This window comes from Piliocolobus tephrosceles, chromosome 4 (assembly GCF_002776525.5).
Source record: "Piliocolobus tephrosceles isolate RC106 chromosome 4, ASM277652v3, whole genome shotgun sequence".
Classification (NCBI taxonomy): domain Eukaryota; kingdom Metazoa; phylum Chordata; class Mammalia; order Primates; family Cercopithecidae; genus Piliocolobus; species Piliocolobus tephrosceles.
The window spans coordinates 158,746,606-158,818,694 of record NC_045437.1 but is presented as its reverse complement, the minus strand read 5'-3'; the positions used below and the strand labels follow the sequence as shown (position 1 = coordinate 158,818,694).

The 72,089-nt window shown below is 40.3% G+C and overlaps 2 protein-coding genes across 3 annotated transcripts; one reads left to right on the top strand and one right to left on the bottom strand.

The window, feature by feature from the left end:
• Positions 1-17,706: 17,706 nt before the first annotated feature.
• HINT1 (histidine triad nucleotide binding protein 1) lies at positions 17,707-23,752 on the bottom strand. Its single transcript, XM_023196858.2, has 3 exons — positions 23,504-23,752; positions 20,990-21,094; positions 17,707-18,033 (listed from the first exon to the last, which is right to left on the bottom strand). The coding sequence occupies exons 1-3, from the start codon at positions 23,612-23,614 to the stop codon at positions 17,869-17,871; spliced, it is 381 nt and encodes a 126-aa protein (XP_023052626.1). The 5' UTR covers positions 23,615-23,752; the 3' UTR covers positions 17,707-17,868.
• A 5,446-nt stretch (positions 23,753-29,198) lies between these two features.
• Positions 29,199-58,002, top strand: LYRM7 (LYR motif containing 7). 2 transcript variants are annotated; one of them, XM_023196838.2, is made up of 6 exons: positions 29,331-29,425; positions 38,492-38,564; positions 40,396-40,466; positions 40,627-40,749; positions 43,990-44,071; positions 56,216-58,002. In XM_023196838.2, the coding sequence occupies exons 1-6, from the start codon at positions 29,408-29,410 to the stop codon at positions 56,284-56,286; spliced, it is 438 nt and encodes a 145-aa protein (XP_023052606.1). In that variant the 5' UTR covers positions 29,331-29,407; the 3' UTR covers positions 56,287-58,002. The 2 variants fall into 2 exon arrangements, with proteins under 2 accessions (XP_023052617.1, XP_023052606.1); XM_023196849.2 differs by lacking the exon at positions 40,627-40,749 and having other exon boundaries at positions 29,199-29,425.
• The last annotated feature ends 14,087 nt before the right edge of the window (positions 58,003-72,089 follow it).

Sequence of the window (72,089 nt, the reverse complement as noted above, 5' to 3'; positions counted from 1 at the left end):
AAGCCAGTCATAAAAGACCACATATCCTGCATTACTCCATTTATATAAAATGTTCAGGATAGGCAAATCCATAAAAACAGAACCATCATTCTCAGCAAACTAACACAGGAACAGAAAACCAAACACCACATGTTCTCACTGATAAGTGGGAGTTGAACAACGAAAACATATGGGCACAGGGAGGGGAACATTACACACTGGGTTAGGGGCAAGGGGATGGATAGCATTAGGAGAAATACCTAATGTAGATAATGGGTTGATGGATGCGGAATCACCATGGCACATTATACCTATGTAACAAACCTGCACGTTCTGCACATGTATCCCAGAACTTAAAGTATAATAAAAAATTGTTTAAAAACAGAAAATAGATTAGTGATTGCCTAGGGCTGGGTATAGGTGGGTTTGAGAGGAAATGGGGAGTGACTGTCTATGGGTAAGTTGCAGAAATCTTTAAACTTCATTTTATCCCTAAATACTTAGTCATGCATCCTCTAAGAATAAAGACATTCTCCTATAAAACCACAACCAATTATTTACCCAGGAAAATTAACAAATCAATAATGCCATCTAATATACAGTTTATATTCAAGTCTTCCTAACTGTCCCAGAAATGCCTTTTATTAGCTTGTATAGCTGTTTTTTAATCCAAGATTTGATCAGTATTAGTACGTTGCATTACATTAAGTCTCTTTCGCCTCTTTTAATCTAGAACAGTTCTCATACCTTTTGGTGGTAGTGTTTGCTGTTTATGAGGTTAGTATTGGTGGTGATACTGATATTTCTTATGATATTGACTTTTTGTTTTAACAGTTCAGCCCAATGTTCTTATAAAATGCCCCACATTCTGGATTTGAGGGTTTATTAATGGCTGATTGTTTCCTCATTACTAGATTCATATTAAACATTCCTGGCAAGAATAATACCTAGATAATGTTGTGTATTTTATTGTAACACCATTACTGATGCTATTTTTGTTAACATGTTTAATATGCTATCAGACCTCTTCATCATAAATGAAGTATATCTTTCCCCTTTGCAATTAATAAATCACTTGGAAGTGACACTTTGAGACCATGTCCCCCAAATTTTTCACCCGATGGTATCAGCATGCATTGATAATCCTTGCCTGAATCAATTTTTATTTGTGAGTTGAAAAATAGTTATTTTTGCAAATCAAAACCACAGTGAGATACTATCTCACACCAGTTAGAATGGCGATCATTAAAAAGTCAGGAAAAAACAGACGCTGGAGAGGATGTGGAGAAATAGTAATGCTTTTACAGTGTGGGTGGGAGTGTAAATTAGTTCAACCTCCATTGGAGGACAGTGTGGCAATTCCTCAAGGATCTAGAACTAGAAATACCATTTGACCCAGAGATCCCATTACTGGGTATATACCCAAAGGATTATAAATCATGCTACTATAAAGACACATACACACATATGTTTACTGTGGCACTATTCACAATAGCAAAGACTTGGAACCAACCCAAATGTCCACCAATGATAGACTGGATAAAGAAAGCGTGGCACATATACACCATGGAATACTATGCAGCCATAAAAAAAGAATAGGTGCATGTCCTTTGCAGGGACATGGATGAAGCTGGAAACCATCATTCTCAGCCAACTACCACGAGGACAGAAAACCAAACACCGCATGTTCTCACTCACAGGTGGGAGTTGAACAATGAGAACACACGGACAGAGGGCGGGGAACATCACACACCAGGGCCTGTCAGGGGGTGGGGAACTGGGGGAGGGATAACATTAGGAGAAATACCTAATGTAAACGATGAGTTGATGGGCGCAGCACACCAACATGGCACATGTATACATATGTAACAAACCTACACGTTGTGCACATGTACCCTAGAACTTAAAGTATAATGTAAAAAAAGAAAGAAAAGAAAAATAGTATCTTTTTTCTTTTGATCATTTCTTCTATGTTTACTAGTTGGAACTTTATTTTAAAAAAAAAAAATTCTGTCTTTCATATCAATATAGATTTATAGATTTAATTCTTCCTGTATTATGACCATTATTAATTTATTTCTCTTTTTGAGACAAGGTCTCACTCTGTCACCCAGGCTGGAGTGCAGTGATCTGATTTTGGCTGACCGCAGCCTCCGCCTCTTGAGCTCAAGCCATCCTCTGGCCTCAGTCCCCCAAGTAGCTGGGATTACAGGCACATGCCAGTATGCCTGGCTAATTTTTGTATTTTTAGTAGAGACAGGGTTTCACCATGTTACCCAGGCTGGTGTCAAACTCCTGAGGTCAAACAATCCACCTGCTTCAGCTTTCCAAAGTGCTGGGATTAAAAGCCACCGTGCCCAGGCCATTATTAATCATGACTGTGCTCATGTTGTCCCAAATGTGGCTAAAGGGAACTCTTTCAGCCTAACTGCTGCGTCTTTTTGACATAACCTCCCAGTCTTTCCTGGGAAGAGCACTTCCACTTCCCAGGCTACAACCACAGCAAGATGCTCCATACTCCCCTTGAACTTTCCCTGCCCCACACCTGGATCAGCCATTTCTTTCACGGAAACCTGATGCCTTCTAGTAGAGAATGATATTTAAAAAACAAGAGCTGAGTGTTGTGTAGCGTTGACTGTGACTAGGCCTTGACAGTAAAGAGAGCTAGATTTTCTTTTTTCAAAAAAAGTCATCAGTATAGACATACTTCTCAACTTTACAGGGGTTCTTTATCAACTTTTCCATTCCATGTGTTTATCTCCCTTCTTCCATAATGAAAACCTTGATTCCCTTTCAAACCAATATCTTTACTTATTTGGAATATCTACTATACAGACAAAAAATAATTTCACCATTATAACAACAACAAGGTTATGAGATAAAATTCAAAATTTCTTTGCATTTGTTCTTTGTCCTTAGAATTTGTCCTAGTAAGGATATAGGGTCAGTGTGCTGTGTTCAAAAGAAACTTGAATTATGTTTTCTGTGTGTTTATGTTTTTAATATTTATACACTGTTTACTTCATTTGGTTCTCTTCATGTTTGATTTTAGGGTATGCTTTTCTTTTTTATTTACTTTTAGATTATTAACTCCTGGGTGTTTACAGTCTTTCTTCTTCCCTATCCATTAGAGAAGGGTCGAGCATGGTGGCTCACGCCTGTAATCCCAGCATTTTGGGAGGCCGAGGCAAGCAGATCACTTGAGGTCAGGAGTTCGAGACCAGCCTGGCCAACATGGTGAAACCCTGTATCTACTAAAAATACAAAAATTAGCCAGGCATTGTGGCACACGCCTGTAATCCCAGCTACTCAGGAGGCTGAGGCACAATAATTGCTTGAACCTGAGAGGCGGAGGCTACAGTGAGCCGAGATCATGCCACTGCATTCCAGCCTGGGCGACAGAGTGAGACTCTGTCTCAAAAATAATAATAATAATAATAATAATAATAATAATAATAATAATAATAGAAGGTGCTAGTTTTGCCTGGCAATTTTTGTTTTCAGAGTTCTAAGGATGGTCCCAATGTGCCATTTAGGATCTCTTGGGATCTCCTAATATACAATTATAAAGAAAGAGGGAGATAAATAAATGCAAGAGGTGCATGGAAGGAAGTTAATCAGGTATGAAAGAGTTCCCTTTCCATTTAAAGAGAGAGGCACAGGCATAGCTGTAGTACATAAGAGAGATAATTGAGAAAGGGTCTTCAAGCAACCAAAAATAGCTTCCACACAAGATAAAAGGCCACTTCAGCTGAAAAGGGAGGCTCAGTAGGTTGGGAGTTTGAGGTAGTCTGAGTCAGCCAAATTCTCCAACTTAGCTCATTCTAAATATTTAGATACCGCTCTTTCCTGATCAACATCCTGGCTTCCTCATAAGAGACTATATATACATCCATGAATTAAACCAATACAATTTGGCAACCCTGAGGATCAAACACTGTGTCTGGCCTAAAATTGTTTCAGTTCTTCAGCTGCAAGAGTTTGTCTTGCAAAATCTCTTACAGATTTTTGTAGCAGAGCCACAGAAGTTCCCTGGGTTTCTCTGATAACTTGAGCTAGTAATTTAGAAATCTTGGCTTTTTTTTTTTTTTTTTCACCCCTAGGCTGGAGTACAATGGCCCCAACTCAGCTGACTGCAACCTCTGCCTCCCAGGTTCAAGTGATTCTCGTGCCTCAGCCTCCTGAGTGGCTGGGACTACAGGCACACACTACCATACCTGGCTAATTTTTTTATTTTCAGTAGAGACGGGGTTTCACTATATTGACCAGGCTGTCTCGAATTCCTGACCTCAAATGATCCACCCACCTCGGTCTCCCAAAGTGGTGGGATTACAGGCATGAGACACTGCACCCAGCCTTGTTATTATTTTTTAAGATGTTCAGCAATATTAGAAGCAGTCGCAACACCTGCACAATCCTCAAATTCCATGCCTACCCTTTATATGATCCTATGGCAATAGGATTTGGAAACCCAAAGCCTTGCCTTCAATTGGCATGTCACTGCAGGTGATCATACAAATGATTTAATTAGCTATTTTGAGCCAAGCGTAGTGGCATGGGCCTATCATCCCAACTACTTGGGAGGCTGAGTTGGAAGGGCCACTTGAGCCTAGGAGTTCAAGGTTGCAGTGAGCTATAATCTCCACTGCACTCCAACCTGGGTAACAGAGAGAGGCCTTGTCTTAAAAAGAAAACAAAAAACAAAAAAAAACTATTTTGCTACTATTTGCCACGGGCTGTGAAAATCCAGTTCCTTAATGTTAACCGGGTTTTCCTTGCCTCCATCCCAAATCAGGCTAATTAACCAACCCCAAGCTCTCCACCTACCCGTTCCCTATTGCCTGCGATCACTCTTGCTAAGAATTTCTCCATCGGCTAATTTCTTGAAACTAATGAATGGCTCACAGATAAACTGGGAAAATGGCAGGAATAAAGAGAAGCTATGCAGGTAACTCCACAAACAAAAATAGAACCAGGGGCCAGGCATGGTGGCTCATGCCTGTAATCCCAGCATTTTGGGAGGCTGACGCAGGCAGATCACATGAGATCAGGAGCTCGAGACCAGCGTGACCAACATGGAGAAACCCCATCTCTACTAAAAATACAAAATTAGCCAGGCATGGTGGCACATGCCTGTAATCCCAGCTACTCGGAGGTTGAGGTAGGAGAATCACTTGAACCTGGGAGGCGGAGGTTGCGGTGAGCCCATATCACACCATTGCACTACAGCATGAGCAACAAGAGTGAAACTCTGTCTCAAAAATAAAAAATAAAAAAATAGAACCAGAGAGCCAGTCTATTGGTACGCTGCTACCACTGCCACCGAACACAGGAACTGCAGTTTGCATTGTTGTCATCCCTTGTATTCAACATTGGATCCAAGGGTTGGCAACACAGACACTATTGTGCTTGCCAACTTGATGCTGCTGCCACTGACACCAGAAAGAAATCTCCACTGTCTTTGTTTCTTTGTGTCATTAGTTTCAAATTCAAAATCCCAGACGAGTGCATCTGATCGGCAGAGCCTAAGTCAAGGGCCTACATCCCAGCTGGCAAAGGAGCTAGAATACTAGGTGTCTGTTCATTTCAGCTTCTCTTTTGGGAGGCAAGGAATCCCTCAAATAGGAAAGGAGTTCAAAAGCTGGATGTTGATAGTTACAAATGTCCATTACACATATGCTCTGTGCAAATTCCACAAGATGTAACATGTACACAGAGTTGTTTTTAGCAATACTTTCTTTTTTGAGACAGGGTCTAGCTCTGTCACAGGCTGGAGTCCAGTGGTGCCAACTCAGCTCACTGCAACCTCTGCCCCCGGGTTCAAGAGATTCTCCTGCCTCAGCCTCCAGAGTAGCTGGGATTACAGGCACGTGCCTCCATGCCCAGCTAATTTTTGTATTTTTAGTAGAGACGGGATTTCACCATGTTGGCCAGGCTGGTCTCGATCTCCTGACCTTGTGATCTGCCCACCTCGGCCTCCCAAAGTGCTGGGATTACAGGTGTGAGCCACCGTGCCTGGCCAGCAATGCTATTTTTAATACATATAACACAGTGCCTGTCTCATAGCGAGCATTAAACAAATAGTAACTCTTACTAAATACTAATTCTTACTCTTACTAATGTTATCATAATACTTTCATAATTACTATCATAATACTATCATAATCATGGTCATCATTAGTATAAAACATCAACCTACAGGGATCAATGAACAAGGATTAAATAAGGTAACAAAAGTCTCAGGTAAACTGTAGAGACCAATAACAAAGAGGAGTAGATGGCCCCTCCAGATCCCATGGCACTATACAAGACCCTCCAGAAATTAAGTACGACCCCAGGGATGGGAGGGGGAAAACTCCAAATTGACTAAAAGTAAGTATCTTTCACCATAATGGATCAGAGACTCAAAACAGAAAAGTTGTTACAGAAAAACAAAGAGGTATATTTATTACACACTTGAATGGCAGGCTGATATCTGTAACGACTATACCAATTTTCAGTTGTACTGTACTGGTCAAGCAGGATGCCTGTTGGACCCTTTCAGGAAAGCTTCAGAGGCCTTGCCACATGCCCTGTCCCTTTATATAAGTCTTTTTTTTTTTTTTTTTTTTTTGAGACAGAGTCTCGCTCTGTCCCCCACGCTGGAGTGCAATGGCACAATCTCAGCTCACTGCAACCTCTGCCTCCTGCGTTCAAGTGATTCTCCCACCTCAGCCTCCAAAGTAGCTGGGATTACAGGCACCCACCGTCATGCCTGGCAAATTTTTTTTTTCTTTTTCTTTTTTTTTTTTTTAGAGACAGGGTTTCACAATGTTGGCCAGGTTGTCCAGGCTGGTCTTGAACTCCTGACCTCAGGTGATCCACCTGCCTCAGCCCTCCCAAAGTGCTGGGATTACAGGCATGAGCCACCACGCCCAGTCCCTTTCTATAAGCCTTTAAGAGGTCTGTACACACTGGCCACCATACCAGATTGCCTCACCTCAGTGAACACTGATCAGTCATTAGCGGGCTATCTGTAGCTTACGAGGTGATCTGGCTTCTGAGGTTTATGCCTCAGGAGCCCCTGTCCTCTCTTAGAAAGTATGAATTCAAGTCACACAAAGACACGGAAACAATTAGTCTTAATGGCAGGAGAGAAAGTAGCTGAGTCAACAGCAAAATGGTGGTAGGGTAGACTCTTTAAAGGCTCTATCTTCCTCCCATCCTAGTATGCACGCGCCTTTGCAATGTGAGGTTTCTCCTTCTCACGTGCAGACATGAGGTCTATTTCTCAAAACCTTTCCACCTAGGCTGGCCTTTTAACTTGCTGTGACCAACAGAATGTGGTGGAAGTGATGTTATACAAGTTCTGAAGCCTAGGCCTCAAGAAATATTCCAGCATTTGTTTGACCTCTTGGATTGCTGCTCTGAGAACAATAATCTGTGTAGAAGCTCAAGGTGAAAGACAACCTGGAAAGAAACCAAACTGAGACAGAATAGGGAAAGGGTTTGACTTTAGCTCACCCCAAGAGCATTCTTTCATGATTCCCACTGATCACAAAATCTGCACCACTACTTCAGTGACACCATTTCCGCTAATAGTCATATACAGAAAATAGCCAGTCTATATTGTTCTTCTGTGCACTCCTAATGTTTAACCGCGCCTTTTACTTAAAGAACTCCAGAAACTGGTTTAGATCTAAAATCGAACAAAGGTTGCAGAGTGTCTCACCTGGTAAAGGAATGTTGAACAATAATTGATCTACAGCCTTGTTGCCACTGGCCAGACCACGAGGTGGCCCATTACTCAATATAAGCATTGCAGCCAGATATGGGAACCAGCATACCCTGCCCCTATATGTTCTGCCCAGTCCAGCCTGCATACCCTACCCCTGATGTCAATTCCCACACTTTGCCTGATAAAAAAAAAAATCCCTACAGGCTTTTTTCAGAGTGGGCTAGAGGATCCTTGTGCCTCTGTTGTGTCCCTTGTTTTCTTTCTTTTTTCTTTGAGACGGAGTTTAGCTCTTGTTCCCCAGGCTGGAGTGCAATGGCATGATCTCGGCTCACCACAACCTCCACCTTCTGGGTTCAAGCGATTCCCCTGCCTCAGCCTCCCGAGTAACTGGGAAGCTGAGATTACAGGCATGTGCCACCATGCCATGCTAATTTTGTATTTTTAGTAGGGGTTTCTCCATTTTGGTCAGGCTGGTCTTGACCTCCCAACCTCAGGTGATCCACCTGCCTCAGCCTCCCAAAGTGCTGGAATTATAGGCGTGAGTCACAGCACCCAGTCTTTCCCTTGTTTTCAAGCACAAACTCAGAAATAAAAGGCTTGTCTGGGAAATCTGCTTGTCCCCCTGTTAATTTCCATTGCATGGGGAGCCAAAGAGCCTGTGGTGTGTAACTAAACCATGCCAACTGTCCCAGCTAAATCCATCTCCCTGCAACCCCCTAGGTGAATGTAGCTACATGAGTGAGCCCAGGTGAAATAAGTAGAACTGCCCAAACAACCCACAAAATCATAAGGAATAATAAATTGTAATGAATTTAAACTAAGTTTGAGATTATTACTGTGTAACCTCAATGTAAGGAAACAAGAGACCGAGGGGCCCTAGAGACAGGACTCCAGAAACCCCAGCTGACTGCAGGTACTAACCATGATACATCTGAGTGGGGTCATCTTGGACTTTCTAACCCTCAACAGAACACAGCAGCATGAGTAAGATCAGGTAAAACTGTTGTGGGAAGTCAGGGAACCCAAACAGAGGGACCGGCTGAAGCCATGGCAGATGAACAGAAATTGTGAAGATTTCATGGACATTTATTAGTTCCCCAAATTAATACTTTCATAATTTCTTACACCTGTCTTTACTGCAATCTCTGAACATAAATTATGAAGATTTCATGGACACTTATCACTTCCCCAATCAATACCCTTGTGATTTCCTATGCCTGTCTTTACTTTAATTGCTTAATCCTGTCATCTTTGTAAGCTGAGGAGGATGTATGTCACCTCAGGACCCTGTGATGATTGCGTTAACTGCACAGATTGTTTGTAGAGCATGTGTGTTTGAACAATATGAAATCTGGGCACCTTGAAAAAAGAACAGGATAACAGCAATGTTCAGGGAACAAGGGAGCTAACCTTAAACTCTGACTGCAGGTGAGCCGGGCAGAACAGAGCCATATTTCTCTTCTTTCAAAAGCAAATAGGAGAACTATCACTGAATTATTTTTCTCAGCAAGGAACATCCCTGAGAAAGGGAATGTGCCCCTGAGGGTAGGGCTCTAAAATGGCTGCTTTGGGGGTGGCTGTCTTTTACAGTCGTAGACAAAGGGATGAAATAAGCCCCAGTCTCCCGTAGTGCTCCCAGGCTTATTAGGACAAGGAAATTCCCACCTAATAAATTTTGGTCAGACAGGTTGTCTGCTCTCAAACCCTATCTCCTGATAAGATGTTATCAATGACAATGCATGCCCGAAACTTCATTAGCAATTTTAATTTCGCCTCATCCTGTGGTCCTGTGATCTCGCCCTGCCTCCATTTGCTTTGTGATATTTTATTACCTTGTGAAGCATGTGATCTCTGTGACCCACACCCTATCTGTACACTCATTCCCCTTGTTGAAAATCGCTAATAAAAACTTGCTGGTTTTATGGCTCAGGCAGTATCATGGAACCTGCTGACATGTGATGTCTCCCTTGGACACCCAGCTTTAAAATATCTCTCTTTTGTACTCTTTCCCTTTATTGCTCAGACCAGCCAATGCATAGGGAAATAGAAAAGAACCCACGTTGAATATTGGAGGTGAATCTCCCCTGATATCTGGTAGCAGAGGATGGTTGAGGAGGTATTAGGATGGCAAGTACCAAGGCCCAATCACCCCAAACAGTGACGGGAATATAATTCCCTGTTGAGACCAGTTCCCAGAATGTTGTACCAACAAGATCCCATACCTTTACACATACAGTTCCTTTTTTAGGAAACCAAGGACAGTATTTTTCCACCGCCCAGGATAGAGTGACCATATTTTCCATGGTTACTCGGACTCTTCCCTGTTTTAACAGGTCTACATCTAAGGTTCCTTTTTCAGGAAACCAAGGACAGAATTTTACCACTGCCCTGAATAGAGTGACCATATTTTCCATGGGCACTCAAACCATTCCCTGTTTTAACTGGAGTTTAATATAGAGGAGATAAGTATAATTTTTATACTCCATGTGACCCATAGTTAACCCGGACCATACACAGACTACTCACCAGTCATCAGGGAGTCAAACACGCGTATCTGTGGACCAAACCGATGCCATTTCTCCGCACCTACCAAAGGGAGTCAGGTTCCCACATGCACTTAGGAAAAAAGAAAGACCATGTGGGCACCAGATATTGGGGAAAACCCCACCCCTGATATTCAACATGGGTTCTTTTCTATTTCTCCAAGCGTTGGCTGGTCTGAGAAATAAAGGGAAAGAGTACAAAAGAGAGAGATTTTAATCGATACAAAACAGCACAGAAACCACCCAGTCAGTCCATAGAATCTTGAGGTATAATAAATAGTGACTTCTCTCTCTCGCTCCCATATTTTGTCCATTGGCAAATCGTGCCAGCTCTATTTTCAAAATACATGCTGAATTGGATCACTACTTATCAGCTGTAACACTACCTACCAGACCAAGCCATCATTTATAACGTGGGTTATAAAATGGCCTCCTAACAAGTCTTTTTGAAATGATTAAAACATTTTCTATCTTGATTGTGTCAAATTCATCAAGCTGTACACTTTTTATGGGTAGATTTTATTGTATTAATAACTTATACTTCAAAAGTCCTGACTTTTAAAAAAGTAACATGAAGCCTCTCAAGCTTTCAGGTTATTTTCAAAGCACAATAAATCCATGTTAAACCAACTGCATATTTTTTAGGACAAGTGCAAAATAAACTTTGATATGAAATAAAGGGGCAAAACCAGCTATAGACACATCAAATTTTACTCTAAGCAAATGCATGTACAAGTCACACTCTTTCTGAGAAGCTTATAGAACATAATTATAATAAACATAGGGAGAAAACTTAAGCTGTTATAAGCAGAAATCTCTTTATTAAATGGTCCTGTATATCCTAGGAAGCAATTCAAGGAGCAGCTACTATCATCAGCCAGTGCTCTCAGTTTGCTTTACAGTTGAATGAAAAGGCTGATATGCAGACTTCAAATGAGCTGTTGACATATATGCAATACATATTTGAAAGAGAAGGACTTAACCAACTTTTGTTCTCTTTAACTAAAATCTGTGCCATAAGAAAAGAGCTTTTGACCCAGCATGGTGGTTCACACCTGTAATCACAGCACTTTGGAAGGCTGATGGGAGAGGATCACTTGAATCCAGTAGTTGGAGACCAGCCTGAGCAACAAAGCAAAACCCCATCTCCATAAAAAATGGAAAAACAGCCAGGTGCAGCTACTCGGGAGGCTGAAGTAGGATTACTTGAGCCCACGAGGTCAAGGCTGCAGTGAAAGGTCATTGTGCCACTGCACTCCAGCCTGGGTAACATAGTGAGACCGTACCTCAAAAAAAAAAAAAATGAGAAAGAGTGAGGAAGCCTTTTGAAAATTTATTATTTTGTAAGCCATAATGTAAATAGAAAAAAAAAATGTAATCAGTATGATAAAGCACCAGAAATGAGTGTAGCAAAGAAGGAGCTTTGCTTGGAATTACAGTTGCACTCACTATTCACAGAAAATAGGGGGTGGTCAACAAAATGCCTCCTGGTCTTGACTCAGTGTTGGAGAAAAGAGTGAATATAGCCAAATTGCAACTACCTAATCAGTCCTTTCAGCACCGTGGCAAGGTCTAAGAATGCCTGGCTGATTTTCCACAGTCATGAACACTGGCTATCAGTGATGGGGGATATACTGTGACCTACCTGTCAGTATCAACTCTAGATTTATTCCTTTCTAGTTTAATTCTGAACAGCAAGATACCCAGCCTGTCTTATCTCTTGGGGTGATCAATAATACATAAGCAGAAGGTCTTGAAGGACCTCTGTAAAAGCTCTTTTTAAAAGGGACATAATGCTGACATGACTTTTTGCTATTTTCCTTCCCTCTCTCTTTTTGATGGGGGAATCTGATAGCTGGAGCTGCATCAATCCATGCATCATGAAGTGACCTTGAGGACATAAAAGATGGTAGAGAAGAAAAATAGGAGCCCGAATTCTTGCTGATGTCACAAAGGTTTTAAAGGAGCCCTGGATTGCCACCTTAGGGGGTTCTATAACTTGAAAGAAAAAAATAAGCCTTTATTATGCCATTTAAATCTGGGTTTTTTTGTTTTATTTTGTTTTGTTTTTATTATGTAGGCTAATTCTAACCTACATACATGAAAAATTTGTTTGTTTGTTTGGTAGACAGGGTCTCGCTCTGTCAAGCAGGTTGGAGTGCAGTGGCATGATCTTGGCTCAGTGCAACCTCTGCCTCCCAGGCTAAAGCAGTCCTCCCACCTAAGTCTCCCAGCACCTCAGCCTCCCAAGCAGCTGGAACTACAGGCACACGCCACCACACAAGCTAATTTTTTTTTTTTTCTATTTTTTGTAGAGACGAGGTTTCATCATGTTGCCCAGGCTGGTCTTAAACTCCTGGACTCAAGTGATCCTCCCACCTTGGTCTCCCAAAGTGTTGAGATTACAGGCATGAGCCACCACACCCAGCAAGAATACACATATTTTAAAATAAAGATTAAAGAGCACTTTGATTTTCTCAGTGGCTTACTCAAGGAAATTATTTCAATGATAAACTAAGTTCCTCAAATGACCTGAACTTATCACTTCAGTTCTAAAATATAACATTTAATATTAAAGATAAGAGTCATTTCTCACATAGCCTCCTCAGATCAGTTCAATCAAGATGTGGTACTGGCTGGATGCATGGCCCATGCCTGTAATCCCAGCACTTTGGGAGGCTAAGGTGAGCAGATCACCTGAGGTCAGGAATTTGAGACTAGCCTGGCCAACATGGTGAAACACTTTCTCTACTAAAAATGAAAAAAAAAAAAAAAATTAGCTGGGAGTGGTGGTGCATGCCTGTAACCTCAGCTACTTGGGAAGCTGAGGCACAAGAATCACCTGAACCCGGGAGGCAGAGGTTGCAGTAAGCCAAAATCACATCCCTGCACTCCGGCCTGGGCAACAGAGTGACTCTGGCTCAAAAAAAAAAAAAAAATGTGGTGCTATAGTCCCCACAGGAACTGGCTTACACTCTACTTAAAAGCCCAATTGTTATCTCCAAGTTCTAACCCCCGTTTACCCTGGCAATCTCAACCTCTGAGCTATTTCTAAGGGCAGAACAATCAAATAGGCTGCTATGATTGTTAAAATCCCAAGCCACCTTATAAAGTTTCATCACTCCTGAATCATAGGTCTTGTATTAATTACAGTAAATACTCCTAAGTATTATTATCCAAATCCTGAAATCTCAGTGGCTTAACAAATAAAATTCAATGTGGGTCAGGAGTGTGGCAAATACTCCTCCATGCAGTCATTTGGAGACTCAGGCTCATTCCACCAAACATCTAAATCTCCTCTGTTGAATCCTTTCTGCATCTTGTCAACTAAAGAAAAAAAAAAGCAAAGGAGAATACATGGGAGATATTTCAGGGTCTTGGAAATGACATACATTAGTTCCTCACACATTTCATTAACCAGACAATAGGTATATGGCCCCACACAGCTGAAAGGATGCAGGGAAATGCAGTCTAGCTGTATGCTAAAAAAGAAAAAAAAAATTAAGACAACAAGGTGTTTTGGTTAACATTGCTGTTACACATTACCCCAAAACTTGGTGACTATTATTACTCCATTTCTGTGGATCAGGAATTTGAGAGATGAGACAGGTGCGTGTACTGTGGGGTCTTTCTCATGAGGTTACAGTCAGATGCTAATCAGGACTGCAGTCATCTCGAAGTCTCAACTGGGGCTGGGGAGGGTTTATTCGCATAGCTGACATATTGCTGGCTGTTGGCAGGCCTCAGTTCCTCTCAACATAACACCTTTCCAGTGGGCTGCTTGAGTGTCCCTGGCCATAGCAGCTGGCTTTCCCAAGTATCTTAGTCTGTTCTGGCTGCTAGAAAAGAATACCACAGCAGCCTGGACAACGCGGTGAAACCCCATCTCTACAAAAAATACAAAAATTAACCAGTGTGATGGCATGAACCTGTAGTTCCAGCTACAGGTTCCAGCTACCTGTACTTCCCACAGGAAGAGCGGTGGGAGGATCACCTGAGCCCAGGGAAGTCGAGGCTGCAGGGAGCCATGATCACGGCACTGCATTCCAGCCTGGGCAACAGAGTAAGAAAAACCCTATTTCGGGGGGGAAAAATAAAGAATGTTATAGACTTGGGTGGCTCATAAACAACAGCAATTTATTCCTCACAGTTCTAGAGGATGGGAAGTCTAAGATCAAGGCACTGGCAGATTCAGTGTCTGGTGAGTCCACTTCCTGGTTTGTAAGGACTTTCTTCTCATTGGGTTCCCACACAGTGAAAGGGCCAGGAGCTCTCCAAAGTCTTTTTTATAAGGGCTCTCATCCCACTCATAAAAGCTCCGGCCTCATAATTTAATCACCTACCAAAGACCCCACCTTCTAATACCATCACATTGGAGGTTAGAATTTCAACATATGAATTTTGGGAAACATAAATATTCAGTCAATAGCTGTGAGCAATCCAAGAGACCACAGTGTAAGTCATAATGCCTTTTGTGATGCAGCCTCAGAAATTATACTATCATTTGTACCATACTGTTTATTACGGATCAGCTCAGATTCAATGAGAAACACAAGGGTGCAAATACCAGAAGTGAGGATCCTTGTGGGCTATCCTGGAGACTGGCGACCACATGAAATTTGGTGAATATATGCCACAAGACAGTTTTGGGCGGAGGTCACAGACAGAACCAGCAAAACAACTTGGTGGTTGGCTACTTGACTTATTAACACTAGCTTAATAAATCATTGGGAAAGACGATATACATGATAAAAGCCGAGCCAATCCTCTTATACATAATACAAATGCATCCATTATTTCATTCTTTACTGTGGCACAAATCCCTCCAAAACTCCTCCCTACACCTTCCCTCAACATAAAATATAAACTCATAAAAATATTAGGAAAAGCCGGGGGCAGTGGCTCACGCCTGTAATCCCAGCATTTTGGGAGCCAAGGCGGGCAGATCACCTGAGGCCGGGAGTTTGAAACCAGCCTGACCAACCTGGAGAAACCCCATCTCTACTAAAAATACAAAATTAGCCGGGCATGGTGGTGCATGCCTGTAATCCCAGCTACCCGGGAGGCTGAGGCAGGAGAATCACTTGAACCTGAGAGGTGGAGGTTGCAGTGAGCTGAGATTGCACCATTGCACTCCAGCCTGGGCAACAAGAGCGAGACTCAGCCTCCAAAAAAAAAAAAAAAAAAAAGTACTAGGAAAAAAAAAATATTTTAAAATCCTCTTAGGGTGGGAAAGGCTTATGAAATAAATTTAAGATGGATGTATTAACTATATAAACATTTTAGGCCAGGCGCGGTGGCTCAAGCCTGTAATCCCAGAACTTTGGGAGGCCGAGGCGGGCAGATCATGAGGTCAGGAGATGGAGACCATCCTGGCTAACACAGTGAAACCCCGTCTCTACTAAAAATACAAAAAACTAGCTGGGCGAGGTGGCAGGCGCCTGTAGTCCCAGCTACTGGGGAGGCTGAGGCAGGAGAATGGCGTAAACCCGGTAGGCGGAGCTTGCAGTGAGCTGATATCCGGCCACTGCACTCCAGCCTGGGCGACAGTAAGGAGACAAATGACAAATTGCGAAAAAATTATGTGTTGCACATAAAGAGCCAATTTGCCTTCTCTCCCCACCTCCAAAAAAAAAAAAAACTATTTTAAAAAATCACTAAGAGGAAATAAAATTTTAAGAAAAACAACTTTCAATTAAATGTGTCAAAACCCTACAACAATCTTTTTAGATTAAACATGGAAGGCCGGGCACAGTGGCTCATACCTGTAATCCCAGCACTCTGGGAAACCGAGGCAGGTACATCACCTGAGGTCAGGAGTTCGAGACCAGCCTGGCCAACATGGTGAAACCCCGTCTCTACTAAAAACACAAAAATTAGCAAGGCATGACGGTGTGCGCCTGTAGTCCCAGCTACCTGGGAGGCTGAGGCAGGAGAATTGCTTGAACCTGGGAGGCAGAAATTGCAGTGAGCTGTCGTGCCACTGCATTCCACCTCCTAGATGCACTCCAGCTCCACTCCTGGATAACTCTGTCTCAAAAAAAAAAAAAGGAAAAAACCTGTTAAGTATGAAGAGAATGGGAGAAGAAACAAAGTATTACATTTTGGAAGCTGGAAAGTGCCTACACAAAGGAAAGCAAAGAAGCAAAGCTATTAAGCTTGTATTATATAGAACCTTAGAGGCCGGGAGTGGTGGCTCACACCTGTAAATCCCAGCACTTTGGGAGGCCAGGGCAGGCAGATCACCTGAGCTCAGGAGTTTGAGACCAGCCTGGCCAATATGGTGAAACCCCGTCTCTACCAAAAATACAAAAATTAGCCTGGCGTGATGGCACACACCAGTAATCCCAGCTACTCAGGAGGCTGAGTGAGGCAAAATCGCTTGAACCCAGGAGGTGGAGGTTGCATTGAGCTGAGATCACACCACCGCACTGCTGCCTGGGCGAAACAGTGAGACTCTGTCTCAAAAAATAAATAAATAAATAAATAAATAAATAAATAATAGAACCTTAGACAGGCCAGAGTACGTGGTAAGACTAAAAACAAAAGGTTGGTTGTCAGTCTACATGAAAACCCAGACCCGGGCACGTTCCCTTTCCCACGCTCTATGACGTGGCCAGATTCATGCACAACTTAAATATGTTTATTAATGTGTGCATATGCATTTAGAACAATGAGGTTTCCATTGGAAAAGTGAATTCTAGGTAAAATATTTTCAAGTCTTTATAATAAATATTCAGATGGAGTTTAAATAGCAAGCAAATACCAATGTATGGCTTCACATGGTCATCGAAGATTGTGTGACAAACCTACTTTCATCCCTTCCAAATTATGCCCAGAGTCCAGGGGAAATGTGTGCTGAACATAAAGCACTGTTTCTTTTTTTTTTTTTTTTTTTTGAGACGGAGTCTCGCTCTGTCGCCCAGGCTGGAGTGCAGTGGCCGGATCTCTGCTCACTGCAAGCTCTGCCTCCCAGGTTCACACCATTCTCCTGCCTCAGCCTCCCAAGTAGCTGGGACTACAGGCGCCTGCCACCACGCCCGGCTAATTTTTTACATTTGTAGTAGAGACGGGGTTTCACCGTGTTAGCCAAGACGGTCTCCATCTCCTGACCTCGTGATCCGCCCGCCTCGGCCTCCCAAAGTGCTGGGATTTACAGGCGTGAAAAGCATTGTTTCTAAAACCAAAATCGTCAATTTGCTATGTTCTTAGAAAACGTGAGAATTAGCTTAAAAATCTAATTTGGATCTATTTTAACCTGGAAAGATATTTCAAAGTTAAAGCTAAATTTATAAACTCTCATTATTTGTCTTCAAAGACTAGTAACACCATTAAAACAATGCAATGTTCATATGTTAAGTCCTCCTTGGGAAGAAAAAGCAAGAAACCTCCAAAATTATAAACTCACCTTCACATATTCCAACAAATATATTTTTAAAATAACAAATCAAATGCAACATTCAGAGAGACTATAAGCCATGCAACAATGTCTTTTATTATGTATGCGGTTTTAAAATTATTTCTTGAATCTCTCCATACACAGGCAAAAATAAGTGTGTTACTTAACATACTGGAACTTGCCTAACTTAATCATTGCCTAGAGAAGAGAATATTATCCCCAAAACATGCCTAACCAGGAGGCCAATGCATCTGCCGACCTCCAAGAACATGGAGATGAACGTGATAGACAGACTGTCCACCATCTGAACCTTCATTCACCACCATTCGATAACCCTTATTCAGGCCCAGATCAGCAGCACATTTCTTGCCAACAATCATTAGGTGTCCAAGAAGCTGGAAAAGGAAAAAAAAGTTTCTTAGGCACAGGCAATTTATTACTTCTTGACATTAAATAACAAACTGTCAAGCTGAAATATCAAATCTTAAAACTCTCATTGAAACACACCCCTTTGAGCAAATATTTGGAAACTCTTAATGCCAACAGAGCATAATCTACAACTGGAGACCCATTAAGATTAGGTATTTATCATTACTAATTTCGAGAAACAAATCAGAAATAAAATCTGCTGTTCAATTAAACTTTTTTTTTTAAGAGACGGGGTCTTGTTCTGTCACTCAGGCTGGAGTGCAGTGGCATGATCTCAGCTCGCTGCAGCCTCGACCTCCCAGGTTGAAGTGATCCTCCTGCCTCACCCACCCAAGGAGCTGGGACTACAGGCACACGCCACCACACCTGGCTAATTTTTGTATTTTTTTGTTGAGACGGGGCTTCTCCAGGTTGCCCAGGCTGGTCTTGAACTCCTGCGCTCGGGCAATCCGCCCACCTTAACCTCTGAAGTACTGGGATTACAGGCACAAGGCACTATGCCACACCAAACAAAAATGTTAATTATATTCCAAGTGGTGTTTACGTTTTCTTAATAAAGCAAGACATCTTGCTTTCTTTATGACTTCCTTATGACCATTATGGATTTTCCTGTGAACACTACCAGATCTACTGCATTGTCTGCGGACTTGTAGGATCCTGTGGCAAATACCTAGTCTCACTGTGTCATCCTGTTTGTTTTTTGGTTCTATCTACAGTCAATTTGTCTCTATTGACACAAGGAGTCCACTTGTGTGTTGCCAGTTTTCTTCCCTAATAAAAGTTAAAGGGGAGAAGGTTGGCGAGAGAAAAGAACTTTAACTTCCATTTCACTGCTTATGCTTTCCCATTGTGAGAGAAAAAGGTTGAGAGGGTTAACTTCAACATTCTAAAAAGCTCTCAGGAAAGGGAACTCATTTAATTCCTATGGCAAGAAAAGAGCGAAGGGAGAGAGTCTTACATTTCTATTCTCATTACCTTAGTAAGCCCCAGGACAGTGGACTCCGCTTACCTTACTCATGCAGTAAGGTCCATTGTACAGGTGGACAATGGACAAAAATTGTAAGTTGGGGAAATTATGATTTTTCAACTTTACAATGGTGTGGAAGCGATATGCATTCAGGAGAACCCATACTTCAAATTTTGATCCTTTTCCAGACTGGTGATATGCAGTAAAATAATCTTACATGAGATATTCAACTCTGTTACAGAATAGGCTCTGTATTAGATGATTTTGCCCAACTGCAGGTTAATGTCAAATGTTCTGAGCAAGCTTAAGTTAGACTAGGCTAGGCTATAATGTTCAGTAAGTTAGGTTCAGTAAGTTAGGTATTACGTGCATTTTCGACAGACATACAATATTTTCAACTGATGATGGGTTTATCAGCATGTAACCCCATCTTAAGTTGATGAGCATCTATATAAAATTTTGTACAGCAGGTGCCTACACTGGTCACAAAATTTAATCATTAATTAGCAGTTTTAAAACTGGTTCAGTAAATGTTTCCTGGCAAACAACTGTCTTCTAAGTAAGAGAGCTGACCTTAAAACACCAATTTAGAATGTTAACTGAGTAAAAATTCACATTTTATTATCCTTATAGAAAAGAGCTGCATTGGAGTAAGAAGCTCTGACCTTAAAATGCCATGACTGTCTAATTATACTAAATGGTAAAAATTTGTATTCTGGGGCCGGGCACAGTGGCTCACACCTGTAATCCCAGCACTTTGGGAGGCCGAGGTGGGCAGGTCACCTGAGGCTGGGAGTTCGACTAGCCTGACCAACATGGAGAAACTCCATCTCTACTAAAAATACAAAATTAGCCAGGCGTGATGGCACATGCCTGTAATCCCAGCTACTCAGGAGGCAGAGGTTGTAGTGAGCTGAGATGGTGCCATTGTACTCCAGCCTGGGCAACAAGAGCAAAACTCCGTCTCAAAAAAAAAAAAGAATGTATTCTGAGGTTTTAATGTTATTGCATATAAGATGGTATTTTACCATTAAGTACTCGCTCTAATCTTTGAACTCTGTGATTTGTACAAATATATTGAATTAAAAATTAATGTCCTGAAGTTTCTAAGTTTCAGAAATAATGTCTCACTTTAAAAAGTATCCCCAAGTAAATACAACTGACCCTTGCACAACATGGGTTTGACCTGTGCGGATCTACCCATAGGCAAATTTTCTTCTGCCTCTGCCACCCCTGAGACAGCTATAGCTAGACCAACCCCTCCTCTTCCTCAGCCTACTCAACATGAAGATGATAAGGATGAAGACCTTTATGATTCACTCCACTTAATGAATAGTAAATATATTTTCTCTTCCTTATGATTTTCTTAATAACCTTTTCTCTAGCTTACTTTAAGAATACAATAGGCCAGGTGCGGTGGCTCACGCCTGTAATCCCAGCCCTTTGGGAGGCAGAGGAGGGTGAATCACAAGGTCAGGAGATCGAGGGCATCCTGACTAACACAGTGAAACTCCATCTCTACTAAAAATACAAAAAATCAGCCAGGCGTGGTGGCGGGCACCTGTAGTCATAGCTACTCGGGAGGCTGAGACAGAAGAATGGTGTGAACCCAGGAGGCGGAGTTTGCAGTGAGCCGAGATCGGGGGCACCACTGCACTCCAGCCTAGGTGACAGAGCAAGACTCCATTTCAAAAAAAAAAAAAAAGATAATAGCAAGTGTTGATAAGGATATGTGATAAGGATATGGAGAAGATGGAATGCTCATTCATTGCTGGTGGGATACAAAATGATGCAGCAACTTTGGAAAACAGCTGGGCAATTGAAGTCTTAATGGTTTTTATGGTTTTTCCTCAGTAATGACCTTAGGAAGATGAAAATGTGACAGCACTTTAAGGACAAAATTAATCTCCCAATTTAAAAAGCAAGAAAATAAATCATGTTAGAAATTTACTTACACTTTCATCATCATCTTCTGCTGCAGAAATCTGGGATATATGTTTCTTGGGTATCACCAGAAAATGTGTTGGTGCTTGAGGGGAAATGTCGTGGAAAGCAAGGCACTAGGGAAAAGGGAAAGAAAGAAAGAAATAAAACTTTTAGTATATTGGTAGGATAAAACTTATTTCAACAAATATCTACTGAACAGTAACTACATGGGGGGGCACTAGATGCTAAGAAAACAGAAGTGTACACATTACGAATGGTGCCGTGCATGATCCTTTCCATGGAAGTCTTTTTTATTTTTGAGATGGAGTCTCACTCTGTCACCCAGGCTGGAGTGCAATGGCAAGATCTCAGCTTACTGCAACCTCCGCCTCCTGGGTTCAAGGGATTTTCTTGCCTCAGCCTCCCAAGTAGCTGGGATTACAGGCATGTGCCATCATGCCCAGCTAATTTTTGTGTTTTTGTACAGACAGGGTTTCACTATGTTATCCAGGCTGGTCTCAAACTCCTGACCTCAGGTGATCCATCCGCCTTGGCTTCCCAAACTGCACCCAGACTCCATGGAAGTCTTATGGGAAGACCAACTTTAAATAAAGGTATAATCACCAAAGGTCATACACGTTACAAAGTAAAGGATAATATGAATGATTATTACAGGAAAAGCCTGATTTAGATTGTTTAGGGACAACTCTGAGGCAGTGACATTTAAACTGGGAGCCAACGAATGCACAGAAATTGGCCATGCTAATCCTTGTCTGCCTCTCCAGATCTCCTGCAACTCTTCACATGCAACTGTCCTTCTGAGCTCTCCGCCCTCAAAGCTTTTTCAATGATCCTCTCCCCCTCCAAACCCCAACTTCTGTCTAACTTAAACTGCTAGTCATCCCGCCATTCCATCCCCAGCACATATATGATTTCTGGAAGAAAAAAGAAAAAAACAGAAAAAAACCTCTGATTCCCCTCCCCGCCCCATTACTCCCAGGTCAGAGTCCTAGTTGTGCAATTTCCTCTGTGTGTGTGTGTTTTTTCTTTATGATAGCAATCAGTTTTTTAACTACGTATTTGCTATTTGATTAATATCTATTCTCACTTTACTCAACTATTTAAGAAATATACCTATCCTTTTATGTAAAACTGAAGAGTACATATATGATACATACTCTTCAGCATTTAGACTAATTATTTAACACAGTGTCTGTAAATACACACATGACATTAATATTTTTGTATCTCTTGCTCACTGCTGAAGTGAAAACTGTTTTAATAAAACCCATCCACACTTATTTGTCTCAGGAGTAATTCTACTGGGTGCTCCCTACAAAATGCTGATTCATTTAGACTGCTCCCTGCTGTTACACAGTTGGACTTCAGTGGTTCAAATGTAAATTTTTCAACAACCATTTCTCAAAGGCAACTGCAAACCTTAAAAAGAAATATTTTTTCTAAAACCAAAGAATTACCCCTGAGTAGAGACAAAGTATTTTTTTAAAAATTCGCCTGGAGGAACCTAATTAAATCTTTGATAACGTTTTGAATCTAACTAAACGACACTAGTAGAATAAATGTTTTTCTTATATTTCATATTTCCTAAATTTAACAAAACTGTTTACAAAATTGTTCTATCTAAATCACCCAATCTGCCCAGCTTTATCTGAGATCCAATCCCAAAAATACAACTGTCCACTAAATAATTTACACAAGATATCTCAAAATCACATCAACTGGGATTTCACCTACAAGAAGTCAACAAAAACTGCCGTCTCAGTCTCTTGGCTTAAAATTACTTCCTGTTGAATATAAAAGAAATCATTCAGCTGTTTGTAGGTCCAACATGTTCAGCGGGAGAGGTCAACCGAAAGCAAATCCCAGACGCGGGCCCACTTCTTATCTCAGGAGATCGCCTTGCCAGCCCAGGGTACGCTTTGGGGTGGAGATAGGGATGGGGTAGCGGTGAGGTGGCAAACCGCACCCCGCGGAGGAAGCCGGCAGGCCCCGCCGGTCCGCGCACCTCCCCGCGCCCCTGGGCCCTTGAGCCCAATGCCGTGCCGAGCAACGCCCAGGAACTGCCGGCCCTGGCAGGCCGGCTGTGCGCGGGAGATCGCGGAGATTGGGCATGAGTCAGGGCGCGATCGGGTTTCTCTCTGTCAGGCAGAGCGCTGGCGAGATTTCGAGATTCCTGATATAGGCGAGGTCCGAGGCAGCCAAGGAGCCGGCGGGCTTCCACGCGGGGGCCCCAGTGCGCTCCGACACGCGCCCAGGCCCCGCGGTGCGGCACCCAGGACGCCCGGCGGCCTGGCCCGAGCCCGGGGCAGATAACGAGTAACCGGAGCGCCGGCACGCGCCGGCAGGCCGCCTCGGAGTGCCCGGGCCCTGTCCCCTGGCTGGGGGCCCACTGGGCCAGGGCGGCCAGGTCCCCTGCCATCGCCGCTGCACTCGCGACCCCTCCTGTCCCTCCGCGAGAAACCCGAGGATCCGCGGACGATACCCCACCTCAGCAGGCGAGCGAGGTGGTTCACGGTACCTACCTGGTCATCCTCAAAAATGATTTTGGCTGGTATTTCCTTGCGGATGATCTTCCCGAAGATCGTGTCGCCACCAGGCCGAGCGACCTGAGCCTTGGCAATCTCATCTGCCATCTCGGCCTCTCTCCCGCGCGGCGGCCCGGGTAGAGGCTCGGAAGGAGGGAGGAACCCGCGGAGCGTGCGGCGCGAGAGGGCGCAGCCAAGCCTGCGCAGGTCCCCCGGCTCCTGCGCCCTAGTGAATCCTGCGCGTGCGCACTGGCGACCGGCGCTGCGAGAGCGGCCAGCGTGCCGGAGCTCCGCAGGAACTGCAGCAGGGATGGGTAGGGGAAAGTTCCTGGTCTTGAGCTCCAAGGAGATTCCTAAGTCGTTTTTCTAGCCTCTTTTCTTGTCTCCTGGGGAATGGAGTTACTGGTATAAACCCTTCGTCTGCCTATGGACGCTTGTAGGGAAAGTTGGATACTGTAACTGACAAGATTTGACAATTCAAGTGGTGCTGGCTGCAATTTAGCACTTAGATTATTTAAGGTCTTGCTTTAGCAGCAGATTTTAAGTCCTCTCTTCAGATTTTTTTCTCTCTCTACCGGTGGTTCTCAATCTTGACTACACATTAAGATCACTTGGGGAGCTTTTGAAAATCCCCGTGAACCTGGCTGCACCCCAGATCCATTAAATAAAAATCTTTGGAGATGAGCTCCAGGCATCAGTAGTTTGTAAACCTCCCTAGACTGCTCTGCATGGATTTTTTCCCAGCAGCAATCAACAATGTATTTATAAAATGACCCACCTTAAAAAAACAAAACCTTCCTTAATTACCACATCCCGCTCCATATCTTTGCTCCTTTTAAAAAAGAGTTTTCTACATACCGTGTCTGCTTTCTTATCTTTCATTTTTGTGTCCATTTCCCTCTTGTCAAGGTCACTAAGGACATCCATTTATAAAATACTATAGACAACTCCAGTTATCATACTAGACCTCTCTAAGTGTACGTATTAAGAAAAAGTATACCTCCTCAGTGCCTTTTTTTTTTTTTTTTTTTTTTGAGCTAGATTCTTGCTCTGTCGCCCAGGCTCGACTGCAGTGGCATAATCTCGGTTCATTGCAACCGCTGCCTCCCGGGTTCAAGTGATTCTTATGCCTCAGCCTCCCAAGTAGCTGGGACTACAGGCACGCACCACCACACCTGGCTAATTTTTGTATTTTTAGTAGAGACAGGGTTTCCCCATGCTGGCCAGGCTGTTCTCAAACTTCTGACCTCAGGTGACCTACCCACCTCAGCCTCCCAAAGTGCTGGGATTACAGGTGTGAGCTCAACTGCCTTTTATGATTACACGACTACTCTGTCTTGGCAAAATTATTGAATGTGGTTCCCTTTAATCTCAAATGTGTTCATTTGGTACTTTTGCTATCAAAGACATTACTGGGACAATTGGTAAAATCTAAATAATGCCTATAAGTTAGATAATAGTTTTGAAGTCATGTTAATTTCCTTTCATTACCACAGAAAAAATTGTCAAAAAATTGTCAGTTGGTCTGGGGTGGGGCCCTACAAGTTAGGTTTCTGACTTTCCAGGTGATACAGTTGCTGCTAGCCTGGGAACCATACTTTAAGAACTACTGATACAAGGGAATGTCTTTGTAGGAAAACCCCACTGAAGTATGTAAGGCTATGGGTGTCATGTCTGCAACTTACTTTCAAATAATTCAGAGAAAAAGTGTCTGTCTATAGGTAAGTAGAGAAATAGAAAAGAATAAAGCAGTTACAATAAAATGTTAACATTTGGAGAATCTGATTGAAAGGCATATGCAAATTCTATGTATTATTCTTGCAACTTTTATGTATCTGAAATTGTCAAAATAAAAAGTTAAAATGTGTGCTGGTTTGGGTAATAAAAATATGGTCAGCTTTCATTCCATCTGAAGGCTTTACCATCTGTAGAGTAGTGACTCTGAAGTATTTGTCTCTTGATCTACCTCTTCCCTTAATTCCAGACTGGTCTGTGACATACATTACAGCTTATTGACCACCTCCACTTAGATGGCTACCAGGCACTGCGATTTTATTTTGACTGCCTCTACAACAAACAAACCAAAACCTCCTTTTGCAGGATTCTATATCTGCAATTGGGTGAGCAATTCATCCAATTACTCCAGCCAAATGCATTGAAATCATCCTTAAATCTTCTCTCTGTACTTTCAACACACATCACTTAGAATCTAATCACTTATCTCCTCTGCTTCCACTACTCTAACCCAAGCTCCTAACATCTCTTTCCTGGAGTACTTTGAAAGGCTCCTAGTTGGATAACCTCTCTGCTTCCATTGTAGTTAATTTGCCACACAGCACCCAAAATGATCTTTATAAAATATAAACCATAGTGTCACTCTCCTGCTGGTAATATGCTAGTGTATACCATCACAGAATAAAATCCAACATCCTTACCTTGGCTTATAGGGCTCTGTGTGATCAGGCCCATTGCTGATGCTTCTACCTCATTTCTTTCCATTTCAACCTTATTGACTGGCATCACACAAACTTAGTGTGCTAGGCAGAAGATGCCCATGTCCTAATCCCTGGAGCCTGTGAATATGTTACTTTACATGGTAAGTGGGATTTTGTAGATGTGATTAAGTTAAGGATCTTGGAATAGGGAGGTTCCTGCATTATCTAGGTGAGCCCAAAGTAATCACAATGGCCCTTGTAAGTGAAAGAGAGAGACAGAAGCATGAGAGTAAGAGAAAATGTGACCACAGAGGCAGAGGTGAAAGTCTGAGATTTGAAAATGCTCAGCCAGGTGTGGTGGGTCACGACTGTAATCCCAGCACTTTGGGAGGCCGAGGTGGGCGATCATGAGGTAAGGCGTTTGAGACCAGCCTGGCCAACATGGTGAAACCCTGTCTCTACTAAAAGTACCAAAAATGGCTGGGCCTGGTGGCAGCTGCCTGTAATCCCAGCTACTAGGGAGGCTGAGGCAGGAGAATCGTTTGAACCTGGGAGGCGGAGGTTGCAGTGACCCGAGATAGCGCCACTGCAGCCTGGTCAACAGGGCAAGACTCTGTTTCAAAAAAAAAAAAAAAAAAAACTCCATTATCGGCTTTGAAAATGGAAAGAGTTGGGCCGGGCATGATGGCTCACGCCTATAATCCCCGCACTTTGGGAGGCCAAGGTGGGTGGATCACGAGGTCAGGAGATTGAGATCATTCTGGCTAACACGGTGAAACCCCACCTTTACTAAAAATACAAAAAATTCGCCGGGTGTGGTGGCGTGCGCCTATGGTCCCAGGTACTCAGGGAAGCTGAGGCAGGAGGCGGAGCTTGCAGTGAGCCGAGATCGGGCCACTGCACTCCAGCCTGGGCAACAGTAGGAGATTCCTTCTCAAAAAAAAACAAAAAACAAAAAAGAAAAAAGAAAAGAAAAGAAAAAGAAAATGGAAGAAGCCAAAAAACAGGTAGCATTTTGTAAGTCAGAAGTTCAAATTGAGTTTCACCGAGCTAAAATCAAGTGTTGGCAAGTGCGCATTCCTTCTGGATGCTCTAGGGAAGAAATCATTCCCTTACCTTTTCCAGTTTCTAGAGGAGGCTTGCTTGGTTTGCGGCCCCTTCCTCCATCTTCCAAGCCAGCAGCAGAACATCTTCAAACTTCTCCCTGACTCTGCTTCCTTCTTTCACTTATAAGGATCCTTGTGATTACACTGAGTCCACCAGACAATCCAGGATAATCTTCCTATCTCAAAATACTTAATTTAATGACATCTTCAAAGCCTCTTGTCATATATAACATAGTCAGAGATTCCTGGAATCTGAACACAGACATCTTCTGGAGGCCATTATTCTGCCTACTACATAGCTCTGTGAACTTACATGATGAACATGATGGAATTTCCTGTTCAGTTCTGCGACTTATACTTTGAGATGCAAACTTTAAAAAGAAAATGAAATTTCAGAACCAAATTTATTAAGCCAAGGGGGCAAAGTTAAGCCCTGAAAACTCAGTCATGTAATACGGCTGTTTTTCTTCTCTGGTGCATGACTATTGTTGCTTCCCGACCTTTGTGTTGAGATATTATACATTAATCAGACTCCCTATTCTTCATTTCAAACCTACACTACATAATATTGGAGCTGTAGACCCTTGTGATTGTTACTTTTTTTACCATAGAATATTAAGCAACCACCTTAGAGTGTAATCAATAGTAGCCAATCAGATCTTAAATCTAGATGTTATCCATTGTTTGAAATGTTGTTAATTCTGTTCGGCATCTCCATTTTGTCTTATACAAACGATCTTCACTTTTCTTTACACTGAAAGCACTCATCACCATTCTTTGGTGTCTACATATTCCCATATGACTGCCCTCACACTTTACAGTTGAATAAACCCTTTTAACTGGATCCTTAGCCTTTTGATTATTTTAGGGTGACAAGACAAACCAGGCCATGTTCCCAGAACAACTAGAATAGTGAAGAGCCCACCTCATATGTGGAACAGTTAAAGGAGTCATGCAGATTGATTTAAGAAAAGAGGAGCCACAGAACTGAACTGATTCTGTCATTATAGAACTGTTTTAAAATATCAGCAGATGAGGGACTTTGGTTAACTGAATGCAGGACACTAGCTAGCAAGAAATCATCACAATACGTTATGAATTTTCAGGAAGCTGCACTATGAGTCTACACTGAAAATGGGGGAGAGGGGATGGGGCATCTTTTAAATCACTGTCAGCATTCAGAAAGCACAATGCAAGGTACAAGATCATCTAGTTTATTGTTTCCTAGATAAAAGACAATATCCAGTATACTTGGTTTAATTGCTTCATTACGTTAAATGTTCTGCAAATCGAATGCACCTTAATTTTTAAAAAATCGATTATCTTGTTATTCTCAGAATGACTTGCAATAATTCCTTAAAATAACATAGATCACAGAGAAGGAAAAGGGCTTTGGAAATCCATTGGTCCAGATCTTTCATTTTTAATAAGATCTTTCATTTTTAATAAGAAGTCAATTTTACCTAAAAGTTAACCTGAAAGGCTATAGGGGTAGGGAAGGAGAACAATTATGCAAGAGGAACAATAGGAAAAGGTTGTGGCGCGTTAGTAATGTGACTATATATAGTTTTTTTCTTGATGCTTTCAAGGTCATAGGTTAAAACGCAAATAAATACCTTATGACTGTTTCTGATGATGCTGCTGCTGATTACCCATTTCTGATCTCTTTATCAGCAAAACCAAGGAATAAAGAGAGTTGAATAGGCAAAATATAAAGGGTAAGACTAGGCTTTACGGTCAGGCATAGCGGATTTACATCCCAGATCTCCATTTACTACCTGTGCGAACTTCAGCGAGTACTTTAACCTAAACTTCTGAGGAAATAAATGAAAGAATATAAGCATAAAATTTTTAGGAGTCAGTTGTTAGGACTTGGCTTTTATTTCTGCACATTTCCAAAGAGATAGTCGCAACTGGGAAACGTTAAAATAAAGGTTATTTTACAGACGATCCTATACCGTAAACAGGAGGTAACAAAACGCGGGCGCCGATGCCATCCACTAAATACAAACCCAGTCAGCCTAGCAGAGGATCCCTGCGCCGGAAGTAACTGTGCCCCTAACTAAAATGGCGTCCAGGTGATTTCCGTTCTCTTCTGGCCAGTAATTGGGCTCTGGGACTCCTCGCGATTTTACCAGTTCCCATCCGTTTAGCAAACGGCTTTGGGAAACGCCCGTTTAGCAAACTCCTTCTCTGTCCTTTGTAGGAGGGCGGGGCTAAAAGGGAGATGCTGTCTGGTGATTGGTTGTGGCGCGTTAGTAACGGGGCTACAGGGAGTGGGACAGTTCAGTCTTTGATTGGTTGCTGAGAGGCGGGGCTAGTCGACTGCTCCGGAGGTAGCGGCAGCGGTGAGGAGAGCCATGGCACAGGCAGCCAAGGTGACAGGGCCCGGGAAGGGGTGGGTACGATGCAGTGCGGGAGGGTGTGTTCGCGGCCTTGAGAAAACTCTCTGGAGTCTCTGGAGGCTGGGGCTCCGGACCCTTTTCGGAGGATGTGGCTGTTACCCCAGAGAAGCCAGATGACCAACTCCGAGGGTTTGTGCAGGTGCGGAGGAGAGCGGGAGGCACCAGTGTGGTTCCTATTCTTGGTACTAACTTGGAACGCAGTGTTTATCCATGATACAAATCCGCGACTTGAGTTCTGCCCTCTTTTCATCTTCAGACCGAGTATTTGTCTGAGGGACCCATTTCACATCCCTGGGAAGTATAGGAGACGCCAGAGGCTGACCTGAGCAACAGCAGTTCAATGAGGTGAAAGGTTTATTCGGATAAACAGAAGGTGCACAGAAGTCTAGCAGCCAAGGAAACCGAACCCCAACAAAATTACTTGTCAAAAGTAACATAGCAAGACAGAGCAGGGCCTGGTGAGACCTGAGCTCACTGAATGAGCTTGGGATGTGGTGACTGTGCTCCGATCATCTCTCTGAGTACCTACCTGGTCTCAGATTCATTTCTCACACCCAAGCATGATGCACGTTCCTGCCCAGCGCACAATTCTCATTGGCAGCCATCCTTTAACGTTTAACATCAGCATGGCCAATTGGGATCTGTAGTTGTCACTGCCTGAAACATAAACATGGGGAAATGGCCTGTTATAACATGGTGAAGTTAAGCAGTTTAGGGAACCACCAAGCAGCCCTCGTGTACTTTTGTACATAATGTCATAGCACCAATAGAAACAGAATTGCTCAGGGTTATTCATTCAAAAATTTCTTTGAATATCCATAATAGCTATTATTATAGCCAACAACCAGCAGGCTATATTATCTAAGCATAGTGGATGCAGCAATAAGCTGAACATCCTTGCCTTCATAAAGAAATCTAAAAGGTGGGGAGACCTTAAACAGTTATTTAATTACAGTTGTAATAAATGCTGTGATTTGAAACTACAGTGTTTTGTGAGCATATAACTAGGATTTCACATAAGATCTCTCAAGGGGCTGGGTGCAGTGGCTCACACCTGTAATCCCAGCATTTTGGAAGGCCGAGGCGGGAGGATCACATGAAGTCAAGAGTTTGAGACCAGCCTGGACAACATGGTGAAACCGCATCTCTACCAAAGATAGAAAAATTAGCTGGGCATAGTGGCGGGTGCCTGTAATCCCGCTACTCGGGAGGCTGAGGCACAAGAATTTCTTGAACCTGGGAGGTGGAGGTTGCAGTGAGCCAAGACTGCGCCACTACACTCTAGCCTCGGTGACAGAGCAAGACTTCACCTCAAAAAATAAGTAAATAATCTCTCAAGGAAGTTCAGACCTAACGTTTGATTAGAAATTAGCTAGAGTAGAGAAAAAAGCATTCCAGAAAGGGCAACTAGCACATGAAAAGTCCTTGAAGTGGGGATTTGATTGGAAAACTTGGATACAAATGAAATTAAGTAGGATTCATTCCAAAAACACTTTTGGTAGAGCCTACAATGTATAGAAGGCACTTATGCTTCATGTGGGAAGATTCAAAGGTGACCAATCCAACAAGGGTGACAACAAGACCCTATGTCCAAAAAAAAAAAAAGGAAAGTGAAACCTAGCACAGAAATTATAACCCTTAAAATTAATCCATTATTAGCTTACATTAAGTGACAATCTCAGATTCAAACTGATCTGACTATAAAGAATCCACTTTTCATCTACACTGCCTAAATCTGTCCAATCAGTATAGGTAAATAAGGAAGAGAATACAGTCTGTGACCTGGCTTTCTGCATTTTAATTAAAGTTTATCTGCTCCAAGGTAATGTTAACTCCAATAGTGCTATGGCAATAATGATAACATTTTCTTATACTAGTCCTCTTAAATTAGGGATGCTAATTTGTTGTACTAATGGTGTACTTTAAATAGCATGTAAAAACATTAGGTTTACTTACTTCTCATTTTTTAAATCCTATGCAACATATCTTCTCTGCTCTTGCAATATTACAGTCCCTGGGATTCTATGATGCTTGCAAAGTCCGTATTTTTACCAACAATCTCTTCAAGGCAATCCAGGCTTTTACTATCAAGCACTCAGAATTATTCCAGCCTCTACACATTACTCAATTCCAAAGCCACTTCCACATTTTTAGATACAGGCATACCCAGGTGATACTGCGGATTTGGTTCAAGGCCACAGCAACAAAGTGTATATTGAAGTAAAGTGAATAACCCATGTTTTTTGGTCCCAGTGCATATAGAATTATGTTTATACTATAATGTAGTCTATTAAGTGTACAGTAGCATTATGTCTTTAGTACTTTCTAAAGTAGTGGCTGGGGAAGGTGGCTCATGCCTGTATCCCAGCACTTTGGGAGGCCCAGGTGGATGGATCACGAGGTCAGGAGTTTGAGACCAATCCGGCCAACACAGTGAAACCCCGTCTCTACTAAAAATGCAAAAATTAGCTAGGCGTGGTGGTGCGCTTCTGTAAGCCCAGCTACTTGGGAGGCTGAGGCAGGAGAATCCCTTGAACCGAGGAGGCAGAGGCTGCACTGAGCCGAGATTGTACCATCGCACTCCAGCCTGGGCAACAAGAGTGAAACTCCATCTCAAAAAATAAAATAAAAAATAAGGAAGTACATACCTTAAATAAAAAATACTATTTTTGCTACAAAATGCTAACAGTTATTTGAGCTTTCAGAAAGTTGTAATCTTTTTGCTGATGAAAGATCTTGTGTCGATGTTGACTGCTAACTGATCAGATTGGTGGTTGCTGAAAGTTAAGATGACTGTGACAGTTTCTTAAAATAAGGCTACAGTAAAAGTGACCACATTGATTGACTCTCTCACACACAAAAGATTTATCTGTAGCATGCAATGCTGTTTGATAGCATTTTACCCACAGTAGGGCGTCTTTCAGAATTGGATTCAATCCTCTCAATCCCGGCCACTACTTTATCAACTGAGTTTATATAATATTCTAAATCCTTTGTTGTTATTTCAATAATGTTTACAGCATCTTCACCAGGAGTGAAATGATGTGAGTGATGATCTTCATAAACTCAAGAATCCACTTTCTTTGCTCATCCATAAGAAGCAGCTGCTCATGCATTTAAGTTTTATCGAGATTGCAGCAATTCAGTCACATCTTAAGGCTCCACTCCTTATCCTAGTTTCACTTGCACTTTCCACATATCTGCAGTTAATTCCTCCACTGAAGTCTTGAACCCCTCAAAGTCATCCATGAGTGTTCAGATAAGTTTCTTCCAAATGCCTGTTATTATTGCTATTTTGACCTCCTCTCTTGAATTCTCTGAATGGCATCTAGAATGGTGAATCCTTCCCAGGAGGTTTTCAATTTACTTTGCCTAAATTCATCAGAGGAATCACTATCTATGGCAGCTATAGCCTTATGAGTCTTTTAAATAAGACTTAGAAGTCTGGCTCACGCCTCTAATCCCAGCACTATCGGAGGCTGAGGTGGGCAGATTGCTTGAGTTCAGGAGTTCAAGACAAGCGTGGGCAACATGGCAAACCCATCTCTACAAAAAGTGAAAAAATTAGTTCAACGTGGTGGCATGCACCTGTGTGCCCAGCAACTTGGGAGGCTGAGGTGGGAGGATCGCTTGAGCCCAGGAGATCGAGGCTTCAGTAAGCCATGATCATACCACTGCACTCCAGCCTGGGTGACAGAACAAGGCCCTGTCTAAAAGAAAAGGACTTGAAAGCCAAAATTACTACTTGACCTTGACCTGTGGGGCTGCAAAATGGATGTTGTATTGGCAGTCATGAAAACAATATTAATTTCCTTTTACATCTCCATCAGAGCTCTTGGGTGATGACGTGTGTTGTCAGTGAGCAGTAATATTTTGAAAGGAATCTCTTTTTTTTTTTTTTTTTTCTGAGCAGATCCCAACAGTGGGCTTAAAATATCAGTGAACCATGCTTTAAACAGATGTGTTTTGTTGATTTGTAGAGCACAGGTAGAGTAGATTTAGCATAATTCTTAAGGGTCCTAGGATTTTTGGAATGACAAATTATCATTGACTTCAACTCAAAGTCACCAGCTGCATTAGCTCTTTTTTTTTTTTTTTTTTATGACGGAGTTTTGCTATTGTTGCCCAAGCTGGAGTGCAATAGCGCAATCTCGGCTCACCGCAACCTCCGCCTACCGGGTTCAAGCGATTCTCCTGTCTCAGCCTCCCGAGTAGCTGGGATTGCAGGCATGCACCACCATGCCCGGCTAATTTTGTATTTTTAGAAGAGATGGGGTTTCTCCATGTTGGTCAGGCTGGTCTCAAACTCCCGATCTCAGGTAATCTACCTGCCTCGACCTCCCAAAGTGCTGGGATTATAGGCATGAGCAACATGAGCAACTGCGCCTGGCCTTTTTTGGGTGTGTTTCTCTGTTTGTTTGTTTTGTTTTGTTTTGTTTTGTTTTGTGTTTTGTTTGAGACAGGGTCTCACTCTGTCACCCAGCCTGGAGTGCACTGGTGTCATCTTGGCTCGCCACAACCTCTGCCTCCCAAGCTCAAGAGATCCTCCCACCTCAGCCTCCCAAGTAGCTGGGACTACAAGCACCCTCCACAACACCTGGCTAATTTTTTTATGTTTTGTAGAGACAGGGTTTGGCCATGTTGCCCAGGCTGTTTTTTGTTTTTTGGTTTTTGGTTTTTTTGAGACAGAATCTCACTCTGTCACCCAGACTGGAGTGCAGTGGCATGATCTCGGCTCACTGCAGCGTCCACCCCCCAGGTTCAAGCAATTCTCCTGCCTCAACCTCCCAAGTAGCTGGGATTACAGGTACCCACCACCACGCCCAGCTAATTTTTTGTATTTTTTAGTAGAGACAGGGTTTCACCATGTTGGCCAGGCTGGTATTGAACTCCTGGGCTCAAGCGATCCACCCCCATCAACTTCCCAAAGGGCTGAGATTACAGGGGGGAGCCACTGCATCCAGCCTGCATTAGCTTATTAAGAGCTAATTAAGTTTTTATTAATAAGGATAATTCACATTTTACTTCCCCGTTCATGAGTTAATAGACATTTAGGTTATTTCTGTTTTTTCACTATTATGAATAATAGTACCAAGAACATTAGCATACATGTTTTTGTGTGAACATATGTTTTCATTTGTCTTGAGTATATACCTAGTAGTAGAATTTCTGAGTCATAACTGTAGGTTTAACTTTTTTTAGCATCTGCCAAGCTGTTTCCCAAAGCAGCTGTACCATTTTAAATGCCAAACAGCAATGTATAAGAGTTTCTATTTTTCCATGTCCTTGTCAACTCTTTTTATTGACTGTCTTTTTTACGGTAGCCATTCTACTGGGGATGAAATGGTATCTCATTGAGGTTTAGATTTTTATTTCCGGATGGCACATGACATTGAACATTTTTCCATGGCTTATTGGCCATTTATGGTTTTTTGGGGGGGGGGGGAAATATCTATTCAAATCCTTTGACTGTTTTTATTTTTCTTAATTTTATTTTAGATTCAGAGAGTACATATGCAGGTTTATTACGTGGGTAAATTACATAATGGTGAGGTTTGGGCTTCTAGTGAACCCATCACCCAAATAATGAATATTGTACCCAGTAGGTAATTTTTCCACCCTCAATCCCTTCCTATCCTCCTCCCTTTTGGAGTCTCCACTGTCTATTACTTCCATCGTTCTGTCCATGTGTACCCATTGTTTAGCACCTACTTATAAGTGAGAATATGCAGTATTTGATTTTCTGTTTTTGAGTTATTTCATTTAGGATAATGGTCTCCAGCAGCTGCTGCAAAGAATATGGTTTAATTCTTTTTTAGTATTCCATGATGTGTATATACCACATTTTCTGATTTGTGTCCTATAAAGCAAACAGCTGCCCTCAAAGTTCTACTAGCACCTAGTACTTTAACATCTTTGATGTTATTATTACTATAAAAATTACCCACAGCTGAGCCCTTTCAGTACATTATATGATTACATTTTTTCCCAATTCTTCATCTTTAAATTAATAACTGCCTTTTTAAAGTTATTACTTTAAAAAAATCCTTTAATAGATATCCTAGATATCTATTTCCAAATTCTAGGCAAAACCAGTCTACCAGTTTCATTTTTCCTAGCAATACCTTTTCTGGAGCAATTCAGTCTTTTGCTATAGTCCTGCCTAGTTGCTTTCTAGTCTGGCTGCACAAATGTTGACTAGCATTTGTCCTTCCCCATGGTCTTTTCTTCTCCCATGTTAGACCACCTGTCTCCCGGGTTCCCATGTCTTTTCCTTTTGTGGTTCATTTCCTTATTTTGGTGGAGCATATTCTTCTGTAGCCTTCCAATAAAGTGTGTATGACAATAAGAGACTTTGCATTTCTGAAAATATGTATTTGCCCTTGTCTTTGAGTGATAGTGTGAGTATCTATGGTGTTCTAAAGCAGACATTTTTTCAAAACTTGAATATGTTATTCCATTGTCTTCTTATAGTAGTGCTATTTAGAAATCAGGTACCATTCTGATTTTTTCCATCCTTTACATGTGAACTGTTTATTCTCTGAGATTTTTCTCATCAGCATCACACTGAACTTACATCATGCTGTGCTGTGTTATGAGTTTTATGTTGAGCACTTGGTGGAACCCTTTCTATCTTGTAATTAATGTGCCTTACTTGGTGAAATTTTTTGTCTCCCCTTTTACCCAAATATTAAGTGAAAATTTTAAAATTTCTTCCCTCGCTTTTCTCTTTTCTCTCTTGTTGGTCCTTCTGCCAATCTAGCTGTTGGGCCTTCTCCCTTAATTTTCTTATCTTCCCTCTCCTCAATTTCTGTTTCTGAACTTTTATTCTACATCTGGGCAGTTTTTCACAACTTAACCCTTACTTTCACCTGTTTGATAGCCAAGAGCTTTTGGGAGTTTTTGAAATGTTCCTTTTTAAATTTACTATAGCTTTTCATTGATGCTATTCCATCTCTGCAATAACATGTTTCTGAGGAAGTCTTTTATGACTGCTTCGTTTTTGTTTTATTTTTAAGTTTTTTTGCTCTGTTTCTTATTTCTGTTTTCATGTCTGCCTTTGATGTAATAGGTTTTCTAATATATGTAAAACACTTAAAATAGTGTCTAGCACACAGTATGCTTAGTAAATGTCAGATATTATTTGTAGAACAGACTGGAGGACAGGAGGGTGTGGTGGCAAAGTGACAAACCTTTATAAGTAGTCTAAGAGATGGGGAGTGCCTGAACGTAAGTGGTTTTGTTGATAGAGGATATAAGAAAGATTACAGAGACATTCCTAAAGTTTCCACAACAAGAGTAAGGTAGAATAAAAGGATGGCCTACAGATTTCTGGCTTCAGAAACTTGGTGGCCTCCAATAAGTAAAATAGAGAAGAGCAGAGGAAGGTAAATACTGAGAGAACAATACTGAGTACCTTTTTGGACTTGAGAGTGTGAAGTGACCTCAGCCTATCACTAAAGCCTCTTTACAGTCTGTCTTTTACCAAAATGCCAGGCTCTTTTCTTTTCTTTTTTTCTTTTTTTTTTTTTCCAATATAGACTCAGAATATTCGTTAAGTCTCAACATTTCACTTGTCTTTTATGAAATAGCAATTAAAAGGGCCAGGCTCAGTGGCTCATGGCTGTAATCCCAACACTTTGGGAGGCCGAGGCAGGCAGACCACGAGGTCAGGAATTCGAAACCAACCCAGCCAACATGTGAAACCCTGTGTCTACTAAAGATACAAAAAATTAGCTGGGCGTGGTGGCACGTGCCTGTAATCCCAGCTACTTGGGAGGCTGAGGCAGGAGAATCACTTGAACCCGAGAGGCGGAGGTTGCAGTGAGCCGAGATCGTGCCATTGCACTCTAGCCTTGGTGACAAGGTGAGACTCCATGTCAGGAAAAAAAAAAAAAAAGAAAAAGAAAGAATAGCAATTAAATTTGTCTAAATTGTCTAAAACATCTTCCTTCTGTGGCCTCTTTTAAGATGCAATAAATTCTTACTTTTGTATATGTATGTGTATGATATTAAGAGCAGATTAAAACTTCAATAAGTTAAGAAAAATGAGAACAGATACATACCAGACTGGTAAAATAGCAGACTGGTTTTTAGCGTGAGAATTACTAACTTTTTAACCGTCCTTATATTGTTTTATTTATTTCAAAGAACTTTGTATTATTTTTGTAAATAAGGCTAAAAATGTTTTTAATGTAGAGATAAATAATCAAAGGAAAGTTATTTTGGCAAGTCCTGGTTTTCACCAACTATTTTTGAAAATAGTCTTTGAAACAAACAGAAAAGGAATACTGTTTAATCCTTGTAATATAATTTGTGTAAAATGTGAAGTGTTTTCCTTTTGAGGTCTGAATTCTGATTTTCTTTTGCTTTTTCTTTTCTTTTTTTTCTTTTTTTTTTTTTTTTTTTTTTTTTGAGACAGGGTCTTGCTCTGTCACCCGGGCTGGAGTGTAGTAGTGCAGTCAGAGCTCATTGTAGCTTCAACTTCCTGCACTCAAGCAATCCTCCCACCTCAGGCGCCCAAGTAACTAGGACCACAGGTGCACGCCACCATGACCTGACTAGTTTTAAAAAATATTTTGGCCAGGTGTGGTGGCTCATGCCTATAATCCTAGCACTTTGGAGGCCGAGGCAGGTAGATCACCTGAAGTCAGGAGTTGGAGACCAGCCTGGACAAACAACATGGTGAAACCTTGTCTCTACTAAAAATAGAAAAATTAGCCGGGCTTGGTGGCAGGTGCCTGTAATCCCAGCTACTCAGGAGGCTGAGGCAGGAGAATCGCTTGAAACCGGGAGGCGGTGGTTGCGGTGAACCAAGATCATGCAAGATCATGCCACTGCACTACAGCCTGGGCGACAGAGTGAGACTCCGTGTCAAAAAAAATTTTTTTTTTTGTTTGTAGAGATGGGGGTCTCACCATATCGCCCAGGTTCTCGAACTTCTGGGCTCAAGCAGTCCTGCTACCTCAACTTCCCAAAGTGCCGGGATTACAGGCGTGAGCCACTGTGCCCAGCCTTGAATTCTGATTTTCTTAACAGGTTTTGCAGCTCTTTAAAACACTGCACAGAACCAGACAACAAGTTTTTAAGAATGATGTCAGAGCATTAGAAGGTAAGTATGTTCTTTACCCTTTTGGAGCCAGTCTACTTTTTAGATGACTACTAATCTACCTGAGAAACCCTGTGTGGTCAAGACCCATCTTAGGGAATGACCTTCACTGCCTCTCCCTAATGTCTTTTTAAAAGATTAGCTTATACTACACTTATTTGAGAAATATCTACTTAAAGAAAAGTTTTTAAAGATCAAGTCTTCATAAAGAGTGGGTCAGAAAAAAAGGCAAGGGACCAGAATTTCAGTGTTTATCATTGCTTGCCTTATATTCACACCATTGAACTTTCTGTTACGTAATCAAATTTTCACTCTCTCTAGGGCCAGATATTACCATGTTGTTAATGTCTTATGTCAGTCTAAAAGAGCAGCTGTGAAAGAGAATCCATTCCAAATGATTCCAAATTCAGTGTCTCCGTGTTTTAAGTAGTGTCTATCTTATCTGGAAGTCACAGGCTCTGAAATTTAGGTTCTGTGTTATTCATGGTCAGTTCCACTCCTCATGCATTTCTAAACCTCCTTAAGAGTGCACCTAGGTAAAGTGTCCCCACTGTTTCCAGGGATTTAAGTATTTGTAACTCATCAAAAATAATTTCTGATTGAATAAGATATATGTATTGTATTATAATTCCTATTTTTACAAATGAGAAAATTGACAAAATGTGAAAATATTTGTCCCACATCATACTTCGTGAGAGGTGACCTGGGATTTAGCCTAAGCAATCTGATTCAAAAGTCCAAACTCTAAACCACATTACGTATTGAAATATATACAACATAGGCAGGCTCAGTGGCTCGCACCTGTAATCCCAGCACTTTGGGAGGCCAAGGCAGGCGGATTACTTGAGGATTACTTGAGGTCAGGAGTTAGAGACCAGCATGGCCAACATGATGAAACCCGGCCTCTACTAAAAATAGAAAAATTAGCCAGGCATGGTGGTGCACACCTGTAATCCCTTGAGGCAGGAGAATTGCTTGAACCCAGAGGCAGAGGTTGCAGTGAGCCGAGATCACGCCACTGCACTCCAGCCTGGGCGACAAAGCAAGACTCCATCTGGAAAAAAATATATAAAACGTGTATATGTATATATACATATGTATATATGCACACACACAACATAGAAGGAAGTTTTTATAGTAATTGTCAACATGGAATATTTTTGTTGCTTTAAATTTTTTAAGTGGAATAGTTATAAGAACAGCTAACAATTTGTTGCATATTTGCTAGCACTTTGTATGGATTGTTCCATTAAATGCTCACAGCAGCACAATAAGGCCAGTGAGATTCTATCAAAGTATGCTGCTACAATGATATCAAACTCTCAGTGGTATATGTAAGCAAAAGTTTTATTTGTCACTCACTTTATATGTCAGCCAAGACACTTAAAATTTTACATATATGTACACATATATCCTGTTTGCTGCTGATCTTTGTGTACTTGAGTATGTAGTTTAACATACTTGTATATTGAATTTTACCATCTTAAAAAAGCATTTTAATAGAAATCCTTAGATTTGTAAAAATAAAACATTGAAGTAGATTTATTATAATTCAGTAGGTGTAGGTATACAAATGAATTTGAGAGTAAAAATCAGTGAAAGAAAAAATATTAGAGTGCCAAAGGTTTATAGTAGGTTTACCTACAAACTTGTCACCCTGTCAAAAGCTCTCCAAGAGACTTCATTAATAATTTCTTATTGTTATGCTTTGTTTTTCATGAGGGCAATTTCTATACTAGAGAAGTAGCCATTCATAGTGAATAATGTGTAAATTATTGAGATAGGAATTATAGATTACAAAAGCCAGTAACTATATGTATTTTTCTCTTTGTAGCAGCCAGAATAAAGATAAATGAAGAATTCAAAAATAATAAAAGTGAAACTTCTCCTAAGAAAATAGAAGAGGTACAGTAATTTTTTCAATTACAGTAAAACTTATACAATTATCTTGTCAAAGAGGAAATGAAGATAGAAGGATTATGTAAAATACAAACTATTACTTGATAGTTAAGGCCATCACAACTGTAGATAACCTTCACTTACTTGGTATGGCTCACCTCCTCAGGGTCGTCTGCCAACACCAAGATACAGCAAGGTACACCATGAACAGAACATGGAAACAGCCATGGTCAAAGCCAGAGCAACTGAACAAACCCAGGAACCTACAGAAATTCTATCTTCACTTAAAGCAAGTGACTGAAACTAAAGAGAATGAGTGTTGTAGTAACTCAGCTAGAGATGTAAACTGAGAATTTTTAAATATATATATTGATTAATTCATTTTAAAATAATAATTTCATTAGATGTTAAAAAGTAACATGATATTTATGAAAAATAACTATTTAAAAAAATTTAGTGAGAAGAGTGGTACTGGTTTTTTTGTTTTTGTTTTTGTGTTTTCTTTTTGAGATGGAGTTTCGCTCTTGTTGCCCAGGCTGGAGTGCAGTGGCATGATCCCAGCTCACTGCAACCTCCACCTCCGGGTTCAAGCGATTCTCCTGCCTCAGCCTTCCGAGTAGCTGGGATTACAGGCCCATGCTACCACACCCAGCTAATTTTTGTATTTTTAGTAGAGACGGGTTTCACCATGCTGGCCAGGCTGGTCTTGAACTCGTAACCACAGGTGATCCACCTGCCTCAGCCTCCCCACGTTCTGAGATTACAGGCATGAGCCACTGTGCCCAGCCCCCTGCAATATGTTTTTTAGGTTGAAGTATATGAAGAAAATTCAGCCTCACACAGATTTGTAGTTGGAAAAGAGTAGAACAGCCTTTTAGATACTTGTGATTTTTTTCTTTTCTTTATTTTTCTTGGGTAGAGATGAGGTCTCGCTTCGTTGCGCAGGCTGGTTTCAAACTTCTGACTTAAGCGATCCTCCTGCCGTGGCCTCCCAAAGTTCTGGGATTACAGGCATAAGCCACATAATTGTGAATATTTTTTAATACTACACCTTGACATGTGGTAATTTCTTTTTTTGTTTGTTTGTTTTTTTTGAGACGGAGTCTCACTCTGTCACCCAGTTAAAGGTTAGTTCCAATGTGCAACTCTGTTATCTGTCAGACCAATGGAATTTTTTGGAAAGGGGGGTTCCAGGATTCATGCAGACCACCTCCTCATCTCCTCTGGGCCCCCCAATCCCTTGTTCCTCAACTAGCCTTGTTTCTAGTCTTATATCTAGGACTTGGCTGGGGAGACCCATTATTTTCTCCTTCTCTGCCCTGTTAAGCCCCTTCCCGGGTGCCAGGAGGTGAGGCTTTGCTCTCCCACAGCCCTCTCCATGGCAGTTAATTCCAGCTCCCTCCTTTTGATGCTCAGACCAAAAACCTTGGTGCTTTCTTGACTGCTTTTCTTCTCTCACACTTATATCCAATCTGATAGCAAATCCTGTTGGCTTAAATCTCAAAACATTAATATATACAGAACTCAGCTACTTCTCATCCTCCCTGTCATTATCCCCGAGTCCAAGCCACCATCATCTCTCTTGTTACAACAGCCTCCTAATGGGCCTCCTGCTTTCAGCCTCACTCCCTACAGCCTATTCTCAGTACTTTTAAAGACAGAATAAACCTTAAAAAAAGAAAAAAAAGGCTTATCTCAGCACTCTACTACTCACAACCCCATGACTCTTCATCTCATTCAAGAAAAATCTAAAGTGCCTAACGTGACCTACAAGACTGTCTGTGATCTGACCTTTGTTACCTTGCCACCTCGGCTTGAACCACATCCCCCTCGCTCTTCCGATCTCAGCCCCTTCTTTGAGGGTCCTTGAATTTACCAAAAAGTTTCCTCACTTAGGGTTTTTATGCTGTTGCCTCTTCTTGGGATTTTCTCTCACGTGCCCTCAAAGCTTCATTTAGGTAGCTTTCATTGAAATGAACTTTAATTGATATTTCCCTGTGAATGGACTTTTTACCCATGCATGATTTTGCAACATCATGCAGTGATGATTTAGAAAATGCAGGTTCATTAAATACTACAGATCTTCCAGATGTTTTCATAATTCATTACATATTTTAAAATCACATCTATCAATACTAATATCCATCTCATCAGAAAAATCTTTAAGGCTGTGCACGGTGGCTCACACCTGTAATCCCAACACTTTTGGAGGCTGAAGTGGGAGGGTTGCTTGAGCCCAGGAGTTCAAGGCTGCAGTGAGTTATGATTACACCACTGCACTCCAGCCTGGGTGACAAAGCAAGACCTTGTCTCAAAAACAAAGCAAGAAAAAAATATTGAAATATTGTGAAGCTGTCAAGCTTACCCTGGCAGATACGAGTTCTCCAGAATTCTGATATTTGCTTGAAAGCATCAGTTTTGTCATTGTAGCAAATGCTGTCAGTTGTTTTCTTTGAAGTGACACACTGTTCTAAGAAAATGTCTGCCAAATAGCTAAATCTGAATAATCTTAATTTGTCAGTGGTTCTGTCAAGTAAAAAATGGTATTTTGATGGAGAAAGCTCTACTGCTCACAACTCAAACCATGCAGAAGGCTGTAGTGTTTTGAAAGTAATTTTGACTTCATGGATCCCTGAAAGGGTCTCAGGGTCTCTCAAGTACATTATTATTTGATGAGGTCTGAAACTCAAAGAGGTGATTAACCCAAGGCCATACACTTAATGATACAGCCAAAGTTGCAGTTCAAGTGTTCTGAACATCTAACTCTATAAAAGAAAGATTCAACTGCCCTCCCAAAAATGTGCATTTTAAACATACTTAAAAATACACAATGTAACAAAAAATACTCTAAATCTGTTTTGGAAGAAAATATAGAATTGATAGATAAAAGTTAAAAATACATGCATGTCTGAGCTTTCTATACCACTAGGAAAGGTTATAAAAAGTTAAAAACAGTACAGTAGTCCCCCTTTATCCTTGGGGGATACATTTTAAGATCCTCAGGGGATGCCTCAAATCTCTGATAGTACCAAATCCTATATACTATGTTTTTATTATATATACTTTTCTATGATAAAGTTTAATTTATAAATTAGACACAGTACTCTTGTGCTTTGGAGCCATTCTTAAGTAAAATAAGAGTTACTTGAATATAAGCACTGCAGTGTGGCAACAGTCAATCTTGGTAACCGAGATGACTACTAAGTGACCACAGGTGGACAGTGTATACAACATGGATATGCCGGACAAACAAATGATTCACATCCCAGACAGGCTGGAGCAGATGGCATGAGATTTCATCATGCTACTCAGAGTGACATGTGATTAAAAACTTATACATTATTTATTTTGGGAATTTTCTATTTAATATTTTCAGACTGCAGTTGACCACGGGTAACTGAAACTGCAGATAAGGAGAAACTACTGTATTACCTGAAAAGAAATTATAGTAAAACTATCATTTTTGAAAACAGTACATTCATGTGAAACACCTAAAGGACTTATTCTGTTTGTTTGGTTTTCTTAACAGCTAATGAAAATAGGTTCTGATGTTGAATTATTACTCAGAACATCTGTTATACAAGGTATTCACACAGACCACAATACACTGAGTAAGTAAAATTAAAGAAAAATGGTTTAACTGTACTGTGTTTTAAAATATTGAATAATTATAGCACATGTAATGCTGAGTGGTAAAACAGCTTGATTTTGCCAGGCAATGTGGTATATAGCATATATATTTTACAAGGTTATAGTCTATAATATTGAATTATGAAACTTTGTTTTACCACATTTGTTTCCTTTTAATTAATTTTTATTTTTTGTTTTTATCTTGTTATATTTCAAAACTAATTACAAAGACAGTACAACTATATATTTTTATCATATTTATTTACAGTTCTTAATTTTTCTGGCATCATTTATCACTTACCTAGACTATTTCTTTACCTTTTATTCTATAATGCCTTTTGCTTTTCATTTTTTGGTTTTTTTGAGATGGAGTCTCACTCTATCGCCCAGGCTGGAGTGCAGTGGTACGATCTTGGCTCACTGCAACCTCCACCTCCTGGGTTAAAGTGTTTCTCATGCCTCAGCCTCCCAACTAGCTAGGACTACACCACCATGCCCAGCTAATTTTTGTATTTTTAGTAGAAACAGGGTTTTACTATGTTGGCCAGGCTGGTCTCAAACTCCTAACCTTAGGTGATCCACCTGCCTCGGCCTCCCAAAGCACTGGGATTACATGCATGAGCCATCGCACCTGGCCTATAATTAGTTATTTTAATTCAGAAGATTTAGGATTATAGGAAATGGAAATATAGTTGAGGATCCTCCATTGTACCTCAAGACTCCAGATGGTGCTTCAGCAAAATCTCATTTCATATAACATTTTGTTTTTATTCTCTAAAGTATCTTTGGGGACAGTAACAACAAAAAGATGCCATTCAAAATTGTTGGCCAGGTGCAGTGGCTCATTCCTGTAATCCCAGCACTTTGGGAGGCCAAGGCAGGAGTCTCAGTTGAGCCCAAGAGTTCAAGACCAGCCTGGGCAATGACAAAACCTCGCCTCTACAAAAAATACAAAAGTTATCAGGATGCAGTGGTGCACACCTGTAGTTCCAGCTAGTAGGGAGGCTGTGGTGGGAGGGTCACTTGAGCCCAGGAGGTTGAGGCTTTAGTGAGCCGTGAGTATGCCACTGTAATCCAGCCTGGGTGAAAGAGTAAGACCCTGCCTCAAAAAATATATATATTGAAAGACTTTGTTTTTTAAGCAGACTATGGAAGTATAACACACAAACAAAAAAGTACTCAATTTTTAATTGTATGGCTCAGTGAATTTTCATAAAATGAAATACCCATGTAACTAACATGCACAACAAGCCACGTGTAAAAAAAAATTGGCCTTTCTGATGGATATGTGGTAGTAACACATTGTGATTTTAATTTATATTTCTCTGGTAACTAATGAACTACAAGGACCTCTTCAGTTTTTTAGTGGACATTTGGATATTCCTTTTTATGAAGTGCCTGTTCGAGTCTTTTGTCCATTTTTCTAAGGGGTTGTCTGCCTTTTTATTGTTGATTTAAAGGATTTCTTTATATGTTCTGAATATAGAAATTTGGTGGGTATATGTATTATAAGAATCTTTGACTTTGTGGCTTTCCTTTTCACTTTGGTAATGTTATCTTTCTATGAGAAGTTCTTAATGTAGTCATACTTATGAATTTTTAAATAATTAGTGCTTTTTAATTCTATTAAAGAAATCTTTGCCTAGCTCAAGCAAGATCGTGAGGAGATTCCCCTATGCTTTCTTCCAAAAGCTTTACTGTAGGCTGGGCACAGTGGCTCACACTTGCAATCCCTGCACTTTGGGAGGCCAAGGCAGGTAGATCACTTGAGGTCAGCAGTTCAAGACAAGCCTGGGCAACGTGGTGAAACCCCATTTTCACCAAAAATACAAAAATTAGCCAGGCATGGTGGCACATGCCTGTAATTCCAGCTACTCGGGAAGCTGAGGGAGGAGAATCGCTTGAATGCGGGAGGCAGAGGCTGCAGTGAGTCAAGATGATACACTGTACAGCCTGGGCAACAGAGTGAGACTCCATCTCAAAAAAAAAAAGATCGGGCGCGGTGGCTCACGCCTGTAATCCCAGCACTTTGGGAGGCCAAGGCAGGCAGATCACTAGGTCAGGAGATCGAGACCATCCTAGCTAACACGGTGAAACCCTGTCTCTGCTAAAAATACAAAAAATTAGCCAGGCATGTTGGCAGACGCCTGTACTCCCAACTACTCAGGAGGCTGAGGCAGGAGAATGGCATGAACCTGGGAGGCAGAGCTTGCAGTGAGCCGAGATGGCACCACTGCACTCCAGCCTGGGTGACAGAGTAAGACTGCATCTCAAAAAAGAAAAAAAAGCTGTATTGTTTGATCTTTTCCATTTGGTTGTTTATATCAACTAGAGTTGGTTTGTATATGGTATGAGATGGGGGGGTCAAGATTTTTTTTTTCACATGTGACTATCCAGTTGATCCAGCAACACTTACTGAAAAAACCACTCTTCCCCCCTACTACTCTACAGGATCACCTTTGTCATAAAATCAAAGAACTATATATGTGTGCATCTGTTTCTGGACTTTATAATCTCTTCAATCTGTTTTTCCGCCCTGCATCATATACTATAATGTCTTGATTATTACAGCCTTATAATAGATCTTCCTACCTGGTAGTATAAGTCCAAAGGGCTTTTAAAGTTACTTTTACTTAATGGGGACTTATCAGAAATTATTAGATCTTGGGCTGAGCACTGTGGTTCACCCCTATAATCACAGCACTTTGGGAGGCTGAGGTGGGCAAATCACTTGAACTCAGGAGTTTGAGACTAGCCAGGGCAACATAGTGAAACCCTGTCTCTACCAGAAATACAAAAAATTCACCAGGCATGGTGACGTGCACCCATGGTCCCAGCTACTCAGGAGGCTGAGGTGGGAGGATCACTTGAGCCTGGGAGAGGATGTTGCAATAAGCCGAGATCGCACCACTGCACTCCAGCCTGGGTGACAGAGCCAGACCCTCTCTCACAAAAAAAAAAAAAAAAAAAGAAAAAAGAAAAAGAAATTATTAGATCTGAGTTATTGTTTTTGTCTTTTGTCTTGTTTTGTTTAGATTGAGTCTTGCTCTGTCTCTCAGGCTGGAGTGCAGTGGTGTGATCTCGGCTCACTGCAACCTCTGCCTCTCAGGTTCAAGCAATTCTCCTGCCTCAGCCTCCTGAGTAGCTGGGATTACAGGCGTGTACCACCACACCTGGCTAATTTTTGTATTTTTAGTAGAGACAGGGTTTTACCACGTTAGTCTGTTTTCAAACTCCTGACCTCATGATCCACCTGCCTTGGCCTCCCAAAGAGCTGGGATTACAGGCGTGAGCCACTACACCTGGGCTTTTTTTGAAACAAAGTTTCGCTCTTATCACCCAGGCTGGAGTGCAGTGGCATGATTTCAGCTCACTGCAACCTCCACCTACCAGGTTCAAGTGATTCTCCTGCCTCAGCCCACCAAGTAGCTGGGATTACAGGAGCTTGCCACCACGCCCAGCTAATTTTTGTATTTTTAGTAGAGACAAGGTTTCATCATGTTAGCCAGGCTGGTCTGGAACTCCTGACCTCAAGTGATCTACTTGCCTCGGCCTCCCAAAGTGCTGGGTTTACAGGTGTGAGCCACTGCACCTGGCTGATCCGAGTTATGTTTATAAGGGCAGAAAACGTAGTTAATCCTAAATTTAAGACGTGTAGTCATCAGCTTTTATCTTAATAATGATCTTTAGAGTTTCTGTGTAGTATAACCAACATTTTATACAGGTAATCACAGATATATATTATTTTTATCACATGAATAAAGTTTTAGGTTATTTTAAATAACTAAATTTAGTATCTATATTTCAAATGCCTTTTTTTAGATATAACAGTATTGAATATTGTTTAGATTTCTTTTTATCCTTTGGTTTTATGTATATTTTAATTTACCCACAGAATTAAATATTTTGACTCCTTTATGAGTATTAATACATATTGCCTTAATAATAGACTCATTTCTGTGTGTGTTTGTATATTTATACATATATATACACACACACATATATACACACATACATATATATACATATATATGTATAGCTCCAAAATGTAAGAAATTTGATTCCTTAATCTCTCTTTCTAAAAGTTACTTTAAGCAAAATTCCTCCAAATATTTTAGCAGTATCTACACTGTCACATAGAAATGACCAGAATTAAAATTCTGCTTCTTGTTTAGAAAATGGAGAGTTGTGATTATGTGTTTCTAAAAATTATATGATGTCTCAAAATGAAAAATAATAGAAATCAAAAGTAATAAAATGAAACTTCATTTGGAAGAGTAATCACCTTGTATGCGTGAATTCTGAATCCATCTCTCTCTTTCTTCCATTCAAATAGTATCTACGGTGAAAATTAAACATTGAATCCCAGCAGGAACTCCTTATCTTAAATAATTTCTCATTTTTTATTTTTTTAAAAAAATCACTTCCAGACATCTCTCAAAAGGAGACATACAAATGACCAACAAGTATATGAAAAAATACTCAACATCACTAATCACGGAAATGAAAATTAAAACCACAATTAAATGTCATCTCACCCCAGATAGAATGACTGTTGTCAAAAGGACAAAACATAACAAATTCTGACAAGGATGTGAAGAAAGGAGAACTCTTATACACTATTGGTGGGAATGTAAATTAGGATAGCCATTATAGAAAACGGTATAGCGGGTCCTCAAAAACTAAAAATAGAACTATTGCATGATCTGGTAATTCCTCTACTGGATATGTATCCAAAGGAAAGGAAATCACTGTATGCAGGAAATAGCTGCATTCTCATGTTTATTGTGGGCACTATTCACAATAGCCAAGATATGGAATCAACCTAAGAATCCATCGACCGATGGATAAAGAAAATGTATATATACATATGTATATACCTATACACACACACATACACACACACACATATACACACACAATGGAATATTATTCAGCCATAAAAAGAAGGAAATCTTGTCATTTGTGACAACATACATGAACCTGGAAGACGTTATGTTAAGTGAAATAAGCCAGGCACAGAAAGACAAATATTGCATGTTCTCACTCATGTGGAACCTGAAAAAGTTCAACTTATAGCAACAGAGAGCAGATAGTGGTTACTAGAGGCCAGGAAGGGTCAGAGGGGGATAGCTAGAGGTTGGTTAATGGGTCCAAAATTACAATTAGCTAGGAGGAGTAAGTTCTAGTGTTCTATAGCACTGTAGGGTAACTATAATTAACAATTTATTGTATATTTTCAAATCGAAGAGCAAATTTTGAATATTCCTAACACAAATAAATGATCAATAATGTCATAAATATACTAATTACCTTGATTTGATCATCACACATATACATGCATTGAGCTATCACTGTACCCCTTAAATATGCATATTTAGTATGTATCAATTAAAAATAATAAAAGGAAAACATTTACTTCCTTTATCCTTGCAGGTGAATTCAAGGTTCTTTATTACAAGCATAATTTCATCATTTGAAATAATTCCTTATTTTTAAAATCTTTAAAAAATATTTTGGAAACTGTTTTTCTTTCCAAATATTTTCTACTCTTTCTTTTTTTTGTATTACCTCATGTGCATGAGTTTGTATAAATCATAATATTTTATTCATATCATTCATCATTGGTCTAGCATAGCCTTTAACTATGACTTAGAAAAATACTTAGGTTATTCATTATTCTATACTTGCTTTCTGTTTGATTATTGACATTTGTCAAAACCCTCTTTCTAATGTGGATATTAGTCACCTGGTTACAATGTTGGCCTTAGACAAAGATATATATTTTCATTCATACAAATTTTAAAGATTGCCCCAAGGAAACCCAGGACTTCAGGTCATTATTTTTTATGGTACTTAGTTTTTTAATAGGATCCATATTTTTTAACTTCCTCTCTGGCATATATGTAAGAAAAAATAGGGATGTACTTCTAAACGAATGATACAGTTAAAAAAACAAAAAGCTCCAAAAAGCCGTTCTTCAGATGTATTTTAAACTTCTGCCTTTTGGTTTATTTAGATCTGTCATTGTCTAAAACTATCTTATGGTTTGTGTTCTAAGACATGTTAATGTGATTCAACAAACATTGAATCGCTGTTATGCTAGATGTCAGGGATAGAACAGTGGGCAAGACAGATATGGTTCCTATCCAGTGGAAGTTAGAGTGCTGTGTAAAAAGACAGACAATTAAATATACAGCTACAGTTCTTGCAATGCCATGATAGGAGGCAGAGACTGTTGAGGCATATAAGCAGAGCTACAGATCCAAACTTGATGAGCTAGGGACAGGTTCTTAGAAGAAAATACTTTTGTGTTACAGTTTCCCTAATTTGAAGTTATCATTTATATAATATACATAATGTGCTTGAAATATTTAGAAGTGTTTCTAGAACTTCAGTGTGAAAGATTTTAATGTCCTTTAAATTATTTGGATTCAAAATATCTCTATGATTATCACACTATTATAAACTATGCTATCCATAATGATTTATTTTAAATTTTTTACCTAAATTTGTATTTTGGTCCAAAATTGAGATAAAGACTTTATTTCAAGGAATTGCTTTTTGGTTGGGTACAGTGGCTCACACCTGTAATCCCAGCACTTTGGGAGGCCGAGGCAGGTGAATCAACCGAGGTCAGAAGTTTGAGACCAGCCTGATCAGCATGGAGAAAGCTCATCTCTACTAAAAATACAAAATTAGCTGGGCGTGGTGGCACATACCTGTAATCCCAGCTATTCAGGAGGCTGAGGCAGGAGAATCGCTTGAACCCGGGAGGCGGAGGTTGCAGTAAGCCGAGATTGCACCATTGCACTCCAGCCTGGGCAACAAGAGCAAAACTCCATCTCAAAAAAAAAAGAAAGAAAGAAATTGCTTTTTATTGATATATTTAATATGACCAGAGTACATAAGGTGTTTCAGGGGCCTAACGTACAGGAAATAAACCATGATCTCAATGCAGTTCGTTTTTAAAGATCTGGCAACATCAACAAACTAAGGCTGTTATAGTACTCAGTATCTAATGTGGAAAGCAAAGTCAGGGATTTTATAATCAATAAGACAAAATTATAATGAAAACAGTATACAGCATATAAATATACTTGGGGTACATTTGACCTAATTAAAGTGTTAACAGTTAATGAATACAGAAGAATTCAGTTGTAGAATATCTTTTGATGCCAAAGATTATCCAATAAGGTGAATTGGGTAAAGAAATAGAATAGTGGATATTTGACAGGTTTTCCGGTGATTTACTACTCTTTGAATAACCCTGCTTTGTTTCAAGAATTTCCATCTGGCTGAATTCTAAATCCCTAAGACAGAACCTAGGAAGTTTAAGTTCCTCAGTCTCCTTTGTAGCTTAGGCACAGGTGTTTGATTAGGTGAAGCACACTCACTTATTTTTAGCACAGAATCAGTTTTGCTGGCAGGAGTAGCATCAGTAGTTTCAGGATCAAGTTCCTCATGGAGAAGAGAAGTAGCACTGGTATGGTGGCAAGAGCAGACATAGTAAGGTTGAGTTTCTGGCAACATCCGAAGTATAGCATCTTGTATTCCATGAGGGTAAAAATGGCGGCATTTTCTTCTGGCACCCCATGAGAGAGCGGCAGTTTTTATCATTAGCCTATTTCTGTGGTATGGCTTTGGTCATTGCTCCTGGAAGCTTAGTCTCAAGCCTGCCTGGTTCTTGACAATTTGAAACAACCTGTTTAATGCCTTTTCAGCTTCTAAGCAGCCAGAGGCTGCTTCTGGGACTAGTAACCAAGACCAAAAGTTAAAGCTTTTATAGTCCACTTCCTGGTGATATGAGTTAGGCAAAATAAAGTTGGCTGGGTACGGTGGCTCATGCCTGTTATCCCAGCACTTTGGGAGGCTGAGGTGGGCAGATCACTGAGGTCAGGAGTTCAAGACCAGCCCCCTGGCCAACATGGTGAAACCCCGTCTCTACTGAAAAATACGAAAATTAGCCGGGCATGGTGGTGGACACCTGTAATCTCAGCTACTTGGGAGGATGAGGCAGGGAATCGCTTGAACCTGGAAGGCAGAAGTTGCAGTGAGCCGAGATCACAGCTACTGCACTCCAGCCTGGGCGACCGACAGAGTGAGGCTCCATCTCAAAAATAATAACAATAATAATACATAAAATTGAAAAAGAAGATGAATGCAGATTAAGCTAGCCCACAAAGTAGAGATAGAAGTATTACTTTGCTAAAAGGCATGCTTCTGTCTGCATCTTAGAGTCTAATTGATTAAGAGTCCCATAATTCAGAGAGCCTTGAAGAGTTAAAAATGCTAATCGTTCTTATCCACTAAAACTAAAGCCAATACAAGCAGGGGAATTCTGAGCTGTAACATGAAATAAGATCAATGCCTCAAGACTTCTCATTCTTCCAGACAAAGATTAGATATGTGATTCATTTACTGACTGGCGCTTACTATTCTTCATTTCTTTAAGAAGTGGTCACTAAGGTAAGGGTTAGGGAGATGGGCAGAACGTAGAGGCTGCTACCAAAGGATGACAGTCTTCATGCTTATTTTTCTGTGGCTACTTGTGCATGGAAGTGACTGGAAACCAATTTGAAGCTTATAAAGTTTTTGAGTGAATTTTATTACCAAGAAACCCCAGGCCTGGCTAACTCTTTTCACCTCTTAAGGCCACCCTGGGCCCCTAAACTCCTATTACCAGGAAGTGGACTATGAAAGCTTTTAAAGCCCCAAAGAAAGGCATCTTCCCCAATATCTCCACCTTAGAACAATGAGGCTCAGCGGAACCTAACGGAAAAACTAGCACTGTAACCAAACATCCTTGATTTCAGTCTGGATGAGACCTTAGGGGACAGGTAGTGAGTGGATGTATTCTACAGATGGAAAGAAGGATGTATATGCATTTTGCATAGCCAAAGGCGGGGAAGGGGGGTGCTTGTTGTCTTTCCAGTATCTATCCTCCTATTCTCTCTCTTTTTTTTTTTTTTTTTTTTTTGGGAATAGAGTGTCCTGTCGCTCAGGCTGGAATGCAGTGGCACGATCTCTGCTCACTGCCACCTCTGCCTCCCGGGTTCAAGCGATTCTCATGCTTCATACCTCCTGAATAGCTGGGACTACAGCTCGGGCAATCCAACCGCCTTGGCTTCCTAAAGTACTAGGAGTATAGGTGTGAGCCACCGCACTTGGCTTCTCCTGTTCTTTTTTACTAACTGAAAAATTGTGTTCAGGGTGCAATGTACCAAGCAACAAAAAAAAAAGAAGTTATTTTCCAGACCATGTGACACCTTTCTGGTCTATATAAACCCTGTCTATTGGGTGTTACTTCCAAGAAAGTCATTGTTTTCCTGTTTAAAAGGAATAGGCTGAGCTGGCACTCTCGTTTTGCCCTTTTCTCTTCTCTCTTCTTCACATCTGGAGTGCAGATGTGATATGACAGCAGCAGTGAAGACAAAACCACTCATGGAAGGTAGCAGAACAGGAAGAGAGAAAGAGCCTGGGTCCTTAGTATCACTAAGGACAAGCACTAGCCCAGAACTGCCTTAATCTGTATTTCTTTTTTTTTTTTTTTTCTGAGACAGAGTCTAGCTCTGTCACCCAGGCCGAAGTACAGTGGCGCGATCTCAGCTCACTGCAACCTCCGCCTTCCGGGTTCAAGCGATTCTCCTGCCTCAACCTCCCTAGTAGCTGGTGCCTGCCACCATGCCTAGCTAATTTTTGTATTTTTAGTAGAGATGGGGTTTCACTGTGTTGGCCAGGCTGGTCTCGAACCCATGACCTCGTGATCCACCCACCTTGGCCTCTCAAAGTGCTGGGATTACAAGCATGAGCCACCATGCCTGGCCTTTAATCTGTATTTCTTGATAATATGAGAAAAATTAAATCTCTTACTTATTTAAACCAGCTTGTTGGACTTTGGTTATTCAGAGCTGAGCATACTCTAAAATGATATGGGTATATTTAACCATTTATTTTTCTATTCTCCAATAAAAGTCTTGTTCCACTTTTGTAACACATGACATTATACTATAATTTGTTGTTTGTCTAGCTATCTTTTCCATTAGATTGTGAGCTCCTTGAATCTGAAGAGACTATTATATATTTACCTTCATATCTTAATTTCTTGATGTAATGTCTAGCTTGAAATAGGCACATATAGGTTTGATAAGTGAAACAAATTATTGCCATTGTTAGTAAGTTAAAACATACACTACCATTTATTCTCTGATGAAATCTCCATGGGTTTGGTAAAAGCAAGTGAGATATAAACAATTATTAAATAATAATTATTTAACTGCTTTTCATTTTAGTAAGCCAAATTTATCATCTGGCTAATAAGTTGGCTATTTTTAGTCAGACCAGTTCTTCTTTAATTAAGTGAAATATTCAGTTTGCCTTTTGGGTTGAATTTGTTTTAGTGTTGTCTTCTTTTTTCTTTTTTTTTTTTTTTTTTTGTTTTTTTTTTGTTTAGAGAGAGTCTCTCTGTCTTCTAGGCTGGAGTGCAGTAGCATAATTATTGCTCACTGTAACCTCAAACTCCTGGGCTCAAGCAATCCTCCTGCTTCAGCCTCTTAAGCAGCTAGGAATACAGGTGTGTACCACCATGCCCAATCTTCCCACCTCAGCTTCCCTCTTTTTTTTCCTGAACTCTCTGAGAGTAAGTTGCAGGCATAATGCCTATTTACCCCAAAATGAACATTTTTAAAATTATGACAGCCCATTTGGGTCTAGATCTTCTGGAGAAATACTTTAGAGTATATTTCTTTAAGATACTTCAATGTGTATTTCCTAAATATACAAGGACATTCTCTAACACAACTGCAATATAATAACCCAAACCAGGGTATTAACATTGATGCAATGCTATCGTTTAAATCTTTCCATTTGTCCTAAGAATGTCTTTTATGGCAAAAGGAAAAAAAATTCCCTGTGGACCAGTATCCTATTGGGGATCACACATTGTATGTAGTCATCATGTCTCTTTAGTCATCCTTATTCTAGAGCAGTCCTTCAGTCTTTCTTCGTCTTTCATGTCCATGATGTTTTGAAAAGTATAGGCAGGTTATTTTATAGAAGGTCATGCAAGCATGTTTTGATTGATAGCTCATCTAGATTCAACTCTTCTGGAGAAAAGAAGAAGAAATCATGTATCTCCTCAAAAATTTGGAACTTTTTTTTTTTTTTTTTTAAGAGATGGACTCTCACTGTATCATGCAGGCTGGAGTGCAGTGGCACCATCTCAGCTCACTGCAACCTCTGCCTCCCATGTTCAAGCGATTCTTGTGCCTCAGCCTCCCAAGTAGCTGGACTATAGGCATGCACCACCACACCCAGCTGATTTTTTTTTTTTTTTTTTTTTGTATTTTTAGAGATGAGGTTTCACCATGTTAGTCAGGCTAGTCTCCAACTCCAGACCTCAAATGATCATAGCGCCTTAGCCTCCCAAAGTTCTGGGATTACAGCCATGAGTCACCATGCCCAGCCAAAAATTTGTGTCTTAAGAGCTTTATCTTGACTCCAGCAAGATGTCTTACCTAGGACTTAACAGGTTTTTGTTGTTGTTTTATGGTATTTGTCAATGTGGGCACTATTGGCATTTTTGACAGGACAGTTCTTCACTATGCCAGACTGTCCATTACAGAAGGTTTAGCATCTCTGGCTCCTGCCCACTAACTTCCAGTAGCATTCTCCAGTTGATGTGAACACCCAAAACACCCTCTTGTAAGAACCATTGTTATATAAAATTTATAATCTTTAAATTAGGAGACCAGTCTTGCTTTTCATATAGTAGATAGTATAAGCAAAATTTCCAATTGTTTTCATTATCAGTAATTGGTAATTAAATGGCCAATAATAGAAGTTATAGGTGAATTCTCTTCAGTTATTTAATTTGCTGTATTTAATAATAAAGGGTTAAGTGGATCATATATGTTTTTATATAATCTGAAATGAGAATGCTATTAATTCTAATTAGAGTCAAGGATGCCACCTTAGATATCAGCTGAAATAAAATATCCCTGTAAGATTTATCTTAAAATTAGATATTTTACTATTATAAATTTTAGGGGGAAATGAGTGTCCTTGCATTTAATTCTAATTTTAGTGATGTTAATTATTCTCTCTTTTTTTTTTTTTTCTTCCAGAACTGGTCCCTAGGAAAGACCTTCTTGTAGAAAATGTGCCATATTGTGATGCACCAACTCAGAAGCAATGAGTTTTCTAGAATACAACAAGTCTTTGCACTTTTTCACTTTAAAATCTACAACTCTGGCAAAAGTCCTGGAAATGCAGACATTTTTCTCTGAACTGACATATTGAAAATGAATGAATTACAGAATAGCTTCATATTTAAATTTCATGTTAAAAGGTCATTACTGAGAACTAAAGAACATAATTAAGTATTTCTAAAGGAAATTAGATAAGAAAACATTTCATTCATTGAAAATCAAATTTCATAAAGCAAAATAAATGCTTAGGAAGATATATTCACTCTTTGACCTTGATGAGTATTTGGTCTTACCATAGCTATTTGAGAATGTGGTGCTTTTACAAATTGGTGAGTTTTCCTGCCATGTGAAATGCAATTATTACATTTAAATTATTAGATTAAAATGATATTTAGTCCTAAAAAATATTAAATTAGTCAAAAGAATCACAGTGTGTGCCAGCTCTCTACAGAAAGTGGCCTTTGTTTTCTAAAGCACTGGGATTATTTCTGTAGCTAATATATAATTGTACAGTTTCTTTTTAGAGATAGACAGTATCTCTGTGTTCTTATAAAGACTTTTTTTATCAGTCTTCTGAAAACAGATGAATTCACCTAGGGTCACTATGGAATAAAGAAATCCTAATTTAAAGAGGAAATAGTGGCCTTTGATCAAACTAAGTAATATGGCCTTAGTAGAATTAGCTGTATTTAGACCAAGTTAGACTTTACTGTGAAATGTAGTAGGTGTCTACATTCTCTTCGTTTTCATTAATGAAACTTAAATGGCTTCTCTTCTTCCACATGTCCTGTCCTTGAGAAGATGGGCAGTATCACAAAAGGGCCTGGCAGTCTACCATCTAACACTAGGAACTGTAAAATCCTGTTTAATATTCTTGTTGTTTCTCTTTTATCTGTGTATCTTTGCCATTCTATTTTCTCAGTGAATAGTATGTTTTCTCCCATTCACTGATAAATTCTCTCATTTGATGATGATACAGGGTTTTTAATTTTTGCAAGATTCTCAATGTAAGCATTGTTATGTATCTAGAAGTTATACCTAGAGAAAAATGAAAGTTGTTTCAAATTTGAAATTTGCCCTTATAAGAGAATGTTGAATGTCATCACACTATATAATCACTATATAAAGGTGCTGACTTACGGTTATTTTAGTGTCTATATGACATATTTTGAGGAAAGTTGGCTGACGTTATTTAAATTTAATATATATTCTATATTTTAGTGTTATTGAATATTTTATCACTGAGCTTTTTTTCTTTAACCTGAATTCCCTGGTTCCATTTTTCATTCACATTAGTTTAAATAACTCCAGATTGCTTTCTTTTAGTCATTATTAGTAGCAAATGAGATTAATAATTCACATGGTTATTAAAGATAGTGGCTTAGAGATTTTAAGACTTATTGATATAGGGCTGGGCACGGTGGCTCACACCTGTAATCCCAGCACTTTGGGAGGCTGAGGCAGGCGGATCACAAGGTCAGGAGTTGGAGACCAGCATGGCCAATATGGTGAAACCTCATCTCTAATAAAAATACAAAAATTAGCCAGGCATGGTGGCGGGCACCTGTAGTCCCAGGTACTTGGGAGGCTGAGGCAGAAAAATCGCTTGAACCCGGGAGGCAGAGGTTGTAGTGAACCGAGATTGTGCCACTGCACTCCAGCCTGGGGGACAGAGTGAGACTCTGTCTCAAAAAAAAAAAAAGGTATATTGATATAGATAGGTAGATATGATATTGTACTTTCATGCCATAAGACTACACAATAAAGTTCCTGGCTGGGCACAGTGGCTCACGCCTGTAAATCCCAGTACTTTGGGAGGCTGAGGCAGGTAGATCACCTGAGGTCGGGAGTTCTAGACCAGCCTGACCAACATGGAGAAACCCATCTCTACTAAAAAAAATACAAAATTAGCCAGGCATGGTGGCACATGCCTGTAATCCCAGCTACTCAGGAGACTGAGGCAGGAGAATCGCTTGACCCAGGAGACGGAGGTTGCGGTGAGCTGAGATCACGCCATTGCACTCCAGCCTGGGCAACAAGAGTGAAACTCCATCTCAAAAACAAATAAATAAAGTTCCTGTGAAGTATATAAACATGTCAACAACAGGCTTGACTGTCACAAAATTGTGAAAGATGTGGCACTCTATTCTTTATATAGCATATGCTAATTTATTTATTTTTTGAGATTGAGTTTTGCTGTGTCGCCCAGGTTGGAGTTCAGTGGCGCGATCATGGCCCACTAAAGCCTTGACCCCTGGGGCTCAGCAATTCTCCCTAAGCCTCCCAAATAGCTGAGGCTAGAGGTATGCACCACCACACCTATTTTTTTTTATTTTTAGTAAGGACAAGCTCTCACTATGTTGGCCAGGCTGGTCTCAAATTCCTGAGTTCAGGTGATCCTCCCACCTTGGCCTCCCAAAGTGCTGGGATTACAGGTGTAAGCCACCACACCCTGCCTATTCTTACATATTTATATTTCAAATGGATTTTAACTGGTTATTGAATAGTTTAATTAGATAAAGTAATTCATGGCAGGGTATGGTGGCTTACGCCTGTAAATCCCAGCACTTTGGCAGGCTGAGGCGGGTGGATCACCTAAAGTTGAGAGTTCGAGACCAGCTCGACCAACATGGAGAAACCCCATCTCTACTAAAAATGCAAAATTAGCAGGACGTGGTGGCGCACACCTGTAATCCCAGCTAGTCAGGAGGCTGAGGCAGGAGAATTGCTTGAGCCAGGGAAGTGGAGGTTTCAGTGAGCCAAGATCGTGCCACTGCACTCCAGCCTGAGAGAACAAGACTCTGTTTCAAAAAAATAAAAAAATAAAACTTTTTTACACATGGGTATCTCACCATGTTGCCCAGGCTGGAGTGCAATATCTATTCATAGGCACAATCATAGCACACTGCAGCCTAGAATTTCTGACCTCAAGCGATCTGCCTCAGGCTCCCAAGTAGCTAGGACTACAGGTGCATGCCACCATAACCAGCGTTAATTAAATGTTTTATTTGGTTATTTTTTTTTTAAGTTTTCTGTATTCACACAAGGGGTTGCCCAAATATAATTTTGCTTTGACTGTTGAGATCTAGTGAAAGTGGGGTATATGAATTCTAATTGCAAATATTCAGGCTCAGAGGCCCAGCAGGACTTTCTAAAACAATCTTTTAGCTGAAGTTAGAAATGGTATATAGCAGGAGAGTCGGATTTGAAAAGCATATGTAGATTCGAAGCTGAGGGAATATGGCAGGTAGTTTGTACAACATCTATTCAGAACATTAAAATTAAGATTTTAGTCAAACTGTGTTTAAGTTGGTTCTTATTTTCCTGTAGATGCATCTCACAGCATCAGTACAATACCAAAAAAGCACATGAGAATAAGAATATGTGGAATTTCCATACCTATTGACAAAGCACATAATTTAACTCTAAACACAAAGCCATAGGTCAATAAAGAAATGAAGATTCCAGTTCTGAAGGCGAGTTTTCTGAAGCCAAAGTGGATACATGCAAAATTAATATAGTTTTACTGTATATCAGTTGTTACCAATCAGAAATGGAAAACATCCTATTTGTAATAGCAAGCAAAACTGTAAAATAGACTTTTTGAAGTCTGGGAATAGACTTTTAAAATAAGCTATAACACTTAAAAAGGAGAGATATACTATGTTCCCCGATAGGACAATTGAAAATTCTGGAGATGACAGTTTTTCAAAAATGTATTGAGGCCAGGTGCGGTGGCTCACACCTGTAATCCCGGCACTTTGCGAGGCCAAGGCGGGCAGATCAGCTGAGGTTGGGAGTTCAAGACCAGACTGACCAACATGGAGAAACCCCGTCTCTACTAAAAGTACAAAATTAGCCAGGTGGGGTGGTGCATGCCTGTAATCCTAGCTACTCGGGAGGCTGAGGCATGAGAATCGCTTGAACCCAGGAGGCGGAGGTTGCAGTGAGCTGAGATCGCACCATTGCACTCCAGCCTGGGCAACAAGAGCAAAACTCCGTCTCAAAAAAAGAAAAAAAATTTCTCAAAATCCCAACAGATTGACAAATACCTCCACATAAAAATGTAAAACTTCTGTATTCTGTGAAAGCTACTATAAATAAAGTTTAGAGAAAGTTATTTGCCACCTATGTCAGGATTAAAATAGTTAATTGATCCTATGAATCAATTAGCAAAACAACTCGATGGAAAGATGGGCAAATGATACAAATAAGAAATTCACAAAAGAAGAAATACTAAGTCTCTAGTAATGAGGGAAATGTAAATTAAAATGAAACATGTTTGTTCAAGTTGTCACAAGTTAAAGAAACATATCCAATATTTGTAAAGTTTGTAAAACTGTAAGAAAATAGGCAGTGCCATATCATTTTTAAAGGAATATAAATTATATGGCCTTTTGTTTCTTTGGGTTTTTTTTGTTTTTAAGAGACAAGGTCTCTCCATGTTGTCTAGGCTGGACTCGAACTTCTGGACTCAAGCAATCTTCCCAACATCATTAATAGCTGAGAGTAGAGACTCGAGCCACCACGCCTGACTATGGGGCCTTTTTGAAAGGAAAATTGACATCATCAAAATTTTAAATATATTCAGTCTATTTCTCAAAAACTCACAAGAATACTAATAAATGTGTATTCAGATATATGTACAGAAATTGCTCTAGCATTGTAATTTTAAACAATTTAAAACAGATAAGTTTCCAAAGTTAGGGTACGATGAAAGAAAAGATGGCTTATTTATACTCTGGAATATTTTCCAAGAGTTGAAAAGGATGAGGATACACACACACACACACACAGAAGATTGGGTATCCCTAATCCAGAAATTCAAATGCTCCAAAGTCCAAAACTTTCTGACCTACCAACATGACTGATGCTCAAAGGAAATGGCCCCTAGAAGATTTCAGATTTTCAGATTTGGAATGCTCAACCTGTAAATATATAATGCAAGTAAGCCAAAAAACAAAAAAAAGAAATCCGAAACACTTCTGATCTGAAGTATTTCAGAAAAGGGATATTCATCGTGTGTGTGTGTGTGTGTGTAAGCAGGTGTTGCTAGGAATTCACTAATATACAAGAAAACTATTTTTGTATACGTACTTGCATATGTATGTACGTATGGGTAGAAGCGATACATGATAAATGTTAGTAGTTAATCGGGGAGGAAAAGAGATTTAGGGAAGGAAGCAGTAAATGAGAACTTTTATTCTATTTACTCCTGCACGTTTAAATATTGTTTACAGTGAGTATATCAACATATAAGTGTTAAAAGACAATAAGCTACTAGTGATTTTAATATAAAATTATTATAAAATATTTTAAATGTTAGCAAATAATATAGCACACTCATGAACCTAATTCCCACGTTTGACAGTTGTTACATTTTGCCATATTTGTTTAAAGATCCAAGTCATAAAATCTTGTAAAGCTAAACCCCACCCTTCTCTTTCTCCTCTCTCTCCAGGGATAATTACTGTTTTATAGTTTGTGGATATCATTCCCATACTTGTGTTTATACTTTTACCAAGTGTGTATATATTCAAAAAACAGTTGTTTTGTGATTTTAAAATGTAAATGCATGGTGTTATACTCCATGTATTCTGCAGCTTTTCATCATACATTAGGTTTTTGTGATTTCGCCATAATTTGGCATGAATTTAGGTATTTTATGTTTTATTCCATTGTAAGAGTAAACAAGTTTGTTTATTCATGTCTCAGTTGATGAGTGATAGTATTGTCTCCAGTTTTTTTATGTTGCAAACCAATTTTCAAAACACTCCAGCACATAGATTTTTACACCCATAAAAAAGTTTACCTGGACATACACACCAAGAAGCAGAACTGTTGAGTCCTAGGGTATGTGCATATTCAGCTTTTCCAGAAATTTTTAAATTGCTCTTTAAAATAGTTGTACCAGTTTACATTCCAATGGACAGTGTGTGAAAGTTCCCATTTCCCCACATCCTCACTGTTACGTGTGATTTTTCTCATTGTCAAACTAATGGATATAAAATGGTATATTGTTTTAATTTTCATTTCTTTATTACTGGAGAGGCAGATCATCTTGTCATATGTTTATTGGCCATTATGGTTTTCCATTATGAATTTGAGTCTATATCTTTTGTCCTCTTTATTGGGTTGTCTGGCTTTTTCTGACCAATCCTTTATATATTCTGGATACTAATCCTTTGTTAATTATCTTTTTCCAATATGTGGCTTGTCTTTTAGTTTATGATAAACTTGACTGGGCTAAGGGATGCCCGTATAGCTGGTAAATATTAGTTCTGGGGTGTCTGTGAGGGTGTTTCTAGAAGAGATTAGCATTTCACTTGGTAGTCTCAGTAAAGAATGTGGGTGGGCATCATCCAATTTTTTGAAGTCCAGACTAGAATCGAACAGATGAGAAAGGGCAAATTTGCTCTCTCTGCTTGAACTAAGACATCTATCTACTGATATCACTGCTCCTGGTTCTCAGGCTTTCAGGCTAAGACCAGGACTTCCACTGTCAGTTCCCAATTCTCAGGCCTTTGGACTCAAGCTAAATTACACCACCAGTTTTCCTGGTTCTTCAACTTGCACATGTAAGATTGTTAAACTTCTTAGCTTCTGTAACTGTCTGAGCCAGTAGCTGTAATGGATTTCCTCTATCAGTCAATACATAGGTATAAATACACATAATCCTATTGATTCTCTTTGGAGACCTTGACTAATACTATGTTGAAAACAGAGTAGGTTTGTGAAGACAGAGGAGTTCTGGACATGTCTTGATTGAGATGCTTATTAGATATCAAAGTGGAGATGTTAAAAGGACATTGGATATAACATCTGGAATTTTAGTACGTGATCTGAGCTGGAGATACAAATTTGGGATTTATTAGTGTAGATAAAATACTTAAAATCATGACACTGGGTGATATCATCAACAAATCTATTATAGATAAGAAGAAAGGTCAAAAATTAGGTCCTGGTTGCTCTGATGTTGACAGGTTAAGGGAACAGGGAGCAACAAACACAGGAGACAGAAAGGGTAAGGCAAGGATGAATGAAAGGATTAAAATGAGGAGAATGTTGAGCAAAAGTTGGCAAACTATAGCTCACAGAGGCCAGATCTAACTTGCTGCCTTTTATTTGTTTACGTATTGTCTATGGCTCTTTTCACACTGTAGTCAGTACAGGCAGAGTTGAGTAATTGCAAAAGAGATTATAAGGGCCTCAAAGTTTAGAGTTGCTATCTGGTACTTTACAGAAAAAGTTTGCTAATCTCTGATATAGAGTCCTGGAAACCAAGTTTCATTGAAGAGGAAATGGTACCCTTTGCCAAATGCTACTGAAAGGCCAAGTAAGATTTAGATTAAAACTTGCCTGTTGGATTTAGCAACATGGAGGTAACTGATGAATTTGGCAAGACAGTTTCAGTGAAACTGTCTTGGAGAAACACTGTAGGCTCATGTTGATTCTCCCCCAAATTGATCTCTACATTGACTGTAATTGCAATTAAAATTCCAGTAAGATTTAAGGAACTAGTAAAACTCAAAAATGTATGAGGAATAATAAAGGTCCATAAATAGCTAAATCAGTCATAACAGAGATTAAAATTAAGTCTCCATATCCAAAAAAACTTTGATCCATGCCTCATACCATACACAAAAATTAAAAATCAATATTTAGAACTAAATGTAGAACGTATGTGAACCCCCAAAATTTGAGACAGGTCTCAGTTAATTTGAAAAGTTTATTTTGCCAAGGTTGAGGATGCGTGCTCATGACACAGCCTCAGGAAGTCCTGATGCTATGTGCCCAAGGTAGCCAGGACAAAACTTGGTTTTATACATTTTAGGGAGACATGAGACATCAATCCATCAGAGACAAAGGCAGCATTCTTTTGAGTTTCTGATTAGCCTTTCCAAAAGAGGCCATCAGATATGCATTTATCTCAGTGAGCAGAGGGATGACTTTGAATAGGATGGGAGGCAGGTTTGCCCTAAGCAGTTCCCAGCTTGAGTTTTCTTTCTGTTTAGCTTAGTGATTTTGGGGGCCCAAGATATTTTCCTTTCACACGTAAAACTACAAAACTACTTGAAGCAAACAAGAGAAAAATCTTTGTGACCTTTTTTAGGAAAAGATTTTTTAGATACAACGCTAAAAGCATAATATATTTTTAAAAAACGAACTGAACTTCATAAAAATGTTTTGCTCTGTAAAAGTAACTTTTAAGGGAATAAAAACACAAGCCACAGACTTGGAGAAAATATTTATAAATTGTATATCTGATAACTTTTACCCACAATATATAAAGAACTTTCAATAATGAGAAAACAACCCAATTTTAAAAATAGATAAATATTTGAACAGACACTTCCTCCGAAAAGATACTCAAGTGGAAAATAAGCATATGAAAAGTTGTTCAACATCATTAGTCACTGGACATTAAAAATTACAATGAAATACTACTACATACCTATTAGAATGGCCAATATTAGAATGGTTGACCATACCAAATGTTGGCAAGTCTTATGCCTCAGCCTCTTTAGTAGCTGGGATTACAGGCATATGTCACCACACCTGGCTAATTTTTGTATTTTTGGTAGAGATGGGTTTCATCATATTGTCCAGACTCATCTCAAACTCCTGACCTCAAGTGATCCGTCTGCCTTGGCCTCCCAGAGTGCTCAGATTACAGACATGAGCCACCACACCCGGCCTGGGATTTTTTTTTTTTTTTGAGATGGAGTCTCGCTCTGTCGCCGAGGCTGGAGTGCAGTGGCCGGATCTCAGCTCACTGCAAGCTCCGCCTCCTGGGCTTACGCCATTCTCCTGCCTCAGCCTCCCGAGTAGCTGGGACTACAGGCGCCCGCCACCTCGCCCCACTAGTTTTTTGTATTTTTTAGTAGAGACGGGGTTTCACTGTGTTAGCCAGAATGGTCTCGATCTCCTGACCTCGTGATCCGCCCGTCTCGGCCTCTCAAAGTGCTGGGATTACAGGCTTGAGCCACCGCACCCGGCCTGGGATTTTCATAAATTGATTATGGGAATGTAAAAGAGCAGAACAACTTTGGAAAACTGTTCACCTTCTTTCCTTTTTTTTTTTTTTCCTGAGACAAGAGTCTTGCTTTGTCACCCAGGCTGGAGTGCAGTGGTACAATTTCAGCTCACTGCAACCTCCACCTCCCAGGTTTAAGCAATTCTACTGTCTCAGCCTCCTGAGTAGCTGGGATTACAGGTGCGTGCCACCACGCCTGGCTAATTTTTATTTTTATTTTTTGTTTTTTTAGTAGAGACAGAGTTTCACCATGTTGGCCAGGCTGGTCTCGAACTCCTGACCTCATGAACTACCCGCCTTGGCCTCCTAAAGTGCTAGGATTACAGGCGTAAGTCACTGTGCCCGTCTGTTCAGTTTCTTAAAAAGTTAAACACATACATATAATCCAAATTTTCTACTCCTGGTATTTACCTAAGAAAAATGAAAGAATTTTCTATGCAAAGATTTATTTATATTAGCTGTATTTGAACTGGCCAGAAACTGGAAACAACCCAAATATCATCAACAGATGAAGGGATAAATTGTGGTATATCCATACAAATGCAAACAATGGAATACTTCTGAGGAATAAAAAGAAACAGCAATAGCTGTATGTCACCTCATGGATGAATCTCAAGATATTTATCCTGAGAGAAAGAAACCAGACCCAAAAAAAAAAAAAAGAAAAGAAAAGGTGTATATTGTATGACTCCCATTTATATGAAATTTTAGAAACTACAAACTAATTCATAGTGTTACTGGCAGGTGCCCCAGATTCTTGCAATCCCCCAGTATAGAAATCAAGAGAGATCACCAAACATAGCAGCAAAGGAAACTTTATTCAATTTATGCACAAGGAGCCAGCACCATGAAAGCAAAAGGAATGGGCCGCTCCTTGAGGGTAGTGTGTGGATTAGTTTTAATGAGTCTCTCCATAGGGAAGGGTTGGGTCAGGGCATGTATGGGAGGGTTTTTTCTAGCACTAGCACAGTGGCTCCACATGCTTCTTCATACATCCGATGTAGCATTAGCATTTTAAATCTTCATGGCCTGGGCGTGATTGTTAGCATTAAAATGAGGAAGGGGTAACTGTAAGTTGGAGATGAAGTCTAGCTGCACATGCAGAGCCCTGGGGAGGTCCCTAGCTCCCTGAGGGATGAAGTTGTTTTTGATAGTTTCTTAGGCATTTTGTTACTAATTGGCTGAGAGGTAAGCTAGCGCTTAAGCAAGAGGGTTTTGTTCTTTTCCTCCAGACCACATTAAAACGGAACCAACCAGCCTGCCTGTCTCAATAGTGACAGAAAGATCAGTGGTTTCCAAGAGATGAGGGCAGAGGGACAGGTGGGCGAGAGGGATTAAAAATGGGCATGAGGAAATTTGGGGAGGATGATATAGTTTGGATATTTGCTACCCTCAAATCTCATGTTGAAATGTAATCTCATTGTTGGAGGTGGGGACTGGTAGGAGGTGTTTGGATCATAGGCATGGATCCCTCATGCATGGCTTAGCACCATCACCTTGGTGATGAGTGTGTTCTCTCTCTGGTAGCTCATGAGAGACCTGGTTGTTTAAAACAGCTTGGCACGTCTCCCCATCTCTGTTGCTCCTGCTCTTGCCCTGTGATAAGCCGGCTCCCTCTTCATCTTCTTTCATGAGGCCTCATCAGAAGTGGAGCAGATGCTGGTGTCATGCTTGTACAGCCTGCAGAATGGTGAGCCAATTAAACCTCTTTTCTTTAGGAATTGCCCAGCCCCAGGTATTCCCTTATAGCAATGCAAACAGACTGATACAGAGGTAATGGAGGCAATTTATTTTAACATATTTGGGAATCTCCTTATATGTAGTTCTGCCTTGCTTTTAACCACTTCCTTCATTAGTCATTAACTTTTCACTTTACACTAAATGCTTACTAAAATATAATTACATATTCAACATTTTCTTTGTTCACCACTGCTTCTTGAATCCTTCTTCCTTTTTGGATTCAATTTCCTCCTTCTTGAAGTACATTCTTAACAGTTCTTTCAGTGAAACTGTCCCTAAAAATATTTATCTTCACCCTTAATCCTGAATAATAGTTTGGTATAGAATTCTACATAGGCTTTATTTTCCTTTAACACTTCACAGATAATATTGCATTATCTTTTACCCTCTCATTTTACTGCTGAAAAGTCTATTATCTCTTTGCAAATCCTTTTGGCTAATCCACCCTTTCTTTATGATTGCTTATAAGATTTTTATCTTTTCTTTGGTATTCTAGGTAGAGGTTTTATTTTTATTTATCCCACTCAACACTTGGTCTACTTCATCTTACTGAGGATTTATGTTGTGCATCAATTCTAGAAAATTCTCATCCATTTTCAAATACTACCTCACAAAAACTCTCTATTCTTTCTTTCTTTCTTTCTTTCTTTTTTTTTTTTTTTTTTTTTGAGATGGATTCTCACTGTGTTGCCCAGTGCAGTGGCAGGATCTCAGCTCACTGCAACCTCTGCCTCCCAGTTCAAGTGGTTCTCCTGCCTCAGCCTCCCAAGTAGCTGGGACTACAGGTGTGCACCATCATGCCCAGTTAATTTGCATATTTTTAGTAGAGATGAGGTTTTGCCATGTTGACCAGGCTGGTCTTGAATTCCTGATCTCAAGTGATCCGCCCTCCTCAGCCTCCCAAAGTGCCGGGATTACAGGTGTGAGCCACCACAACCCGCCATCTCTATTCTTTCCTACAAGAATTCTTGTCAGACATCTCTCATTGTGCTTCATTCTGGTTAATTTGCTTAATTTCACAAATTCGGTACCTGCTCTAATTCACTACTCTCCTTAGTTGTGTCTAATCAGCTGTTTATCCATACCATGTATTTCTTATTTAATTTTATTGGGTTTATTTTTTAATTGCTACATTATTAGAAATAAGTTGTTAGGAAAATTCATTGTTCCTTTTTCACAGTGATTTGTTTAATTTTGGTTCCTCATTTATTTCACCATTTAAAGATTCTAATTTATACTTTCTTTCAGAATGTCCTAACCTATCGAGTACTGCATGGTCAATACTCCTCTTTGCTCACCACACATTTTTTCCTCATGTGTCTTGTCATTTTTTATTGTGGGTACATCTTGAAGGGCAATTGTTAATTCTATGAAGATATGTTGAGTTGTGGATTGTGGGGACGTCCCTCCAAATAGATTTTGTGCATGCCTTGCTAGGCACCCTGAGGGTATTTTGGAGACTTCCATTCCACACAAATCATTTAAAATTAAATTGCCTGGAGCAGTGGTTCATGCCTGTAATCCCAGAAGAGGATTTTGGAGGACAAGGCAGGAGGATTGCTTGAGCCCAGGATTTCAAGACCAGCCTGGGCAACGTTGCAAAACCCCATATCTAAAAAAAATTTTAAAAATGAGCCGGGCTCGGTGGCACATGCCTGTAATCTCAGCTACTGGGGGGCTGAGGTGGGAGGATCACTTGAGCCCAGGGAGGTGGAGGCTGCAGTGAGCCATGATGGCACCACTGGACTTCATCCTAGGTGACAGAGTGAGACCCTATCTCAAAAAAATAAAAATAAAGTAAAATAAGTTTATTTAATTACATTTAAATAATCTAAATCACCACATGTGTGGCAGTTTTTTTGTTTTGTTTTGTTTTGTTTTTTGAGATGGAGTCTCACTCTGTCACCCAGGCTGGAGTGCAGTGGCGTGATCTTGGCTCACTGCAACCTCTGCCTCCTGGGTTCAAGCGATTCTCCTGTCTCAGCCTCCCGAGTAGCTGGGACTACAGAAGCCTGCCACCACGCCCAGCTATTTTTTGTATTTTTAGCAGAGATGGGTTTTCACCATATTGGTCAGGCTGGTCTCGAACTCCCGACCTCAGGTGATCCACCCGCCTCGGCCTCCCAAAGTGCTGGGATTACAGGCGTGAGCCACTGCACCTGCCATGGTGTGGCAATTTTTATCTCTCACCAGTGATTTTTTCCCCCTACCCAGAGTCGCTGGAACCTTGCTGTCCTTAGGCTTATGGGGAGAGTTTCTCATCCGCCTTTCATGGCACTTAGAATCTTTTGAAGGGTCCTAGCTTTATGCCAAGCCAAAAACGTAGTTCTACTCTCTGCTGCACTGACCACTTACAGATATGTGTAGCTGTTAGGGTTTATTTCTAAGTTCCCTAATTACCTCCAGGACTACATCAGTGTCAGTGTACAGTTATGCACTACTTTGCTTTCAGATCTCTTTTCTTTCTGGCATATGGGAGTTCACAAGAACTCCTTTCTTGTGAGTTCAGCCATGTAGTACGTGCCAGAATGCAAAGAAATAACAAATGATTAGTGGGGTCATGTTAAAAGGATACAGAGGTCAGATTGAAGGAAGACTTGCTGATCAAACATGGGACAATTTATCATCAAAAATAATAATGACCATGATAGACTAGCACACTGTATAAAAAATAATAATAATCCAACTGGGCGCTGTGGCTCACGCCTGTAATCCCAGCACTTCGGGAGGCCGAGGCGGGCGGATCTCCTGAGGTAGGGAGTTTGAGACCAGCCTGACCAACATGGAGAAACCCCGTCTCTACTAAAAATACAAAATTCGCCGGGCGTGGTGGTACATGCCTGTAATCCCAGCTACTACTCGGGAGACTGAGGCAGGAGAATCGCTTGATCCCAGGAGGCAGAGGTTGTGGTGAGCCGAGATCACGTCACTGCACTCCAGCCTGGGCAACAGGAGCAAAACTCCATCTCAAAAAATAATAATAATAATAATCTATTAGTTCATAAAGATACTCAAAGAAAGAGAGAGAGGGAAAAGGGGGGGAGTTCATTTTTGTTCTCCAACTTTTAACTTTACTCTAGCTTTGAAGTTTTTCAAAATAAAATGTTGGAGGAAATTAAAATTGAATCTCATACATAATTTTGTTGTGAGTAGGGTTCTATTAACTTAGTCTACATGTTGCCAAACTCAGAATTCCAGATACCAATTCTTTTTCTTTTTCTTTTCTTTATTATTCTTGTTATTATTATTATTATTATTATTATTATTATTATTATTATTTTGAGACAGGGCATTACCCTGTCACTCAGGTTGGAGTGCAGTGGCACAGTCACGGCTCACTGCAGCCTCAACCTCCTGAGCTCAAGTGATCCTCCTGCCTCAGCCTCCCAAGTAGCTGGGACTACAGGTACACACCACCACACCTGGCTAATTTTTTTTTTTAGTTTTGTAGAGACAGGGTCTCACTATGTTGCCCAGTCTGGTCTTGAACTCCTGGCCTCAAGTGATTCTCCCACTTCAGCCTCCTAAAGTTCTGGGATTACAGGCGTGAACCACTGCACCCAGCCTGGATACTGATTCTTTTTGAAAAAAACAAGTTTCTAAAATGTCTTTCTGGCAATTCATTGTTAATAGCTCTGGTCTCCTGAGGATAAGAAATCTTATTCAATGAAATGTGATTCGGACCTTTAGGATTTTTTTCTTCTGCTATAATCTTTTCCCCAATTTCAACTGAATGCAATCTCTTCATTTATTCAACCAAGATTAACTGAATACTTGCCCAGGGTCAGTCTCAAAGACAGGTGCTAGTGATTCAAAGACAAGACAGTCTAGTGTGGAAGACCAGCAAGGAAGTAGGCAATTGCCATGAAACTAGCACTAATTAGCAATTAAATACAGTATTTTAAAAATATAAAAATAATGTATTAGAACAAGCTTTGTAAAATATAATAAAAACACAATGTAATGTATTTTTAGTGTCTTAAAGAAATAACCTGGTATGAAATAATTCACACCTAACACCATTTTTAAAAATGCAAATTGGAGATGAGTGCAGTGACTGTGCCTGTAGTCCTAGCTACTCAGGAGGCCGATTACTTGAGCCCAGAGAGTTCAAGTCCACAGTGAGCTGTGATCACATCTGAGAATAGTCACTCCAGCCTGGGCAACACAGTGAGACCATGTCTCCAGAAGAAAAAAAATATTAAAAATATATAAATTCGAAAGAGAAACACAGGATTTTGTTTGTGAGAGAAGAGTACTTTGAGGGATCTTAAGCTTCCTGCCACAAACTGCTCTATGTAGCCTTTTTTTTCCTCTTATCTTTTACTGTGGCAATGGAACAGTAAAAAGTCTACTGTTTCAGACAGGATTCCCAGAGAAACAGACTGATGTAGAGATTTATACACAGGAGCTTTAAATTAGGGAGTGCTCTCAGGAAGTGAGGGAGAGGGAAGCGAGATTGCAGTGAGTAGTTGAATTTCAGTGCAGCTGCAGAGAGGGCCTGGCGCTGAAATAGCCTTCAGAATTGTTCTGAATTGAAGCAAGGGGACCAGGCTTTTGTTCCCTGGCATTGAGGACAGGCCTGCCCCCAGGGAAGAGACATAACCTTGGTGAGACAATTCCAATCAGTGGGGCAACTCTTAGAAAGAGCCATAGCTATAAGCTTCTGCAGCCAACACTCTCAGGAGCTAGGGAAATAAATTCCTGTTTCTGAAGGGGACATCTGGATGGTGCACAGAATTCACTACACCAAATAAGGCTTTTCCATAATTAGCTCAAATTGCTGAAGCAGGAGAAGCAAAACTGTAAAGCTGAGTGTTTCTCTTCTGGTCAGTAAGGACCTCAAGGACAGTCTGTTGCCTACTCAAACCAAAAGAAAAATGACAAATCCATTCAAAAAGAACTAATTCCAAGCTGAGATTCGAGGTGAGTTCATTCAATAAATATCAGTCTAGCATCACCCAGAGAAAAGCCCACCGAAGAGGAAGGAGAGACTGAGTTCTAGTCACAGCT

Bases quoted from the DNA above. Each gene is read 5' to 3' on its own strand.
- HINT1 (XM_023196858.2), bottom strand. From the start codon at position 23,614: ATGGCAGATGAGATTGCCAAGGCTCAGGTCGCTCGGCCTGGTGGCGAC. The intron at 21,095-23,503 runs GTAGGTACCGTG...CCTTTTCCCTAG, and splicing joins TCATTTTTGAGGATGACCAG to TGCCTTGCTTTCCACGACAT. The intron at 18,034-20,989 runs GTAAGTAAATTT...TTCCTTTTCCAG, and splicing joins CAGAAGATGATGATGAAAGT to CTTCTTGGACACCTAATGAT.
- LYRM7 (XM_023196838.2), top strand. The intron at 40,467-40,626 runs GTACAGTAATTT...TCACCTCCTCAG, and splicing joins CTCCTAAGAAAATAGAAGAG to GGTCGTCTGCCAACACCAAG. The intron at 44,072-56,215 runs GTAAGTAAAATT...TTTTTCTTCCAG, and splicing joins CACAGACCACAATACACTGA to AACTGGTCCCTAGGAAAGAC.